This window comes from Anas acuta, chromosome 1 (assembly GCF_963932015.1).
Source record: "Anas acuta chromosome 1, bAnaAcu1.1, whole genome shotgun sequence".
NCBI classification, from domain to species: Eukaryota; Metazoa; Chordata; class Aves; order Anseriformes; family Anatidae; genus Anas; species Anas acuta.
The window spans coordinates 30319132-30390189 of NC_088979.1; the positions used below are offsets into that span (position 1 = coordinate 30319132).

The 71058-nt window shown below is 46.4% G+C and overlaps 4 long non-coding RNA genes across 7 annotated transcripts in view; 2 read left to right on the forward strand and 2 right to left on the reverse strand.

Moving 5' to 3' along the window:
- Nucleotides 1-1809: 1809 nt before the first annotated feature.
- LOC137853014 (uncharacterized) lies at nt 1810-9051 on the forward strand. Of its 3 annotated transcripts, XR_011094170.1 has the most exons (5): nt 1810-1942; nt 2425-2493; nt 2763-3121; nt 6269-6414; nt 6649-8351. It is a non-coding gene; the product is annotated as an uncharacterized lncRNA (long non-coding RNA). The 3 variants fall into 3 exon arrangements; XR_011094162.1 differs by having other exon boundaries at nt 1826-2493; XR_011094165.1 differs by lacking the exon at nt 2763-3121 and having other exon boundaries at nt 1826-2493; nt 6649-9051.
- Nucleotides 9052-12170: 3119 nt separating this feature from the next.
- Nucleotides 12171-38018, forward strand: LOC137853032 (uncharacterized). 2 transcript variants are annotated; one of them, XR_011094178.1, is made up of 3 exons: nt 12171-12350; nt 29793-30045; nt 36977-38018. It is a non-coding gene; the product is annotated as an uncharacterized lncRNA (long non-coding RNA). The 2 variants fall into 2 exon arrangements; XR_011094185.1 differs by having other exon boundaries at nt 29793-29903.
- A 7691-nt stretch (nt 38019-45709) lies between these two features.
- On the reverse strand, nt 45710-49212 carry LOC137853047 (uncharacterized). Its single transcript, XR_011094195.1, has 2 exons — nt 48900-49212; nt 45710-48719 (listed from the first exon to the last, which is right to left on the reverse strand). It is a non-coding gene; the product is annotated as an uncharacterized lncRNA (long non-coding RNA).
- An 8748-nt stretch (nt 49213-57960) lies between these two features.
- The window catches only part of LOC137853057 (uncharacterized), a 15745-nt gene continuing 2647 nt past the window's right edge, over nt 57961-71058 (reverse strand). The window contains exons 3-4 of the long non-coding RNA XR_011094203.1: nt 64959-70718; nt 57961-61689 (exon numbers count right to left, since the gene is read on the reverse strand). This is a non-coding gene — a long non-coding RNA (uncharacterized lncRNA). The remainder of the gene's footprint in view (nt 61690-64958; nt 70719-71058) is intronic.

The following is a 71058-nucleotide window of genomic DNA, read 5'->3' on the forward strand; positions in this document are numbered from 1 at the left end:
GGAGGCAGAACAATGAAACAAAAACATTTCCAACCTTGACACGCCGGGGCTTAAGACAGTAACTTAAAACATTTCCCCGTACCAGGGGGCACAAAGATTTCTCTTTAAATGTACTGTTTATTTTAATCCGCATGCCTCAGAGCGGGCAGAGACCTACGAGAGGGCAAAGGCCAAAGCTGATTAGGAGCCAGAGGAGCTTGCCCAACTCAGAGATCTTTGTTTTGATCACAGGATAGAGTTGCCACATCCCCGGCCGTAAAAGGCTGCTACTTGGCACAACCAAAATAGACCTGCACAGCTATCGAATTGTTGGGTTTGTTGATCACAGTGTCGATCAGAAATCTGAAAGCGAGCGATAAAGGGATCCCCTAGTCTTTTTGGAGCACTCCCATCTCGGTGCTGCATGTGGCCAAAAAGGGTGAAGAGGAATGTGAGTTTGGGAGCACAGACTGTTTGAAACAGCCATCAAATATTGTAGCACAAGCTGGCAGCTCTGCTCTGCCCTTAGGGCCATGGATAGTGCTGTGAGAGGCACACCTGAAGCAGCTTCGGGACGTTAAGGAACCCGCGACAGAGGATGAATTTGTGGCCTTACAGACCGCAGTGCGAGGGGCAGCTCTCATTCATGAGGGAAGCAACAACGCAGAGATATCTGAGGGGGAAGGTGCCCAGAGGCCTTATCTGTACAAGTCAAAGGCACGCACAGCTCCGCGATGATCTGTGAACTCGGTGACACTTGGCAGCGGGAAGCCTCACCAGCTCCTAACCCAGCGCTGGCACGGCGCACCCGCTGAGTGGTCTCTTGACCAAGACCTTCCGACCGCTGTGGCTGCGCATGGGAGCAGCACGTCCTGGAGGACATCACAGCGATCGCACAGCACATATTTTTCAAGGACATGCACTGTGATGACACGTGTCACCCAGTGTCATCTGCGCCTGCAAAAAAAAATAAAAAAATACGGCCTTCAAGTGTAAACACTTGGCAGGAACAACAGCACAGGCTCAAATTTAGACAGGAATAATTTATGCCGCGCAGACCCCAGCTTGCTGGAAGGGGGCACGCACTCTGGAAGGCAGGGAGGAAAATGTGTTGCTAATTTTGCTAGACAACCTCTTCCCTCCTCTCGTTTTCATTCTGCAGTTGCCAGCCTCCCTGGTTTCTCTGAAAATAGAAACATCTGAAGTTTGGCCTTGTGTAACTTGTGCTGGGGGCCTGCGGGGAGGAGGAAGGGATGAGTCCCCTCTGTGTGGTGGGTCGGTCAGCCTCTTGCAGAAGCTCTGCTGGTGATTGCACCTCATCTTGCCACCTGCCTCCAGCATCTCGCCTCCTTCCCATTCCCTTCTCCTGCCCCAGCTTGGGGCCAGTTTGAGGAGTTCCCTGCCATCGTCCCACCATCCCACGACGCTGCTGTTGGTGACCACCACATAGGGGGGACTTCATGCTACATGGGACTGGGCAATGCTGGGGCACCTGCAGCCCGAGGAGAAGCTGGAAGCGACGGGACAGAGGGGTATTTCAGGGCGGTGGAAGCGTCTCAGCTCCGGCCGGGCTCTCCCTGCATTTCAATGAGCCCGTTATTGTTGCTGTTTGTTTGCAGTTAATCTCTCCACGCGGTATTAGCTTGGAGAGGCACGGCTCGGTCATGTTGCCATGCTACTGAGCTCAATGAGCTAGCTGCGAGGCGGGGCCAGGCTGTGCCTCCAAATAGTTCAAGTGCTTTCCAATCCCCGAGCGATGACCCGTGTAATGGCTGGGGTTCTCCTGAGTCCTCCCTCCCACCGGGAATCTCATTACCCCTCCGTGTGGATGAGAAACTTGGTTTGATTTCTGCTTTTCTGAAGGGAATGCGTAGAGGGAACCTGCAGGAGGGCCCATGGGGCTTTTTCGCAGGGAGGGCTTATTACCATCTTTATTTGGGGAAAATGCAGGGAACCCTCAGAGGTGTGGAGCCCTCAGTGGTGAAGCTATTTTGTCAGCACAGCCTTCCCTGGGGTGACCCTATGCAGTTGTGCATCACAGAGGAGCTCCAGCCCATGAGACACACAGCAGCTCTGTCTGCCCCATCCCAGTGTCCAGGGACACCCACAGGACAGCTCTCTGGAAGGGGCGGCCTGTCCCGTAGGTGATCTGGAGGCTGCTGTTTTTCGGAAGGGGTTGCAGGGCAGCCATGAGGTCATCAGGCTAAATTCTGTCCAAGCCACGTCCTATGTAATTTTCTAGTCCTTGTTGCCCTGCCAGCTTGAGAGTTGTCTGGTCTTCTGAAATCCTCAATTACAAAGCAATGGGAAATGTAACAGAGCATAGAAAATGCCAGCGAGCAGGACATAGGGATGAAAAAAAGTGAAGAAATGTTTCCTGGCAGAACCAGTACTCCGGAGATATGGGAAATTTCTCAATTCCTCTCTCTTTTTCTTGTTTGACAGACTGTTCCAAACCTCATTTTCGGTCTCTAGCTGAGAAGCCTGCGAAGGCCTTGGGAATGTCATCTCTTTGTGAGTATTGCTTCTCTTGTTTGTTTTCTCATGGCTTTGTGACTAGTGCAGGGGAACAGGGGACGAATATTAAGGCCCAGCCCCAATTGCATTCCCACCGCTCAGCTGAGGCCGACCTCAGCTTTGCAAGAATTACCCAGGATCTCTACAGCCGCGGGAATGCTTGTGCGCCGGGATGGAGACCCGCAAAGCATTTAGATGTGCTAGGGCTGAAATGGCCAACAGGCTTCCACTTATAAACCAAAGTGACAGTCGAAATTTCTAATTAGACAGACGTGACAATGCCCGAAGCGTGTGACAAGCCCATCCCAGCTCTGCTCCGGGACTGCGCACCGCTGGAAAAACATAGTTTGGCCATCTGGCGCCTGGGAGATTAAGAAGTTGAAATTGGATTTTAATAATACATGGTACCGGCTGACACCGCGACTCGAAGGAAACCCTCTCTGCTTGCAGCCCCTGCTGAATCCCAAAGTGTGGAGGAAATCTGCTATTTCTTTTCAAGGAGGTGTCGAGCGCTTCGCTGTAAGAAAAAAGGAAAAGAAAGAAAAAAACCCACCACCAACAATAAAAGCAAATGACTTGGGCTTGTCATTTCTGTTTTACAAAGGAAGTGGCAATTAGGTGACAGGTGTGTAAATTTCCCGGGAATACTGCTGAACACAAAATGCACTCTGATTCGAGTCTGTTCTTGGAAATCTTTTACCAATCCTTCTCCTACAAGGAAACTGTCAGACTAAACCCATTATTTCCTCCTGAGATTTGAAAAGTTGTGCTTTTTTATTTTTTTCCCCTCATTTGTTTCCCCAGAGAAACTGAAAGGTTTTAAGATTGAAAACATAATGATGGCTCTTGAAAGAAACCGACTTTTAAAATTAGAGACTTACAAAGAGACAGGAGAGATGAATGATCGTAGCTAGCAAGGTTTGCCACTCCCTCCAGGCTTTGTGGTATTCCAGCCCCAAGCGGCTGTAAATCATTCCCATGGCTGACCCGTGCAGAGCTTTGTCTGCGGGCCCCAGCGCGGTGCGCATGGCTTGCATGGCTCTGGAGTCACCGTGGGTAAAGGCTTTAAGTCCTGAACAACCAGGGTAAATTATTAATCAGGTGTGCTGTTTAACTAACTACCATATGATCTTCACCTCCCAAACCGGAGCCGGTTTGGGGGTGTTTCTGAGGATGAAAAAACATCTGGATGCAGTCATGAGAGTTTCTCCACGGCTTTTATCGAGCATTAATTCAAGGGTAAACATATTGCTCTGCCCATCTCTGTGCTCTGTACCTGTTGCAGCTTGAATTGCAGAGACCACAGGTGTGCATGTGGGTTGAGGAGGTCTCACCACAGCTCCCAGCAGGGGCAGGAGCCGTGGCCAGCCACCACCACCTTCTGCGAGCTGAGATCCCCTAGCAGTGTTTGGGACAGGACAGACCTGGTCTGAAGTCTGAGCAATCAAATTTCTTTGCCTTATAGGACAGATGGAGGCCCGCGAGCTGTGGAATAAGGACAGGGTTGTTAGACCGCAGAGGGAGCTGCAGATGGCCATCTCCAGTGCAGATGTACGGCTCATCCCATCTTCACTGGTTGGACCTTGCCACCAAACATATGAGAGGCAATGTGACAGTCAATAGCTTCCTGGGAACATGGAGCAGAGAAGGATGGAGGACATCCACAACATGCCTTGCTCATGGCTTGCTTTTTTATTTTTATTTTTTTTTTCAGGGGAGGAGAAATATTTTCCTTCTTTCAGATTTTTTTTTTTTTTTTTTTTTTTCCCCTTGAGCTCTTAACCTCAGCAATGATTGATATATGCATATTTTAAGTGCATCAGTCAGCTTTTCAATCAGCTGTGCATGAAGCCTGAGATGACAGCTCTCTCTGCTATGGCTGGTATGTGTAATCGGAGTCAGCTTTGGCTTTCCTTTTTATCTGACAATGAAGAGGTGAAATAATTCACTACATATTCAACTTTACGAGGGCTCAAAGGCTACATCACCACAGCTGCAGGGTGCACTGGCTGCACAGTGTCCTCACAGACGTTTATGAAAAGGGGTAAAAGGGGGCATTAGATTTAGGAATGATCAAATTGGTAAGGACAGTATCATCATGCCTTTTCGAAAGAATCAATAGTGTATTATGTACACAGGAGTGTCTTGTGTAAAGCATGTAATGGCCTTAGACTACAGCAGGGGAAATAAAGGTTAGGTGTTAGGAAAAGCTGTCTGCAGGGAAGGATAATGAAGTATTGGAACAGGCTGCCTTGGAAATGTGCAGGATCTTCATTGCCACAGATTTTTAAGAGCGTTTGAGAAGGGCATTCACCAGAAGTGTCCTTCCACGGACAAAACGACATTTTCCATAATTCCTTAAATTATTGCAGAAAACATAGACACTTCAATTTGCCAAGGCAAGATGGCAAGGTGATAGTTGGGTATAGACAGCACCTTTTGTAAGGCAGACTGATTTACCTTTGAAAAAGTACAAAAAATTCAGGGTCAGAGTTCCTTCTTTGGGTGCGAAGTGGAGGCAGCTTACTTCTGAGCTGGGAGACCTCACAGTTACCTTCCAAAGATAGACTGATGAACGTGAGTTTGCAGCTTTCCCAGGCGGCAAGACAGACAGATTTATTGTTGATAGCATTTTACGGTACATTACAGCCCTCCTCAACTTTATATTCCAAGGGACATAAAGGAATTATCTGCTTCCCAGAACATCAGCTGTTGGCTTCCTCCTGCTGAAATCTGTTCTTCTCCACCAGTACCAGCTACGTTATCTATCAGGGGTGGTCTCTCTGTTGTGGTATCCAGCACAGGCAGATCTGAAGTTAGGGAAGAACCACCTCCACTGCATTTTTACATTAAATATCCTGGTCCCCTCAAGCCAGGAGTCCAGCTTTATGCCCTGATCTCTCCAAAACTGCCTGCATTGCAGGGCATCCACCTGCTCTACAGGGAGAGGGCTTCTGGTTGCGGTGGTTTCACCCTGACAGCCACATCCACCTGCTCCACCAGGGGCTCCTCCACCCACGGGGGGGCTGCAGCATGGAGATCTGCTCCATGTGGGACCCATGGGCCGCAGGGGGACAGCCTGCTCCACCAGGGGCCTCTCCACAGGCCACAGGGGAACTGCTGCTGCCTGCCTGGAGCACCTCCTGCCCTCCTGCTGCACTGCCCTTGGGGTCTGTCTGCAGGGCTGGGTCTCTCTCAGCTCTCACCCACAGCTTTCTCAGGCAACCTTCTCCAATTCTTCCTCATCTTCAGTTTTAGAAAGCCTAACATGCCCTAATGTCTACCTCCTCACTTCTACCATTAGGTAATACTGTTTTAGACCTGTCTGCCCTCCTCTGACCTTTCCCTGCTTGGCTTGCCTGTCATACAGATCCTATTTGTAGTACCATTACCCAAAACAGGTGGTTCAGTTCCACTGAGGGCTTTCAGAGATCGTGCAGCAGAGCGAAGCAGAATTATCTCATGTTTTCACAATGGGACACTTGTGTTTATATATCCAGTATGAGACTTACATTATTTATTTATTTTTTTATTTATTTTCACAGTGACAAAGTACCACTGAATAATGCTCAGCCCATAGCCCACTTCCCCAGCACTGCTCCTGACCTGGTAATTGCCCGGTTTGATTTTGTGAAGTTTGCTTCTGCTGTGCAATGCAGAACTTTGCATTTAACTAGTCACAAATGAGTCATGTTGGTTTTCAGGGGATTTCCTCAGCATGTATATTTTTAATTCTTAATCTATGCACTAATTTGCACACAGTCTCTTTCAGCTTCACGTCACCAGCATGCGTCCCTTTTTGTTCCATTGCAAATTTTTATTGAAAACGTGGATTGGGACGGACTACACAGACCACTGCCTGTATGCCCTTTCAGTATGACTGTGCGGTGAGACCATGGCCATGAGAACTCTCCAATGGTAATTTTTCTAGCCTCTCTTGTAACCACATTTTACAATTTAATCTAGACTGTGCTTTCCTCGGTTTGAAAAATCAAGATGTGTGACACTTACCAATTCTCCCATTATCCTGTAACAAATTTAGATCGGTCTGACATAACTCAATGCAATTAGATTGGTTTGGTGCATGCTGGCTGTTATTAATCACCTTATTTTCTTTCAAGCGCTTACAAAATTGTTTGTGATTTGTTCCAGGCGTGTTCATGGACGTGAAGCAGAGTTACATGAGCTACCTGACCTGAGTTAATTCTGGAATCCCCAGGTCGATGGAACCAGTGCAGGTTTTGCCAAAAGTACCATGGGAAAAGATATGCTTTAGCTGCTGCATATTTTGAATTTTCTATGTGCCATAAAATAATGTGATCCCTGACATTTAATTAAAGCAATTATCTTTCCCATCCATGCAGAAATATGCCATAAATGTTTTGCAGGTGAAATAGGGCTGGACGCTGTTTAATATGAAACACTCGAGCGGTTCTGGTGGCAAAGCTGCAGTCGTCTCCGTGTTTACTTAGACAAAACTAACCCTGACTTGCTCTCTGTGGGGCTCCTTGAGATCACATGGAGAGGAGATCTCCAGGCATCTTGCAAAACAGGGGAGTGTTGGGTGCTGTGGGGGCTAGGCAGAACATGAAGCTTTTGGTTAGGGTTGATCAGGGTTTGGGTGTCTGGTGCCATGGTTCAGGCTCAGATCTTTGCTTGCTTACCTTGCACGCAGTTGCTGTGTATTTCCAAGGCACTGCAGTCATCCATAAAGAAGGAGAAATAATTATATGTCTGGATAAATATTGTAAACAGGGGGGCCCACACATGTTTTTGGGTGTGTGGGCAAGGAAGAACCTGCTGGGTGTATCCTACATATCTGTGATGCATTGAGGGGGGCTGCAAAAAATAGTCCTGCCCTTTGTGCCACTTTCACCATTACCCTTTTTGCTGATATCAGCGTGGGTCCCGAGTCTGTGAGCATGGTAGGAAATATTCAGGGTAAGTAAATCCCTCCTCAGCTTCAATTCTCCTCCAATTTGCACATTGCTCCTCATACTGCACTTGCAAACAACCGGTGTGCTTTAGTTTTCCACTCCTGATGTATTCCCACTCAAAGTCTAGGAGCTCTGACTTTATTTATTTATTTTTTTAAAAAAATCCTACTACATGGTGTGTTTATTCCTGTGTATTTTTCTCTGAAGATCGCTGTAACGATGACATGAAAGGCTCTGTGCAGCTCCAGCCATGACAGGTGCAATCAGCTGCTGCCGAAGTTATGCGAGGCAGCTAAAAATAAGTAAAACTGCCAAGTTCTGGGGCGAATCCAGTTTCTTGTTATCTACTATGGCCACAAAGGAGGATGGGGCTGGGGGGACTGGTGGCAGGGCTCTTCCCCTTGACATTCATGGGCTGGGCTGGTGTTTCCCAAGGCAGCTCTGCTTCCTGCTGTACCAAATGCCAGGTTTTGACAACAACCTCTCAGTGTGCTTGCCTCTGCACAAGCCTTCTGGTTTTAACCTCGAGGACGTGCACGGATCACACCTTAACTATGAAAACAGCCCTGTTCCCACATAAGAGGCTCCAGAATACGAGCACGTAGGAGCTCTCCTTCCTTTCAAGCTGCTCTGGTTTTGATCAAAAAATAAATAAATAAATTTAAAAGAAAGGCTAGAGGGGAGTGTTGAATTTCCAAGCACCCTTTCTGCAGAGGCTTTCCTAGAAGCAGAGGTGCTGCGTGCAGTGGTCCCTTCTCCTCCAGCTCCAGAGAGGAGGCACATGGCCCATGAAAAGGGCACACGGCGTTGGCTTAACCTGGCCTTTCACTGGGTAATTTCCCTGACTCTTCTCACATCCTCAGGGAACGTCTGCTTTTCATAACCACATTACAGGGTTTTCTGACTCTACTTTTCTTTTTTTTTTTTTTTTTTTTTTTTTTTACCCATGTCAAATATTTCAGATCAGGCTTATGCAAAAGACTAAGTAATGTGGTCATATTTCGCCAAAAATGATTATTCTTAAGGGGTAATTCAACTAATGAAAGTTTAATTGTATTTCAGAGAACTGTAGGCCATTGTAGCATGTTATTTTTGTACCTCGCAGCTTGTGCTATTAAAAGATTGCAGCTGATAGTGAATGATATGGGAGGATGCCAACTGGATTCAGAGTATTTAATCAGGTTACATGGGCTCTGAAATCCCTTCATTGGTTAGTTATAAAGTTTCCTATTAATTTTAGAGCATTTCTGCTCACTTTTGAGGACTCTAATAGGATTAGCTTGAGAGCTCAGAAATTATTTGGGGAGGAAAAGGTATTTGATGCTACTGTCCTCAGCCTGTTTTGCTCTAGCCTTTTTTTTAATAAAGTTTCAACTTGCATAACGTTGGGATGGGTGATGAATATGTTTTGAAAACATGTGAGAGCACATCTTTTTAAATGCTACTGTCCTCCTGTCTGAAACCACCTGTCTTTACAGAAGTGAAAGGCTCGACTCCATTTTCATTTTCAGCCTGTTGTGTGGCTTTTACATTTCGAAGATGCTTTGCCTGCTTGTGTTTTTCAATAAAAAGCCTGCAGGGGCAAAAGGCTTAAAAATATGAGTTAAAAATTGTCTCCTTCCACCCATCGATACCCTTAAAAATCAAGCAGAAGATACCACCTGGGTGGAAGAAAACAGCTTCTGATAGTGGGTATCACAAGCAGAAAAAGGAATAAATGACCAGTGCTTAAGGGAAGCTCAACTGAGCCCACGTTATGGGAAAAAAATGCCTATCAGAAAGGACATCAGATAACGGAGTACTTTGCCTAGCGAGGTAATTATGATCCAAACAGCCAATGTATTCAAGGCAAGATTAGATAAACTCTCTGGAAGCCTAATGAAAACAAGAAAGTCAATGACATTTTGGAGATGGGACAGATGGATACACCAAATAAGGGTGTTTGGGACCCTATTCCCAGGCGTCTGGGCTTTATTTCATGGTGAGTCCTGCCTCTGAGCCTGGTTGCTTGCTTCTGATCGGCTTTGGGTGTATCTGGTGCCTGTGCTGGTGCCAGCCCCAGCTGGTGCCTGCAAACATGATTTTTTTTTCTTTCTCTTTACATAGAAAAGGGAACTTCTGCTGTGTTTAAAGAGCAGAGGTGGGAAGAAAACCCCACTGACGGCATACGCCTTATGACAGCACTAGCATATTCATTGTGGAAGTGCTGGGCAGCTAATAATGTCAGTGCAGGAAAAATCCCAGACCTTGTTTTGTGTGAGTGAGTGTGTGTGTGTGAAAAGCCCTCAGAAGGGGCTGCTGAAACAGTCTGGGCAGTATACACATGTACATATTTAATAAAAAGTTGAGGTGGGGAGAAAGGAAGAAGATAGATTAGCGCCAGCTGGAAGTGAATTAAATTTGGCATTTCAAAATAACACAAATATTCCTTTCCCATTCATTTGATCTGTCACGTAACATCAGCGCCGCTGCCACCTCATCACTCAGAGTCAGCACGCTGGAAAGGAAACCCCAGCAGCGACCGAATTGCTGCTCAGCCTCCCCCAGAAGAGGATGCTAGGGTGGGACGGCGCAGCAGACACAGCAGTGCCGGGAAGGATGCTCCAAGCAGCAAGTACCCAAGCACGAGTACTCTCTGGATCCAGGGCAGAAGATGGATGGGGGGGTTCCCAGAATAGCCCCACTGTGTTTTGCAATTTGCAGGAGCAGACATCACAACGGGAGGGATAGCTTCGGCTGGGATAAAAGGGAGGTGATGGCAATGGTGTGGGCTTTCCTATGTAAAATCTTGCATGATTTGAGTCAGCTGTCATTCAATCTAACCTCTGTTCAGGGGTAAGTGTTTTAAGTTTGAGCTTTCCATGCACACAAGGTGAGAGAAATCTTTGCAGTATGCATGGCACAGCTCTGTTGGATGGTCCCAGTGTGCAACAGGAGGAATGAACTTCTTCAGCCTTTTACAGCCTGACCCTCACAGCACACAGATCTCCACACCAAGGCCAGTGCTGTCCTCTCAGCTGCTCAGACATCCCCCTCTGCCATGTCTGTCACTGCTTTCCCAAAAACAAGCCACACCAAAGTCAGCGCATCACTTTAAGAAACTGCAGGGACTTAGCAAGGGAATGCTCCAGATCTACTTGGCCAAGCCACAGAGGGACACAGGAGGAAGAGGGACCAAAAAAGAATTGGGAAAAGTGAAGAGATGTCAAGAGATGTCAAGAGAAAGCTGCTGTAACTCAAGCTGAGTTGGAGTTTGCAAAGAAAAAAATCAGCAAGTCCATTCAGTGGTGTAACTAGAAAGGTGAGGAGGTGAGTAAGAAGTCAGTGAGGGAAGAGACAGATACTAGAAACATTCAGGTAGGACATCAAGCCAAAAAAAAACAAAAAAAAAAACAACACCATAATTCAGTTTTCTTTAAAATGTTAAATATTCTGGTAAAACTATGGAAACTGTTAGGAATTAGGGCATGAAAAATCCAGGGGCCATGCCACAGGTGAAAACAAAGCAGTGTGGTCAATGCACCTTACCATGCAGGCAAGATCATCTCCATCCCAGGACCTCTAAAGATTTACCCACCAGGCTACGTGAAACCATGAAACCAACAGTAGATCTAACAAAACTGCACTTCAACAGGCGATTTTCATACAGAGAAACCAGGGAAATTGTCAAAGAAGCTAATGAAGATGGACATTAGTTTGAGGATGATGGGATGGGCAAGGAGTTGGCTCACGGTGAGAAACCCAGCTTTGGTCCCTTAGGAGAGCATCACGCCAGAGGGAACCAGCTGGCGGAATTCCTTGACGACTGATTTTGGGTTTGCTTTTGTTAAATGCACACATGACTATTGGCACAAACAAATGGGAGTGTGCTGATGAAGTGTGCTTTAATGCATTGTCACCGCAGAGTATTTTTTTGGGAAGAACTGGATGAGTTTAAGGGGTGGGGTAGGACGTGTGAGATGAAATAGGATAGCACAGGACTGCAGAGTGGTGCAGAAAGGAAATTCTGCGCTGTGCTCTGGGAAATCAGTCCACTGAAAGTCACCCAGGCTGAAGAGGTCTAAGCACCGGACTTGACTGTGGATGGCTGTGGACCCTGAATGTGAGGAGCCTATGAAAAATGCAAAGTAGCCCCAGCAGGTACCAGGCTGGTATGGAAGAAGGATGTACTTGGAGCACCAGTGAAGGTGATGGCAAGCCTGGATCCAACTCCATTTTCTCACTTTCAGGAAAGATAATTTGTACTGAGATCAAGTGTAGTTAAGGATGTAAAACTGGGCTGGGGGAAAAAATGACCTAACTGATAAAAAGTGAATAGAAGGTTTTGGCTTGTTTTCCTTAACAAAACTAGGGGAGGTCTGGTTGCTGTCTAGCCCCAAAGGAAGGACATAAGCTGGGGAGATGGTGGACACAAAAGCCAATGGGTGTGAACTGGCTGTTATTGACTAGGGCTGGGAACTGGAGGATGTCTCCAATTTGAGAGCAGTGAGGCTGTGGGACAGCCTTCAGAGGAAGGCAAATGCCCAGATGGCCAGAGGACAGGGTTTGGGGAGGGTGAGAAAGAAAGAACTGTAAGCAAAGCCTGGAGGCTGTGTGAATTTAATTCCCACCTCATCTTCCCCCTGTTTGAGTAGCCAGTAATCCCTCCCTGAGCCTCACAGAGGACTCTGTTTGCTCTGTGCTGTATCAATGTTTATCTCACTCGCAGCAGAGAAAACAAACCCGGGAAATGGGAATTTCACTCGGAGGAGAAACGCGGCAGTGCCTTGGCTCCCAAGCTGTGAAGGGCAGAGCTGCCTCCAGGTTTCAGCAGGCTGTCCTCCAACCATCTTCCATTCAGGCTCCGGACATTGTTGGGAACGAGAGCTAAATAGCTCCTCGCCTGTTTCATAACGGAGAAACGAGCCTCTGTAAGAGGTAAGACACTTCCTTTTCTTTGCTCGAAACATCATGAACTTTCAAACTTGGCAAGGCTCTTTCGAGTTCGATCTAATAATAAACCCCAACCTTCCATCGCACAAAAGCAATGAGGCTGAACTTGCCTGAACTTGCCGCGGGGAGCTGAGATCCAAAGCTCTGTCATTCCTTCAAAAGCCGTTCTCCTCTTTGCAAGGACAGGATGTTGTTGTCATCCTCGCTGTTTGCTCAGCCTCCCTTCCTCGTGATGAAATCCCTCTATAGCGACTCTGGAGGTCTTCCTCCAGCTCCGTTTCGGGCATACAATGCACTGCCCAACCAAAACCCCGCTCTTTTCTATGAGTGATTTATGGAGCCTCCAAGGACATTGAGGCTCAGCACATTCTCTCTTTTCCAAACGTTGGTGCAGTGAGCACGGTACTTTTCCTGCCAGTGGGAACCTGAAAGACCTGATGGGCTTTTCTGGCAGGACTCGTCGCCGCTGGAAGGGGCGCCAAGCCGCCTGCGGAGCAAGAGGAAGCACAAATATCCATGTGCTTTGACTTCCACCGGGAGCTGCGGAAAAAAATATTTTGACTTGATTTTACAGCTCAGTTTCTTGTTAGCACAATGCGAGCGCTCGGCCAGCAATCAGAAATGCACTTGCTTCATTTGCATCATCTGCTCGGTTCCCATTCAGTTATTAGGCAGAATTGATGTTAGAAGAAGAAGAACAAGAAAACCCAAAAAACAACCACCACACTAAAGACGAGCAAAATACTTTTTCTTGCAGTACCAGTTCTTTTTTTTTTTCCTAAAAAAAAAGGAAAGACTTCTGTCGTCATGAGGTGTTTATACTGGGAGGGAGAAGGGGAGTTTGCAGTGTTTGTTCTAGGTATCTAAATTTAAATGACTAACTTAAGCACATAATCTCCCTGGGCTGCCTATAAAAACCAATGGAGAGGGAAGGGTTCCTCTAGAGAGCAGTTCAAAGGCTCCTGCTTAAGTGAGCAATATTTTATTACCACGCTGTGCAATATAACAGGTGTTTAGGGCTACATTTTTATTTTACCTTCTTGCATGCTCCTGTTCTCCAGGACAATGTGAAAAGTACAAGAAGTTCTCTGTATGTCTGCACTTGTTATCCCCTGCCTTTCGTCGTGCAAATCACCATGTTAGCAGAGCTCAAGGGAATGAATTAGGTGACTCCCTTTCCCCCTCCTGGGAACCCTTTCTGACAAATGAAAACAAAAAGCCCTCTCAGATCTTGGCTCTGAAGCCCAGCAGTTGTACCTGGGCAGGTGTGGAGATCACTGTTGGAAATCCATCCCTTGTATTTGGAGACAGAAGGTGAATTGGGACTCGCGTGGGCTTGACTAAAATCTCATGGAAGTTGGGAAGCCTGTGATCTAGGAGCTATTACACCAAATTATTCCCCATGCCACCTTGTCCATCATCCTATTTGCAGTGGGGAGCACCAGTAGATGCTTCTGGTGAAGGCTGGAATGGGTTTGCAATGGATGCACTGCGGCACTTGGCCACATCCTAATCCTCCAAACAGAAAATAGCTCAAGTCAGCTCTGACATATGGATGTTAGCTTCCCTTCTACATGTTAAATTAGCATTAACTATGCAAAATACACGTTTTCTTGCTGCCCATATAATAGGCAGAAGCTGTAACTACAACACCCATCTTTAGAGAGGCAGCGTTTTTATAAGAAGAATAGGGGGAAAGAGGTTATACAAAACTACTGAGTCCTCGGAGAGCTGTTATCAAGTGAGCCCTGTCAAACTGGGAGGATTTATCGAGCTGCTTCCCTAGAGATACGGCCTGAATTCAGAACTATTCTGTGTTTTCATTAATAAAGTGGATGAAGGAGTGGAGAGCCCCTTTGTTAGAGTTTCGGCTAAAAGCAAGGGACGCTAGGGAGGAGAGGATTAGTGCTCGGGAGAGCTCAGTAATTAGGGGAACGGCCTGTAAATAAGCAGGATGCAATTTAGCGAAGACAAGTGCAAATCTGCACGTTGAAATAATCAGCTGCAGAGGTACACAGTGGGACAGGGCAGCCAGGTAGCACCGGGGTAGCACAGCTGGAGGCTGTGATGGAGCAGTGCCACAGCAACAGGAGGAAGAAGGAACAGGCTGGGTGGTGCAGGCAGGGATGTCGTGAGGGTTAATCCCTTCGGCTGCATCACTGGGACCAGTTTCTGGCATCACACCACAGGAAAGATGAGGATGCAGTTCCTAGGGGAGCAACACGGCCGAGAGGGTGTCTACAGAGCTGCAGCTATGGGGGATGAAGGAAAGCATTTGTTTTTAGCCTGGGGAAGGCAAGGCTGAAGGGAGACATGATAACAATCTCTGAGAGCACTTAGCTTGCCAAAAAGAGGAAGGTGGTGAACTATTCTGTGTCCAGAAATTATCCTCTGTGGTTTAACCATGATTTCGTGTGGTTAGAAGAAAAAAAAAGAAAGAGGGAGAGAGAAATTGAGATGGCAGATAAGTTGACTTTACTGCTTTACTTATGAAGTGCCTTGGGGCATAAAGCACATGATCAAACATAGTCGAGTTACTGCAGCTTAATGAGTTATTGCCTGTTGGCTGAACCATGCTAATTAACCATGTGCGTGCTCTCAGCTTGCCTCGATTGCTGGATGAAATGGGCTTGCTTAAGTACTTGTGCTTTACCTCGCAGAGGAGGCAGGCAGGAGGCTTTGCATAAGGTCAGTGATTACAGCTCAGTGGATCAGCTGGTGGGGGGTGACTTCGAAGGGCTGGAAGCTTGTCCTTGGTGCTCGGCAGTTAGATCTGGGCATACAAAATGGGAGGTGACAAAGGAGGAGGAGCAGAAAACAGACCTAAACATATAAATCGTGCTAATTCACATGCTTATGGCAGTAGGAGAGTGGCTCCGTATGAATATATTGGAAATGTGGTGACAGTGAGTTCTGGAAAAGAACTCACTGGTTTTTGTTTGGAAAGGCTTGTGACATGGTAATTAAAAAATATAGCAGTAAGTATGCTACAGAACACTGCATGCTATTGAACAAATAGTTACTTTTCCTTTCTCTCTTGTTTTGCCAGTGTTTTCAAGTATATTAATCTTTTTGACTCATTTCTTCATGCTCCCCTCCGATTATCTCTCATAGCCATCAGTAAGGCTGTTGTTTCTCCTTGCTATGAGCCTTCTTCTTCCTTTCACCGTGATGAGCAGTAGCTGATGGAGTGGAGCCTTCCTGGTGGTGGTATGCGTGGGGTATACAGAGCTCAGCGTTTCTTCTGATGTGCTTTTTTCCTTCCCTCCATCCTTCCTCCCTGCTCTTTGCAGCTGTTTTTCCACTGCTATCACCAGCTTGAATTGTGTTGCTAAGAACGAACATGTGGGTTTCACAATATTTAGGGAAGTGTTTTGTTTGCAGCAGTATTTATGTCTGGATGCTGCGTGTTGCCTCTTTTAAAGCTCCTCACTCATTTCCCTATAACATGCCACTTAGGGAGGCAGCGGATTTGGCAGATATTCACAGCAGACCTACCTGACAAGTGCCATGTGAAATGGAAGCAGAGACTTGTGCTTTGCTGGTTCGTGCTCTTTAACAGGCTCACATAAATTAGCCTGGAAAGGACCTCACGAGCTTATCTTGTTCCTTTCTCTGCTCAGGGCGGGATCAAATACATCACTGCCTTTTCTGACCGATGTTTGCCTAACCTCTTTTTGAAGCCCTGCAGTGGTGCAAACTTCATGCTCTTGGAGCCTGAAGTTTGCTTTCCTATCTGTAACCACCCCATCTGACCCAAAATACGTAGCATGTGACGGCTTACATGCAGCTGAGCCCAAACCAGCCAGGCTACATTCATTTGCTGCTGCAATCCTTGCAGTTTTCTGGAGGAGAGAGAAATGCTAGAAATCTTCATAAAGATGTTTTGACAGCATATCTCTTTTGTAATCTAATTTAGTCTAAAGTTGATTGTTTTTCCTCCAGGACATAGATTTTTGCACTGGGAGAGAACATACAACATACCCGGAGCTGTAATGCTACAGTAGTAATGCATATGCTGCATTTCTTGAGTACCTATGACATGAAAACAATTTTTCGCTCACTGTTTTTGTAGCTGTGTCTGGTGTATGAGGAAGGAGGTGCTGTTTTGTACCTATCCAGTGCTGGGCTTCCTTGCTTTCCAGGCCGCATGCTCTAGACCAAGGACGTGTGATTTAGTTGGAGCTGAGATTTAGCCTGGGTCTAGGGAGTCTGCCTGCTGCAGCATGGAAATAATTGGCGTCTGCATGAAGTTCATATCCAGAGGTGGATCTGCAGTGAGGGAAAGTCTGTGGCTGACTGGAGCTGGCGTTTGTCTTATCTCTAGCTTTGCTGCAAAGAAATTTTATCTCAAAAGAGTAATCTCTGCAGAGTTCTTCCAGTGTTGCTAATCCTCCTCCGGTACTACCAAGGAAATATCAGACGATAACTGCTCCGTGGAGATCCTCAGTGAAAGAGTCACGCAAGAAGAACGTGAGAACTGCAGAGCAGGCTGCATTTCCAGTTATGTGAGAGCAACTGCACATCTACAAGTAGCTGCAGACTGTGATGCTGGCACAGTTCTGTCACGTCCTTCAGGAAATACCTCTTGTACAGACAGACCCTAGTACAGAGAGCGAGATTAAAAAACAAACAAATCATTTTCTCGCCCTGCATGCAAGGAAGAATGGTATGCACGCTGGAAAAATGGGGATTGAGCTAGGATATTAGATGAAAGAAAGCCCATTTCTCATGCAATCAGGAGTGAGCTTCTGGGATTTATTCCTGCAGAAGACTGTGGGTGCAGCATGTTCAAGAAGCACTTAGATAAATTCATGGGCAGCAGGTCTGTGAAGAGATACCAAAGGGAATAAGCAGTGTTGAGCTCGTAGTAATCCTTATGCAGCATGTCCTACCACCAGCAGCAGAGGCAGAATATGGGTTGAGGTGGGCCACCGGTCTGATCTCAGTAGAGCAGGTCTGATGTTCTTATGAGCTGCATCTCCTTCCCGTCCTGACTGCCCTGCACATGACTTCAAAGCCAAACCTACTCCCTGCTGGGTTAAAAAGTGTTATTTGCTGTTTTTTCACAAAACTGGAGCTGGCCTATGGGAAAATGGGTAACTGGGGCCATTGTGCTAAAGGATGCCAGATCTAGGTTAAGGGTACTTGGTTCTACTGACATCTTTGTGCAACAGCAGTGACAGAGGAAGGTTGGTGACAGCAAAGCACAGCCTGGGAGCACCTAGCTGTTCCCCAAAACGTGATGGGGAGTGTGTCTGGTTTCCTCATTCACTGCTCCACAAGGGGAGAGGGGGGACACACCGACAGACATGCAGCTTGTCTATTTTTGCTTTCACAGCGTTTGGCGAGGGCTGGAAACGTGATGTATTTTCCAGAGCTCAGAGCATCAAATATTTCTCAGTAGTGTCACAAATAACGTTGTTTCAGGTCTGTGAGGGATTTACAGACCTGAGCCAAAGACCCTTGAAATCGATATCAATAATTCTGCCTCTCGAGCTGAAGGCAAATCTCCCACGGCTATCAAGGGCAGTGTTTTTTTACACCCCCTCTATCAGGAGGCAAGACCATCGTAATTAGCTGCTAATTGAGAGGCCTGCCTCTGAAAAGCACAATTTCAGAGAACAAAGAGCCAGAGAAGCCCATTTCTAGGGCTAATTGGAATTAATTCATAGCTATAAGTAGAAGGGCTCCCACAGTCCTGGGACTCTCTTGCCCTCTCCTGAAACACCCATCTAAGCACATGCAAAACAAGCATGGGGGGCTCGGCGTGACTTGTATGGCTCTTGTGTGATACAGAAATGACACTGCTTGCTAAAAATGAGTATAATTGTATCATTTTCATATTTTTTTCCTCTTTCCTTCTGCCTCAGTCCCCAGCAGCCCTTCAGGTAGTGAGGACTCAGTCCGCAGCTTGCTGTCTGGATGTGGTCTCTTAAAAGCCTTCTGGAGCCAGTTTTATTCTTTAAGGACTGAAGTTAAACAAACCAAAAAAAATCTGTACAGTAAACATCTCAGTAATAGGCCAACCTACGGCACTCATATCTTGTTTGAGATCACCACGTCTCTTTTCTTTGTGTTTAAGCAAGCACTCACTGGTCCCAGCGCCTCCCATTGCTTGGGCACTGAGTCAATATAAGGGCACTCCGGAGAGAAAATGAACCAAACTCTTCCCTTCTGACAGCCAGAGCTTTCCAAATACCCCCATTCTGGGTGCTCCCATTTTTGGTTTCCTTGTATCAGGTGCTTTTCAGATGAGCTGATGTTTTTTCAGAAGGTATTGAACACCTGTCTTTGGAAGACCACATTTACTTCAAGTTGCTCTAAGCCAGGGACCCAAATAAAGAGTGAGACAATTAATGATGTGGTAAAATGCAGGATATCACATTCTTGTTAGTGGTGATCTTGTTGTGCAGGAGGTGCCCCATTGAATTCTGCGGGGCTGGCCTCCCCGTGGAAGGATGTCTAACAAACCTTAGAAAATTCACAGTTCAACTGTGGGTGTCGGAAGCTGATGCTGCTAAAGCAAACAATTCAGTTTAACAGGAAAGAGAAGTGTGTGCTGCTCAGTAGTTGTGATGTGCCTCACTTTTGGATCCAAATATAGTTGCACTTCTATATCTTTAGATCTGAACTGAAAATCTGGTGTGTGATGCCCCTGAGGATGCGTGCTGGGGTGCATGTGAGCATCACGTTGTTGAAATCAAGAGATCTCCTTGAGCACCTTTAGATTTCTTGCCGAAGGAAACTGATTTTCTGGAAGATTTTCCAAAGGATTTTCTGCCCACAGATACTCATCTCTGTTTTTAAGTTGCCAGAAGAATTTTTTCTCTATTTCCATCTGGTCACATTTCCATCTGACCCAGAGGACCAGAGGTGTCCCCTCAAACTTTCCTATCACTTACGTCCATGCTTTGCCAGGATCCCACTAAATGTTTAGGGAGAGCTTGAGCCTTCAGGTGCCACGTGCTAGGTGGAAGCAACTTGGATGGCAGAGGGCTGGTTTGTATGGGGTTACCAAACACAGCATCGCTCCTTCCCTCAGCCTTTGCTCCTGCCCTGCCACCACACGCTGGTACAGGTGATCAACCTACCACTTCTGACCTGGCCTGTGCTGTAGCAACCCCAGTGCTCCTCACCACGGGACCCTCTCATTGCTTCCTGGCGATCTTTCCCTTGCCAAACTTCTGGATTCCCTGTGCTGTCTTGGGTCACTTAAATAACGCTGCTGCAGTCCTGCAGGCGAGCCCAGAGGAGATGGCTTGACAAGGTCCCAGGCAGCTCTCTGTTGCTGAGCAGCAGAATTTCCTTCCCCTTTACACATCAAATTCCTTCTGCATTGCCTGCAATCCTACCTTCAGCTGCTGCTTGAAAAACTGAGGAATAGTCTCAGTGGGACTCGTGGTTTTCCATTAAGTCCCAGTGGCTCACATTTGCCTGATTTGTTTGTATCTGCAGTGGATCACGTTTCTTGTATTAGGTCAGCAAAGCTATTTAAGTTGAACAGAAGTGTAATTTTAAGGACTTTAAAGCTATTTGTTTTTAACGTCTCACTGATTTAGCCCGTAGCAGAGCAATCAGATGACTACAGAGCCAACTGATTGCTGGGCACTGTGCTCCTCCTGACCTTAAATCTCTCCCTCCTCAAGGCATGGAGCATGGTATCAAATGCAAACTCTTTCCACGGGCTGCAGAAGTTTCTTTAACACCTTTTTTTTGTTTTTCCACTTTGCACGCAAATGAACGGGATTAGTCGTGGAACCAGAGATATGAAATACCATTATGATGGTGCTGGGACTGTGCTGTACCTAAGTGATACCATATGTTGGCCTGCTTCTAGCAGTGTTTACTGTGTGACTACATCGGCTCAGTAGGGATCTGTCTGGAAAAACAGTCAGGGTGGAAAAGAATAGCTGAAGAGATCCTTCTGAGCAAACGCTGACAGAGCTGCTAAGGGGCAATGCCAGAACCATCGTCTTTGATGACTTTGTTTCCAAACCAGCCAACCTACAGAATTGGTTATGACCAGAAAAGGAAGAAGGCTGTTCCAAAATACACTCAGGAAATGTCTTTGCCCCTCATTACTCAGTCTGTAGGCAATGATGGTCATTGACCTTGGAGAAGGCGACCAGCCAAAATACCAAATACCACTTTGGTGTAACACTGCATGCCAGGAGACCGAAAACTGAGATGGGATGGAAACCTAAAGCTTGCAAGTGGCTCCAAGTTTTCTATCTAAATCCCATCTGCCATATTAAGGAGTGCCTGTAGATTTCAAGGTTTGCATGATCCTTCTTTCTGTAGGACCATCAGACAAACTTCCTACACTCTGTCTGAAAACCAAAGGTGGTAATGACAAAAGTCTCATTGCCAGCTTCGGACACGTGCTTAACAATTAGCTTGCCACAGCTTGGTCTTTTATGAAGGGAAATAAATCCAGTGATGTCTTTATGAATATGCACAAGTGGAACGTGGTTGATACCTCATTTATAAATCATAATTACCGCAGTTATAACACTTCTAGCTTAAACAGAACTCTTGTCACATCGTTCCCTAAACATTTCATTTTTGAAGTCTTTTGTTTGTTCCCCTCATGAGGCTCAAAATGTACCAGAATCTGAAATATATTTGATCCAGTCCTGCAGCTGCCACCCTAACAAACATGTAAATAAAACAAGGATTCTGTGAATGGGAATCCAGAGCGGTTGTGGGGAGGATTAGGGATTAGTGAAGGATGATTCTGCCATTGTTCTCCTAATTGATAAAAGACAGGCCACGGTTATTTTGAATAAAGCTGTTACCACACAAGCCTCAAGCAACTCAGCAGAAGATCCTGTGTAATGGAGAAGAACTGCTTCTGGGTGTTGACCATGTTCCTGTGAAGTTACTCAATGCCAGCTACTCAAAAATAAGGAGCAAAGTGAATGAGGCAGTACCTCTGTGTCCTCTTTTTAAGCTTAACTGAGAGAATTGCTTTCAGATGAATCCACCTCATTTTTTTTTCTCTAAAAATTTTCTTTCCTGAGCTGCACCTCCTCTGTGCCTGAGCTCCTTCCCAGCCCTGCCACAGCCCCACAATGTGCTCTGGTGCTGCATCACTCCTGTCTGCTCGGTCACTGTCCCCTTACACAGCCCAGAAGACCCTGAGCCAAGACAAAAGCAGCTCTGCACGATCCCCCTCCCAGACCAATTCTCCATCCAACGCTTCTCCATCACCTGAAGATGATACCAAGCAGATTGATGTTTAAAACAGCTGAGTAGATGGGGTTAGATTACAAAGAACACAAGGTACCTTTACAAGGTGTACTTAGAAATGTGTGTCTGTATTTGCTCTGAACATCAGCACTTCTGTTGAATATCTCTGCACGTTCAAATGGAATTCAAAAGAAAACATATGAAAGGGAGTAGCACACTTACACAGTGTATGAGCATCATCCTAAAGCAGAAGTCCTACCTTAGAGGACAAAAAGAAGGTGACTGGCAACTCAGAGCAGTCATCTGTTAATGCAAAGGGGATTTAAACATGGGATTCAGAAGCAGCTTATCTCTGCGGGGCATCTGAGCAAATCTTAGCACGGACCTTACTAACTTGGTCTTCTGAGAGATCCCAAGACAAACCAACTGCTGAGCCCCAAAGCCTCTCAAGGAACTGGGTGGGATCATGCGTGTGGCACAACCCATATGAGCTTTCACCCAGTTCCACCATGCCAGCTTTCGGAGATGATTTGCAGGGTGAAGACCAGTCCAGTCCTTTGAGGCTGAAGTGCTGGCTGTTGGTTTAGAGCTGTAGCAGCACCTGTCTGGTTGGTGGGCATTAGCCTCAGGTGGGCGAGAAGGAGAAAACACCTCCTTAGTGATACTGGAGTAACGAAGGATGAGAGCCACCAAAGGGCTTAAGAGGTTGTGCTCCTCCATAGACAGACCCGTAGAAAGTTAGACATCACACTGAGTGAGTTCCCATGAAGTATGTCTTGTCTCCTTCCCAGCTCCATCGTGGAAGTACCTCCATCCTCTCAAGGCTGCTCTAGATGCCAAATTTGCCTTTAATATCAATGTGTGGGCCCAAGACCACATCACACCCAGCTGAAGTTGCCTTTGTGAGAAAGGCCCCCAAGGAATTTTTAAGTTCATGCGTGTGAGATGAGAAATGGCCATCTTTGAACCTGAGCTGCTCTCCTTTTCCCCCTCCCCCAAAAGCAAGTGTGTAAACAAACCAGCCAAAGGCAGAGGTTTTGATTTTCCTTGCATTCTTCCAGCTTGGACCTCCTGTCCTTCCCCTCATGCCAGTCAGGAAAGAAAAAGAAGTGCTCTGTTTCTGCTCGTTTGGCAGCTGCTAGCGAGCCTGAATGAGAAGTGAAGAGTGATATGCTGGGGAAATCTGATTCCCAGTGCCACAAGGACCTGCAAGGAAACGAGAACTGCTGCATATATCCAGAGGAGCTAAATGGTCACAACGATCCCCTAAAAGTCCAAGGAAAGCATTTGATATGCTTTAAGTGGTCAGCATGAGTAGTGGGATGAAATTAAGAAAAGGAAGTTGTCAGTCCTGAACCAGGGAATATTTATTAAGAGTGGAATTTGTATTTTCTGAGAGCTCCCCAGGAGAACAGCAAAAGCCGTGTGAATTTTAAAATTTAAAGCTGAACAAGACAAAGCCCTGCTGGATGAAACAGAGTCAATAATCCTGCTCGGGGATGGGGTGAACTGCTGGCCTCACGTCACGTGCCTTGCCCATTCCTCACTTCTGTGATACTAAAAAAAAGCCTAGCCCAATCCAGGGATTACACGAAGAATGCACTTTAACAAAGGGAAACGCATGGCCTTTCTGCTCACCCTTTAGCGGTATTTAGGGCCAGAAGAGAGGTTGGTCTGAACAGTCAGAATTGCATTCCTGTCTGCGTTTAACAAATGCTATCGGAGTGGAGAGGAAAAATATATGCAGCCTCTTACTAGAATATTTTCTCCATGCTCTTCTTTAAGCCAGATGTCAAGCAGAGGCAATGATGGCCACTGAAGCCATCCTTACTTAGCAGCCTGTCTAAGATATTTCTTCCTGCCTCTGTGTGAGAATGGGCTAGTCCCCAGTGCTGCTCAGCAATTAGGATATTAATAGTCCTATTACTCTGTGCCATCCAGTTCAATTTCAAATTCATGGTGCAGCTAGATGAGATCTGTTCATAACAGGAAAAGTACAGAGGTGCAGGAGGACTGAGGCAGAAGAGAGCTTTGAAATGCATCAAGCAACCGTTTAATTAAAGAAGGGCGCTCTAATATTGTGTTCCAAATGATTACTTATTTATACGCTCCTCAAATAGTGCTATTTTTAGGCCACATTTTGAAGAGAAGACAATTTGTATTTTTACGTGCTGGCAGCCCTAAAGATAAATGAGCTGCCAGCACAGCACTGCCCAGGAGGAGCATCTCCATGTCCATCCTGGTTCTTCTGCTGCCTCACAGCACCTACAAGTGCTAGAGATCAAAACAGCCACCTGGGATCGTGCTGCTCTGCATCCACAGCCACGCCAGCTTCTCCCCATCACCCTCCTGCCAAAGCAGGGGGATGTTTTCCAAATGTTGAGCACTCGGTGGACCAGGGAGCAAAAAAGCAGAGTTGCGTGTCTTGATGTAGCAGCTCACCTCCAGGAATTGCCAGGACATGATTTGGAGGTGCCTGGGGCTGGTGACCAAAATTCTGGAGAGATGGATGGGAAAAAGTGCAGGTTTTTGGCGGGGTTATGCCTTTTGGGTGAGAAAAAAGGATTTTGAGCTTCTAAATTGTGGACTTCCATGGACTGAGGTACAGGCAAAAAAAATGCTGGAATAAAATTAAAGGCAAACGCTGCATCCAAATGTAGAGCTTCATCCTTTACTCCTCTGATATTTGCCGAGTGTGGAATCTGAACCCAGGGGTTTAGCAGGGCACCATTTCAAGTCCATTTTGCACTGGTCTGCATAACTATGCAAGTTGCAAGGAAATAAAATATTGGCTCCCAGAAATGTTCGAAAGCATGAGTTTTTCTTAGGAACGGAGCTGGGGAAGGCCTGTGTGTGAAGGAATGAATGTTTGCTGAGTTCCCGAATAAATCTTAGCCCAGTTTGAGAGGCTCAAAAGACCAGTGGCTTCTTCCAGTTCCTTCCCTAACAAAGAGCTGGACCCAAGTGCACTGAAGTCAAAGAGAAAGAGCCTCATTGACATCAAAGGAGGTTGAATCAGACACGACGAGGGATGGTCTCAGCCAGGGACCAGCAGAAATAATAGCCTGTGATGTACGTGACCAAGTGCCACCAACCAACAGCCCAGATTCCAGGCATTAAACAGAGCAAACAGCGAACTCCCGAACAATTCGTGAAGACGTGCCAAAAAAATTCAAAGAAAAATATGTAAGGAAACGGCAATGTGTTTGTGGCTATTCTGAGAGCAGAAAAATATGTTATATTTGTGGAATAAATTAGTCTATGGGAAGTGTTCTCTCATCTCAGAGTGGTGTGCAGTTTAGTCAGCTCATCGAACTCGAGCTTCTTTTCTGCTGCCAAAGGAACCAGATAAGCACAGAGCCACAGATGAAACAAGTTTTGATCTGCTTTTAAGGATGGAGTTGCCAGCTACATCTCGTTGCAATAGCTCTCATCGTTCGGATGGTCATTTTTTTTGCTGCTATCTGAAGGCTTCGGTTTATTCTCACACAAACGCTGACAAGCTTTGGTCTGGTGTTTATCCATATCAGACACTGCAAAGCTCGTCCAGTCCCTTATCTCCGTCTGATTAGATTACTGTAATGCCCTGCTGTGAGGTTTGCCAGGCTGCTTCCTCTCACGGGGAATGCCACCGCTGCGAGAGCGTCACCCAAGGCACTTGATTCTGATACCATTGTGCCTTTCACTGGCTATGAAGGAAAAGGATGAAACGAAAATGGGATGAGTTTGGAGCTGGGGTCCAGATTGACTAGAAAATGGGGTAACAGCAAGAGCAGGCATCTCTCTGACGTGGGGAGGAAGAGCACGGTAAAGGAATGAGTGTCAGCCCAAAATGTGCTGCTTGCATTTGGTCTTCTCCTGACTGATGTGTCAGGGCTGCGTGGGGACTGACCCGTGCTTCATTCATGGGTGCTCTCAGGGAATCAGAAGGATCTGTTTGACTCTTCCCCAAGGGAATATGTGCTTGGTACAAGGAGTGGAGTGAAGGTGGGATTGGGTATGTCCACACCACAGTATGGTGGTTTCTGGTGGTGGTTACGAAGCCTCTGCCAGGAGCTATGTGGATATTAGCCATGCGCAATCAGACGCAAATGAATGAAAGTTTTTTTGGGTGCAAACCTGGAGAGCTGTAGTGGGTTTATGTGGCAAGGTTTGGTAGCAGGGGGCCATAGGGGTGGTTTCTGTGAGAAAGATCTAGAAGCCGCCCCATGTTTGGGAAGGGCCCCGTTGTTTTCCAGATCTGAGCCAATAAGCGATGTTGTTTTGCGCCTCTGTGAGAGCATATTTAAGACAGGGAAAAAAAACGCTGCGCCACACAGCAGCCGGGAGAGTCAAGGGAGTGAGAAACAGCCTTGCAGGTGCCAAGGTCAGTGAAGAAGGAGGGGGAGAGGTGCTCCAGGCGCCGGAGCAGAAGTCCCCTGCGGCCTGTGGTGAGGACCATGGTGAAGCAGGATGTCCCCCTGCAGCCCATGGAGTACCACGGTGGAGCAGGGTTTCACGCTGCAGCCCGTGGAGGAGACCACGGTGGAGCAGGTGGCCCTGCACCGACGGAGGCTGCCGCCTGTGGAAGACCCCTGCCGGAGCAGATTCCGGGCCGGACCTGTAGCCCGTGGAGAGGAGCCCACGCAGGAGCAGGTGACCTGGCAGGAGCTGCTGCCCATAGGGGAGCCAGGTTGGAGCAGTTTTCTCCTGAGGGATGGACCCCGTGGTACGGACCCATATCTGGAGCAGTTCTGGAAGAGCTGCTGCCTGTGGGAAGCCCACGCCGGATCAGTTCGTCAAGGACTGCATCCCGTGGGTGGGACCCCACAGCACAGGGGACGAGAGTGACCGAGAAGGAGCGGCAGAGAAGAAGTGCTGTAGACTGACCATAACCCTCATTCCCCCGTTCCCCTGCGCCGCTCGGGGGGAGGAGGTGGAAGAGGGTGGATGGGGGGGAAGGTGCTTTTGGTTTCTTTCCTTTGTTTCTCACTTCTCTAGTTTGTTAGTAATGAGCAATAAATCTTACTATCTGTCTTCTTATGCTGAGTCTGGTTTGCCCGTTACACTAATTATTGCGTGATTTTCTCGTCCTTATCTCAATCCTTGAGCCCCTTTCACATATTTTCTCCCCATTCCTCTTTGAGGAGGGGGAGTGAGAGAGCGGCTGTGGTGGAGCTCGGCTGCCCACTCGAGCGGAACCACGACAAGAGCCAAGGAGTTTTTTTAGATGAGTGACCAGCCCATTGAAAAGAGGGAGTATTGAGAAAGGTAGGACTCCAGGATAAGCTTGTTTGCCTGTGCATGTTGGCAACTACCATAGCTGCTCAGCTGCAGGTTTGGACGTAAGGGTTTCATCCATATTCACTGAAATAAAAGCTGGATTTCTGTTCAGCTTCTAGGGTTGGGTAGCAACCAGGGCACTCTTGGGGCTGAACTGGCCACCCGAGCTGCTGAAAGTGCCAGCTCTCCTTGCAGGTGACAGCTATGACTGCAGGTGGGTACAAATGCTCCCAAATGCCAACCAATTCTCAGTCCCCAAGAGTCCTCTTTCTACCTGAGCATCACAAAGTGCTCCACAGACCTTAAGAGAAACAGCCTCAAGGACTTTTTCCCATCAGGAAGCATGTTAGATGTCTTTGTCAAGCTCTCACACATAAAACCAGCGTGGCATAGGCTGCAGGTTGCTTAAATCCCCAATGATAACGCATCTCCCTGCTTCCCTGGCAAGTCCCTGTCACTGAACATCAGGACCTCTTCGCCTTTCAGACATCCAACCGGCTGCTGCTGCTCCCTGCATGATCGAAATCCTGTTTGACATGGTCCCCTTGCTGGTGTTATTTATAACTGCTCTTTGCTTTGACCAAACTGTTCTTTTTTTTTACATTTTTTTTTCTTCAAGTACTGTGAGGGTCTTCTGTGTGACAGGTGCTGCTCAACATTAATTGCTTGCCCTGAAATGATGCTCTCATCTAGCGATTCTCAGGTACATCAGTTGTTCCATCAGGGCTGTCCCTTCCCATAGGCTTTCAGAGAGCACCACACTTTAATCGCTCACAGCCAACACTTCTCTCTTTGCTCTCCCTACCACAAGCTGGTTTCTGCTTGCCAAGGCCCACACACCAATACCTCCCCCTTTTGTCTGCCACAGACAAAGGGTTACTGAGTGCTACTCTGAGGCTCATTAAAGTTCACGGCATTGCTTAATTTTTTATTATTTTTTTCCAAGTTACCATGTCAAATGTGCTTAGCAGGGTTGCTGGCTCGCTGCAGTGGTGCACAGTTTGGGTGTCTGTGTGCTTGGCCATGCTCCTGCTGATTGGGGAAGTGTCTGGAGGGGCCTTTGGATGGAAATCCCTTGGCCTGCCTGAGCAACGCTGGGGGTTTTCGTGTTTCCATGAAGCCTTGGGATGGCCTCTGTACTACCAGGCAAACACCTCTTTCCCACCAAAGGGTAGAAATGCTGCAGCAAACACTCGGTGTGAGACTTGGCTGTCTTACAGGAGCAGATTTACTGCTGGGGATTAAATGGGCCTTTGCCATTCCTCTCCATTAACGCCATCCAGCACATGGCTGGTGTCACAAGACGACGTGGACAGCCCTGCCCTCTTTGCAGCTTTGACATCCTGCTCATCCACTTCTTCAGAAGCCAAGCCGGTTACTCAGTCATGAATTCAAGCTCTTTGGTCTGATCTGACTGCGTGTGGTGTAAACACATTGTAAAAAGTGCATACTGACTCAAAACAGCCCTACACACAACAAAGATTTGGGTTAGTCTGCCCTGCAAGGACCGTCCTGCAAATCATGGTCTGCCACTTTTCAGCTGATGCAGTGTGATGTTGTCTCAGCTCCTCTGCCCTTGGGATCCTGAACTTCCAGCACAGCAGGAAATGTTTTTGGTCCCACACCGGTGACAAGATCTGCCTCATACACTCGTGTCTGCCTTGTGGGAGCTGGCCAAGCTATTCTGCAACAGGCAACCCGTATCAGATTTGGGTTGACCTGACTCTTGGCTTTGCTTTGCTCTGGGGTTTGTACTAGGAGCTAGCCAAAGGCAGAGGGGAAAGGTGGGATATTTTTGCATAGTTATACAACTTAAAAGAAGACCTAATAAAGTAAGAAATCATGTACATAAATGGTATAAACTAGTGCCTTTTCCCCCTTTTTTCCTTGCTCTGTTCAGGAGCTATTTGGCTTTGTGTGTCCTGAGCTCGTGCATGTGTCCAACACCGCCTGGCTGAAGTGTCCCTGGGCTCTGTATTTGTCTTGTAGCACGACAGGGTGGTGGCTCCCTCCAAGTCCCTCTGGCTCTGCTTACAGAGCCACGTGAGACAACGATAATTTTTCCCTCATGCCTTCATGATGCGAAGGAAATGCTGCTGGCCACTTCTCCTTGCAACCCATTTAAGTGACTTTTAATGACGAACAGACCTTCCACTGGCAGTAATTAATGCTCACTTAGCCTTTAGCACTCGGGGACTCAACAGCCTAGGAAGAGTTCATGTCCGAGAGCACCAACCCAGTGCACCTGGGCAGGATGGTGGGAGTAACCACAGAGGTGAGCAGATCTTGGAGTTATTTTCATTTTTGGGGGTGTTGGTTAGTTCTAGTCTGTTTGCTAGTCCTTCTGCTCCACTCTTTGCTTCCAAAAACTTTGCTACACTTCTCATCAGTGTTACTCTGAGCATTCATGACTGTGTTGTCTGCTTCTGTCTGTGGCTGAGGTGGCTTCCAGGGGCTTCCCTGGGACTTTCCTTTGCCCTTAGGAAGGGTGAAGCTGGGCAGAGTGCTGTGTGTTCAGTGGCTCCAAGGAGCTGATGTGCAATTCTCTCATTGCAAACAAAAATTTCTCGCTTTTCCTTTGCCGAGAAAGAGCACCCTCCATTCTCAGCTACTGTCCACTGCCAAAGGTGCATTTTCTAATTCAGCAGAGCTTCTGTCATGCCCTTTCCTGCCTTTGCTTTGCTTTATGTAAGGGAAAAGGGCTCGTTATTTTTATGAGTTCAAATTATATAGGTGCAATTTTACACTGTGGTAATTGTGCTGACCTAGGTATGATTGCTGATTTCTAGCTCTGTGAATGGAGAATTGGGTCTACAGGAGGTGTAGGATTTTTTTTTTTTTTTTTTTTTTTTTTTAAGAAACCTCCCTCAGAAGAAATTGGTTTTAGTTTTGGGAAGGATTTTATTTTATTTATTTTATTTTATTTTTTAATTAAATCCAGAGGCTTTTGGAAATTCTTTGTCATTGCAGGCCACAAAGCTGCATTTTCTTCATGTTGCTGAAGCAAGAAATCCAAATGAAGCAACTACTATCCAAGTACTGCAGCTAATGGCTCATGTTAACAAGCGGTCCTGGCAGAAGGTGAACACAGGGAAATGGGTGGAAAATCAAAACAGAAATGAAAGAGATTGTTATCTGCAGGATAACAAAAACCAAAACCTGAGAAGGACATCTCCCTTTTTCTTATGTGCTGGTGCTAAGGATCTCATCACCATGTGCTGAGGTAACCACTCCATATAAAGTATATTCATGGCTACCACTGAATTTTGTATGGATTTATCCTAAAAGCATTCCTGTTTCATGGTTTTATAGCATTTTAGTGGTGGGAAGTTGCAGCTTATGAGACTAAAGCTCAAGCTTACTCAGGTCACGTAAGAAGTCGGGGAGGAGCGATTTCCCATGCCCTAGGCTGGTTGAATTATTTCTCCTTTCTGTTGCAGAGCTCCTAATTCCAGAACTACAGAAAGAGAGTTTTTACATGGGGATTTACATAGGAAATCACTTTGGGAGTGGTCTGGGAAGTCCTGAATCCTGTGCAAGTTACAGTGTCTCCAGGAGAGAGGGGCACACAGCCAGATAGCATGTAGGGCACTGGGAAGCCTCAGGTTTACTCTCAGGCTCTCCCACAAGCTTGCCCTGGGACTTCAGACAAACATCTCAACTTCCTTTAGTTTTGTCTTTTTCATCTGCAAAAACACATAAAACGGCTTACCTGTTTTACTTGAAGAGTGATGGGTTCCTACTTTAAACATTTGGAACTGTTGATGCTAAGTTTTGTTAAAAAGCTATTGAAGAAAAAAAATTAAAAAAAAAAAAAGAGAGAGAGAGAGAGAAATCACCTAACCTGTAGCTACCCATTTGTATGATGATTGACCTAATTTTGCATTTCTAGGAAAATTTGTTCTAGAAGGTCTTGGAATGGAAACAATGGAAAGCCTTATGTGGTTCTGCCACAGGAGGCGATAGACCAGACCGTGTACCTGGCTACACAATGCACTTATATATTTAGATTGAAAATATCACCTCTGCCTGTACCCTTGCCCACCTCATGTGATTTGACCATCAGTGTTACAACTGAATCCCTGCTGGTATTGCCTTTGCACAGAGCCAATTGCCTGCCATCATCCTGTCAGGCACTTACACCTACTTCTCCTAATGTAATTTGTATTAAGCCAATTTATATTCTACAACGAGTGCCTGATGGAGAAGGTGCCCACAGGAGACTCATGTGCTGTTTTCTCTCAATGGTATTTAGCTGATCTGCTGACAGGAATTACCTCTCCCGATAGGATTTGATTCATTTGCATCCTCAGACAATCAAAGCTGATGCAACACAGTCACTCCAAGAACAACCCCTGTTTTTCAGGGATTGCTTTGCTGTCCTCCCTATGGGATACAGGATAACCTGTATCTATAACCTGGTCCTCCAGAAGCCCCCCAAATACTCTCCTGTGGCCTCAGATCAGTTCCTGTGGAGATGCGTTTCTATTTATTTTAGTTCTCATTGCATTTGCTTCTCTTTCTCTATTGAAGCTTTCTCTATCTCTGTCCATCTGGTTTACAGAAACATAAAAACAATCATGTAAACAACAATATGAACAAACAGGACATGTGAAAGTTGCCCAGCGGCTGTAGTGCTTTCCTTTCACAGTCTGTCAGCAACAGACCCAAGCCCAGTTAGGATTTTTGCCTACACGAGTTACTTGCCACTGGACCTACACTGTTAGAAAACCAACCTTATACAAGCCCCACCAAATCCTGTTAAGTTTTTGTCTCTGTAGTTCAGCTTCTTCACTTATTTTTCGTATTTCTTTACATCTCTGGGATCTATACAGTGCTTTGCTTGCTGGGTGCTGTGGGAGTACTAGCAATGGGCCAGCAGGCAATCCGAAAATAGCTATAAGCAGCTTCAGGTCACCTGGAGGGGTCAGGAGGGAGTGTGTAACATGGCCAATACGTTTACTGGAGAGGAATGTGGAGAGGTGTTGAAATCTGGTGGCCAATATGGGGGCAGAGGAGGCATTAATCCCCTCATTCTCCTCTCAGCCCCTATTATGTCCCTGCCAAGCTACGATATAAGCTTGCATTCACAGACAGTCCCATCAGGTAGGCCTGCAACATCTCTTACAGAGCAAGCATGAGGAATCCCCATCCCTTCCTTGCTCGTGTGCAGGAGCTGAACACCTGCCTCTTCTGCCTGGTACCCTCTGCAAATAGGTGATTCCTGAGGCAAATCATAGAGCCACAGAAAGGTTTGGGTTGGAAGGGACCTCAAAGATCACCTAACTCCAACCCCCTGCCATGGGCAGGGACGCCACTCACTAGATCATGTTGGCCAAGGCCCCATCCAGCCCGGCCTTGAACACCTCCAGGGATGGGGCATCCACAACAAACGTCCCCCACGGCCTGGTTCCTGCCCAGGGAGACCCATTACATCCCCTTGCCACCACTCCAAACCCCTGCTGGAAGGCACTGCCCCTCAAACCAGCTGTAACACGTCTGCTGGTTGAAGATGGCTGGATGCGACTTCCCCATGTCCCTCAGGCTGCCGCGAGGGCCCGCCAGCCCAGGGAGAAGCTTCAACAGCTTCTTTCTCTGTTGACCTATTTTTTGGGTGACATTTTCTGCTTCCCCTTATTGTTCTCCACCGAGACTGCAGCATGACAACCTCGGGGCACTGAGGGCCCTCAGATCCTGCCGGCCAGCACAAGCCCACCAGCCCTGGGCTCCTGGCCTGCTCCTACAACACTGCTGATTTCTCCCTTCCACAGGTCAACCTGTGCTGCATGGCAGGGATAGAGAACACCGTACGAAGCCCAGGCCAGCACTTAAGCCAGAGATGTACCCTTTATTTTATTTTATTTTTCCTTAGTGGCTTTTATTTAATGCGCTGTAGAGTTTTCCAGGCTTTGGCTCCCGGCCTTCCTAAAATAATTATGCGACTTTGAAAAAACAATTCATTTTTTCACCACTTCTCTGGCGCTGCCAGCTTTTTGTGGCTTTATAGAAAATCTTGCGCTATTTGGTGTTTTGCCTGAAGTTCCATGCGATTAATCAAAGAAGCTCAAGCCTTCACTGAGAAATACATCCTTAGCTCAGAAGCGGGAGGATCTGGTCTCTGAGCCCAAAACTTTGAGACAGCCACCACGTGTACACGATATCCTCTCCATATTTCCTGCAGGCTCCCTTCCTGCAAGGTGTAGCCCACCAGCATGCCCCAAGTACCAAGGCAGGGGCGCAGGCAGCCCCACCAGTGGTGTGAAACAACAATTTTCATTGTCGTGGTCCGCAGGGCTCCTGTGAATTAGCACAATGAGACATTTAGCAGCACAATGAGACATTTACTGGAGGGCTGATGGGGCGCTGGCCGTCCCCCCCATGCACGTTAGCTGCAGCTGGCGTGGCACGTGCTGCCCCATCACAAAACACACGCCTGCAGCTGCACATCCCCCCCTCCCCGATCACATCAGGGCCAGCTCTGCCCTCCCTCACCACGCTTAGGAGTAGAAATAAATAAATAATGCACCAGAGGAAAGATTAAGCCTTTCAAAAGGAAGTAAATTATTTGAATGAAAGTATTTCTAGGAAGTGATTTTATCGCTCTGAAATTTTATCCATCCTTTGAAAAATAAACAACCTCGGTAACTACTTTTTCAGGCTACGTTTTGCTGGCAAGTTTTATCTGCAGAAAGGATTAGCTTATCCGTGGATGGGACGTGCTGCACACACCCTGTTCCCATGCAGATTTGTGCGGAGCGGAGCTGCCTTTCCAGCTCCGCGCTAGGACATTTTTATGTAGCTAAATCAGATGACTGCAAAGACCATTAGAGCAGTTTATCGTTGGAATCTGCAGGAACATACTGTACCCGAAAGGAAAACGCTCACTGATAGGGGAAGTGCAAGATCTGCGATCCTTGTAATTATGCAGATGATCTTCTCCAGAGGTCTGTGGTATGTGAGCAAGTCCACAGCAAAGGCTTCTGGCAGCAGCACTTTAATAGCCCACTGAAATCCCACTGCTCCGGCTCTCAATCCACTTGGCCGCAGCCCTGCCTGGCACATTATTGTGGATGGTTTTGTTTCTCGCTGGGGACGTTACAATTTTGACATCCAAAAGGCTCTCTGGACTTAAAATGCTGCTCATCCTGGGCAATTTCACAGCTGTTTGCACCTTGCAGCTCCCCAGTGGTGGAGATGCTGGACAAACAGGGCCGAATGACTCTCAGAGCAAGATGCCACCATCACCAGCACCGACTGGCGGTGTGAAGGTCTGTTACTTCCTCCAAAGATATTCACCCAACACCTGGTCCAAGGAATAAATACCAATAAATGCAATTTATATGCAACAAATACCTCAGCAAAAAGAAACTCCTCTCCTCCCACAGCAGAGTTTCAGCTCCATATGAAACCAGGTGTGAGACCAGCATGTTCCCCAGCACGGAACAAGACTCACATGCTAAGAACATGGAAGGCTCCAGGCAGGAAAACTGCCTGGTGATATTTGCACTGTAATTTCTTATAGGGGCATTGCAGACATCTGAAATAATTGGGAACCTGAAGAGGTTCTCCTTAAGGGACTGAGAACACATCAGTAGTGCGATGGGCACAACAGAGGTGCAAAATGCTGCAGTCTTTGCTGCTGGTGTCCTGCCTTGCCAGGTGAAAGCCGTCCTCCTCCCAGAAACATTCATCCAATAAAAAAAATGTCCTTGCCAGAGATCCCAAAGCATCCTGATGTTGCAGGGCTGTACAGCTCTTGTGACCCCAGGACAGCTTCTCAGTGCAGAATGCGATCCCTGCACCTTCCAATTGATCAGAAAAAGTAGGACTTTAATCACAAATATGCAGTGGAGAGTATGATACAAAGGACACAGTGTCTGCTTCTAACCTCTGAGAGTTTATTGTGGAGGTTTTAGGAAGGACTAGCTGGGATTTGGGCTCAGCATTTAGAACATGGTCCTGCCAGCCCTGCTGCCCCTGTTGGGACCTGGTAGTGCTGGATTGTGCTGTACCCATCCCCAGCAAGACCCAGCTCCTTCCCCATTAACCCTGGTGCTCAGAGTAAGGAAGATGGGAGAAGGGAGTAAGGAAGCTGTTGTTCCAGTTTTCCTGATAAGGACCTAGAGGGAGCGGAGAAAAAGTGTTCTGCACAAGGACAAGTGCTTAAAATCTGGGAAACAAGCCTGAACCTCTTGACTCTTAGTGCCCTTTCCTCTTTGGCTGTAGCCTGACACACTTTTCCAGTCTCCGGGAGCTGAGGCTTCCTATCTCCGGGGCAGAGGACAGCCAGGCTGACGCAGAACGGAGCTTTGGTGCTGGCTCTTGAAAGAGCTCATGGGACGTTTTTTGATATGACCCACACACACGGCTGGGCATGCCACGTGAGCTGCAACGGGCTGGCAGATTTGGTAGGGAAATGGACAGGAATGGCTTCTGGAAAAATTATATAAACCCACTGCGAGCAGAGCTGTGCACCCCAAGCTCTGCATTTCCAGTCCATTTGGGACCAATATGAGTTCACCCACACATCTGGTAGCTACAGGGGGTGCAAATGAAAATTTCAGAGGGAGAATTTAAGTATCTGGGCATGTTCAAGGGGTAGCACATCAAGTGCTAATTGCCTGTTGCCCAGTAGCGTTACAGGGAGCCAGAACAGAGAGGGCAGGGACCTTCTGCAGTGCCAAGTCCCAGACAGAGAACCAGATACATCCCATTCCCACAGCATATTATAAAGTTGCAACAGACAGCTGCAAGGCAAGAATGAAGGCTGTCATGCAAAAGCATGGTTGGAAGGCAAGTTGCTGAAGGGATAGGTGGATGTTCAGAGCAGAAACAAGCAGTTATTGGCAGGATGCGGCCCTTGCATGTGGTTTATCTGCCAACAGGCAGATTTATGTAAGAAAAAGCTTAGCTGAGCTAATCCCACTGCTGGAAGCCTACAAGAAGAAGAGCCGCCCATACAGGAGCGAGATGTGAACCTATGGAAACGCACTTAATGAAGATGAAATATTTTCTTATATCTTGGGGGGCGTTTCTGTTAAGGTGTTCAGTTTGGCAGCATCACTGAACCTCGAGCTGCTTAACCTCAGGACCACGGGATGGGGACTCAGGCACCCCATGGACTCACTTGGATGGGTAATCCTGTGATGGATCAGCAGCCCCTCACCAACGTGGGGGCTCTGCTCTTCTCGTGCTGCAGATTCCTGTGCCCGAAGCACAGAAACATATATATTTGCCTATGTATGTATATATGCCCGAGCATATAAGAAGTCAAACAAAGCATTACAAATGTAGAGTGAAGAAATAACAATCTGCCTTCTTTGATTAAACAGCCTGATTTACTGGGCTAAACAATAGGTTTATTGCTCTGTGCTACGTAATTGTTATTAGAGGATGCATCTGGTCTCTGAGTAGAAATGAACTTTTGTGAAGCTAACACATTCCAAAATAGGAGGAAGAAAGTGACTGTCAAACCAGGTCTATCTAAAAATAAAAAAATAGCTGGTAAAGCCAAATAAATCATGAATGATATATACTTAAAAAGGTTGTAGGAGAGAGTGGTTCTTTGATATTCTAGTGGCCAAACTATGACATTTATAGCTCTCCTCCTGACTGTCCACTGAAAGTTTTCCTTTTCTGCTGAGCACCAGTGTCCATTACAATACTTAAAGAATTTACTACTTTTATTTTTATTTTTTTTCCCCCAGATACGGTGTCACAACCACTTTTGAGCTTGCTGGAGGTGTCCAAAGCTTGCAAAAATAATGAATTCTGCTAAGTACCTGGGCAAATGTCCAGGGCAGAAAGTTGATCTCCACCCTGCATGAGCTAAAAGGTGGCCCTGGGTGGGAAGAGGAGCATCCGGAGGGGGGCACAGCTCCTGCTCCTCAGGCTGTGCTGCTTAATGTGGAACTAGGGACTCAGCAACGTTGTCTCATGGCTGTCAGCACTTATCGCTGTCACAAACAGGGGGAAAAACAACAAGCAAGCCCACAACAGTGTTAAGGAGATTAAAAGGACTGAGTGGTGAGACCTCACTTGGGTCTTTCTCAGTTTTGTAATGAGGCATAAAAAGGGCCTTTGAAGGTGGGTTATTTATTTTACTTTTTTTTTTTTTTTCTTTTTCTTTTTTCTTGCCTGTTTTGCTACATTAGAAATTTAGATTGCCCTTGCTTTCCCAGGAAGACTCGAGTGGTGAATGACTTCCAGCAGCACAGGAGCTTTGCAGCCATCAGCAACATCCTTCTGCCTGCCAATGGCCATGGCCCCCAAGTGGCTGCCCTCCTCATCGTCCTCATGTATAGAAAACACCTAAGGGCAGCATTTTTGTTGGTGAAGAGCAACTTTCACCTCTCATCTTGCGACATCCTCAAAGGAGGTCAGGTTTTTGGAACTGATGAACACGCATGCCATGGAAGAAGTCAAGTCGCACTGAGGTTCTTCAATATGGCAGTGAGAAATTAAACCTTTCCACACAAATAAGCTAAATAAAGTGTGGACCAGTTACAAAATTCACCTTTCTCTTTGGAATATTTTACTTTTAACGCACTCTTAGCCTGGGAGAAACACAGGACCTCCTAGAGCTGTAGGATTATTTGTATGCGAGCTGTAGTTAGGGGAAGAGATTGAACAGTGAGGTCTAGAATAAAAAGTTTGTGCCATTTAAAAAAATATCCACCCTCACATGTCCAGATGCCTCAACTGCAGAAGGCCACATCACTGAGGAAGAGGGGAGCTGCTAAGGCTGGTTTGCTTCTTACACGGGATGGGGCTTTCAAGCTGCCACACTCATGTCTGCATCCTACCAAACTGTACCGTCACATCCAGGCATGCAAGAAAATGTGAGTCACATCCCTTCAAAATTAGGAAATGGGTTTTAAAAAGTACCCATTTTCTGAAAAAAAAAGAAAAAAAAAAAAGAAAAAAAAAGAAAAAAAAAGAAAAAAAAAAAGAACTGGTTTATTTATTTTTCTCTCTGTATCTGTCAGAGTCACAGCTTTGGAGGAAAAAAGTTAAAATTTTAAGAAATATCAAATGTAAGACTTTTATGTAATCTCGTGATCCAAGACGATGATGTCTTATGAGATCCGTCACGCTGTGATACTTGCACTTAATTTGTGAGGTTTAGAGGCTGGAAACTGGATACACGATTGTCTTATAAAAATGCAAACAAATCAAAAAGGTCTTCAGCTTTTCTTCAAGCAACAAAAAGCTTAATAAAGAAAAGATGTTAATACAAAACTGCTGCATTTCTGTCTTGCTCTGCTTCTTATACCAGCCTCCATAAGTTTCTAGTTTCCCCTATTGAAATAAAATTAAAAAAAATGTAGAGGGATTTTTTTTTAACTTCTTCCCTAAGTCTCCCCTCTTCTTCCCTTTTCTATTTGAATGTGTGGAGGGGACAGCAGGACAGGGCAGCCCCAGCTCCTACTGATGGGTGTTGCACCTACAGAAAGCAAAAAGCACAAGGCTGGAGCTCTATCCCCAGCTAACGCAGTGGGTTGCCCTAGGCACTGCGCTAAATACATTAAGCACTGATGAACATACACATCGGAAGATTAAATCTACTTCCTAATGGAACTTCTCACTGGTAACCTTTTCTTCTCGTGCCTTTGAACTCCGCGGCTGAACTACTGCTTTGGGGTGGAACGGCTTCCTGAGACAAAATACTTAGGGTAAGTTCCTCATCAAAAGGTTAAAGAAAATGCGCAGCATCCAAAAAATAGATTTGGTGAATGAAACCAGTGAAACCAGTTTCCATAAAGCACCCTCAAATTTAGGTCTTGATCTAGGAATTTGTTTTAAGACATCAATTTTTCTCCCTGGAAACCCTGTTGCAGGCAGGGGGACTTCATACAGGGGAAAATACAGTACAAGACTGCCCCTTTTCTTGATGGTACAGAAGTAGTTTGAAACCTATTTCCAGCCTGGCTGAAGACTCCAGAAGAGCTGGGCTCCAGCTGCAGGTCCTCATCCACCTGCCAAATGTTGCAGTGCTACGTCCCCAGCTCACTTTATCTCTAAAGCAAAAAAAAAAAAGAAGATGCTGTGATGCTGTTGCAGTCTTTTGGCAAGAAGCAGCAGCTTTGTGATCTGGCGTTACAGGGCTATTTCTCCATCCAAAGATCTGGCAGCAGAGGCCTCCATCTGAAGACATCCTTCCAGTGCAGCAGTTTGGGTGGAAACACCAAAGCCTGTTCATATTGTTTAGCTTCAGGTAGGGCCAGAAGCTGGTGGTGCCCGTTGAGCATCCTGTAATGCTGGGCACATCCAAACCGGCTCAGGAGGATGCGTTGCCACAACCACTTCTTGGGATTTTAGGATGAAATGTGAGAAAACTGTCAAAGCAAACTGCTCCTTTGGCAGCCTCCTAATCCCTCTGGCCCTTGGCCTTGCCTCTGGAGCAGGGCCAGCTGAAGGGGCCCATCCCACAGCTTCTCCCAGGGCATTTCGGGGAGTACCAGCTGCATCCTGCTGGGTCTGCTGATGGATGAGAGCCGGACTGCCCAGATGCCTCTGTCCTTAAAAAGGGTGCACCATCACAGGGATGAATCCTAGGGGTTTCTGCAGCGCCTCCTCGGACACTAATGCCAATGGAGGTGACAGCAATTTGGCTGCGGAAAGCTGGAAGCCAGGACAATAAAACAGGATTATTATTTTTTTTTGAGGTAGTAAAACTCTTTTTTTTTTTTTTTTTTTTTTTTTAATTGCCAATAAATAGGAGAACTGTGGGGTTTTAAAAGTAGGAAGATGAGAGGATGAGTCAGACAGTTGCTGACCGCAGCTTTGCCTGCAAACTGGGGAAATGCAAAGAGAATAATTTCTGCGCTATAGAAATGTCTAATTATCATCTGCCATCTCAAATGCCTCCAACAAGAAACTCCTGCAGAGACCTTTGAAGCTATTTTAATGCGGAAAGTAGGAAAATACTCTGTCAAACTGAACCAAGATGCAGAATGTGATCACATAAATCCAGCGTCTTGGAGCACAGCCCAGATGTTTCTGACTTTGTTGGTTTTTGCTGCAGTTTAGCAATTCAGCAGAATCACGTTTGCAGCCCCGGATCTACTGGTTTTGGTAGCGATGTGACTTGAACTAATCGGTTATGTAAATAAACGTTTAAAAACCTACAGGAAGGCCGAGGCAAGTGCGAAGAAAAATAATTACAATTAACTTCCAGTAATATATTAGGGGGTTGCAAATTATTATTATTTTTCCAATTCACCGAGGCTTTATTTTTAGAGGGGATAAAAAGCTGCTAAGCCTTCAATTCCTGACATTTCTCTTTGGAGTGAGAACAGAGCGATAGCAATTAACGGGGAGGTCTCAGGCATTGCCAATGGGCTGAGGCTTGTCCGGGCATTTTCATCTTTCATCCCCCTAAGAGAAAGAGGAATTTGTGCAAAGCCGTGCAAAGATAATTATTGGGAATGAAAAGAAGAACGGCATCGTTATGGCTTCAGAAAAAATAAAAGGGCTCACACCCAAGTATCGTGACCGCTTTGGGAGACTAATATCTGGTGATACATTAACTTAATTAATTTACTGCATGCTGTTTTTGGGGACGGCTGTGTGCCCTGTACCTGAAGGCATCCTGCACACCCTGATGGGACAAGAGGATGCGTGCGTGTCCATGGGCATCCCAGGTGCCAGGAGGTGTCTGCTGTCCACAGCCTTCCCCATCTCACCCTCGGAGGATGAGCACGAGCTCATCCAGCGCCCCGAGCCCACCGCTGCCCGGCTCCCACCCCGAATTAGGCAGAAAACCTTCCAGCTGGTGGGTGGATGGGGGCTCGCTTCAGACCTTTTAAGAAGCTGTTTGTCATGTTCTTAGGAAGCGGGCTGATAACGCCTCCCATGGGACAGCCGTCATCGCCTTCCCCGCTGGCAGCGGCGCTGGAAAGAGTTGCGAAAGAGCCGTAGGTGCAGGAGCCCCGAAAATGAGTCTCACCAAAAGTTATCCTTGGTGGGACGGAGCTTCTTGCCTTGAAATATCATTTAAATTCGGCATCTCCGGTCAAAAGGAGAGAGCAAAGAGGAGCTTAGAAATGTTTATTAAATAAAGCCGGGTTTTAAATCCGTATTATTGTTGCAGGACACAATGGTCGTTACTGTTTTCGCTGGTAAGTGCCAGCGTGATTTAAAGCTGCTGACAGCACCAGACGCTCACAATGAAATCATCTCTCCCTCTCCTCCGCACGGCTCGGGCAGACACTCATTTGTATGTATGGGTTCAGCCTGTCTGCTGCGTCTGGCCAGAGCGACAGATACTAATGGCATATGTTAATTACAACCCAACAACTTCCTTTCATTGGGGTGTTTATTGACAGCCTCACTTCAGCCCATCGAGGCAGCTGGCGCGGGATGCTGGGGCTGCTCGGGGTCACGGGATCTCCTCCATTTGGGCCCGGGATGTTGCACCACATCGCTCCGTTGGGCAGAGAATCCAGCATCCCATAGGAGGTTTTGGGGTTTTTCCTCCCCTCTATTTTCCTAAGGTCACAGAAGGGTTGGAGAGGAAATGGGAGCTTGGGAGGAAATTCTCTTCGTGGCCGCCAGTCTCCTGACTGCTCCGGGTGCAAACGGGGTTCATATAGCTGGAAAATAACTCGATAAGTTGGAATTTAGGGGGAAACTGATGAATGCAGCCAAACAGGGTTTGACAGGAACAAGAGGTACTGTTGTGTCATGCAGAGCCAGGACACGGAGACCCTAGTGTCCAATTTTTGAGCATAATCAGAGGCAAATATTTCAAAGGCAAAAGCAAGAAATATTCAAAGCGACAATTAGGGATTAATATTTCAGGTGAAGTTTCCTTATCTCTCCCTTAACAAATGGTTTCCTGACATTGGAAAAATGAGAGAAAAAATTACTTTTTAAGAAAGAAAGGACATCATATTCTCATTTCTAAACCTCTCATCCTTATTGAAGAGCATCTATCCCAATGATTTCTTATGGCATGGTGGTCCAAGGTGGTCTGTTGATTACACATCATACTTAAAAAGATACTCAAATCATGTTTCAGTTTGCTGCACTTGAATTTCATACAGTTTAAATAAAACTGCATAATTATAAATATTACCTCTGCATTGGCCAGGGGTCACAGCCAATGGAGCAGAGCTCCTACAGCCAGGTTCTGTAGACACATGGAGCAAACCCACCACAATCAAGAAGTGAAACAAACCCAGATGCAGGACCACATGGAGACAGAACTGAGCAGTGCCAGCAGCCTGTTGCCTGCTGCCTTTTACAAAAATTGCGTTACTGAAAGGACATTTTCAGTTTTTGGTTTATAGGACATAGCTGCATGGATGATGGGAAGCTTTGAGGCAGCATGAAAGAAAAATATGAGTCTCAGCTTTTGTTTTTCGACTGGTTTTGATTAGCGTCAAGCCCTGTGTGAGGTATGCATGAGTGTGCCTCTCAGTGTGCATCAGGCTGCATTTGGCATTTGGGGACTTCACTTAACGCTGTGCTGCTCTGGTGACTACGAGTTGTTAAGTCCCTGCATAATTCCCTACAGCCTTCACTCATCTGGAAGCAAAGCGTAATTAGCAGTTTTTGCCAACTCACCATTTAACTCTTTTATGGCCCTCTGTGTGTGTGTGTGTGTGTGCGCTTGTGTATGCTGTTCATTCACAAATATCCAAGCCAAAATGCTACATCTGCTTGAATTTGCTGAGATGTGCAGAGAGTTATAGCAGATTAGTGAAATCCAGCTGTCATGGAATCACAGAACCACAGAACCATTAAGGCTGGAAAAGCCCTCCAGGATCACCTGGTCCAACCATCCCCCTACCACCAGTGTCACCACTAAACCATGTCCCCAAGCACTACGTCCAACCTCTCCTTGAACACCCCCAGGGACGGTGACTCCACCACCTCCCTGGGCAACCCGTCCCAGTGCCTGACTGCTCTTTCTGAGCAGAAATGTCTCCTCATTGCCAACCTGAACCTCCCCTGGCACAACTTGAGGCCATTCCCTCTGGTCCTGTCACTGGTTACCTGTGAGAAGCGGCCGATCCCCAGCTCCCCACCCCTTCCTTTCAGGCAGCTGCAGAGAGCAATGAGGTCTCCCCTGAGCCTCCTCTTCTCCAGACTAACACCCCCAGATCCTTTCTGTCTGTACAGCTTTCCAGCCACTCTGCCCCAAGCCTGTAGTGTTGCATGGGGTTGTTGTAGCTAAAGTGCAGGACCCGCGTTAAGGACCAGTTATTTTCTCTTCTTCTTTCTCTATCTCTAGTTTACCTTCTTGGTTTTAAATATTTTAGCTCCTGCTCTGACCAATTTTGTTGCACTACATTTATAAAATAAAATAAAATAATAATAAAAAAATAATAAAAAAACTTACTTGAAGCATGGAGGTCATAACAATGGCCAGCTGAAGAAGAGTTTCTATCTTATGTCAGTAGTTCATTGTCAAATTGCAGTGACTCACTTGACGCATCCCATTTGGCCCCAGAGGCTGTTACTGTTCAGCTCAGCATCGCTCAGTGGGGGCACCTATAGGGTAGAGCCAGGCCAGGAGATGCTTCTGTGTGGCCTGCAACACGTAGAGGAGATGGAGAATGGCTCATCACCTTCTCACACAAGGGCATGCTCTGCCCATGCAGGGCCACTTGTGTCTTGTTTCTGCTTTGTGTGGACCTAGGGCAGAGCTGGAAGGGGTTACCCATGGTCTGTAACACCCATGGTCCTCAAAAGGACTGTAAAAGTCTTTTCTGGGATGACTAATCCTGAACAGCAGAATAAACAATTTTTTTCATCATTTGCATCCAGCAAAATCCCCACACACAATCACTTGTCACAGACACCAAACACAGGCCAGGAAGCATGTCAGATGAGCAAGGGTGCCTGGTTTAACAGCCTCTGGTGAGAATGACTTTGTTTCTCATTCAAAGACAAGACATTTAATTATCTGGTCATACATTGTTCTCACTCCCCATGCTACTGGGCTGATGGAACATTTTAGTTATTTATTGAGATGCGGGAAAGCCAAACCTCTTGAATACTACAGCAATGGGGAGTTTGCATGCATTCTACTACTCCTCTGTATCTTATAAAACAAAAGGGACTGCCCACAAGACGGAGGAAAAACAATTACTTTCAAGATGAGACAAGCACAGTAGATGCTGAACTATAACAACCATATAACCAGGATGTGCATGTGGGTTTAGGTTTTAATGAGAGTTTACAAAAAGGGCTAAATCCTGTCATTACCCCGGCACAAAGGCAATCGTGTCAGCTGCACATCCCCACGGGCAATCGTGTGTTGAAGTGATTGTTTCAGTGCTCAGTGGTCTTGGCTCTATTTTTATGTTAAAGGAAATGATAAAGGAAGAGCAGGAAGATCCTCAGATGCCTTGTGCTGTGTTCTGCAGGACCGTGCCCTGTCCTAGAGTGCTTCACAGCACCCAACCATCCTGTGTGTGAGTCTCCTGCCGGGCAATCCCAGCTGTTATACACACAGCTGTCCGTGTTTGTGCCTATGTACAGAGTCCTGATGTACATAACCACCAGCCACTCTGAGGAGTCTCCTCCCTCCCTGAAGTTATACCCTTTGTGTGCACCCATCGAGAAATCACCATGTGTATTTTTTCAAGGGGACCTGGTAGGCTGGAAGAAGCAATGCCAGAGGAACTGGTAAGAGTTTGGCATGGGCCACGGAAGAGGGAACGCAATGGATGAAGCAGCCGTGGCCCATCTTCCCAGCAAAGCGTGGTGGCTTTTCAGTTGTCTTGTCACCTCGGTGTTGGCCAGGGTCCTCGCAGGCCCCAGGTGGAGCCAAACACTCTCATCACCAGAAGATGCTGCTTCTGCAGAAGCTCTCTGGGCAGCCGCCTCTGCCTTCAGAAATGCTCTCCATCATGACCCCGTGCTCCCAGGGGATGGCCTTTGAGGTAGAACTTCAGATGTTGTTTTCCAGCCTGAAAGCCTGAGCATTTTGAGGCTCGTTACCCACAGACCTCTTTTCTTTCCTCCTTCCTGCTCCGTGTATGAAACAAGCAAGGATTGGAACAGCCATGAGGCTGAGTTGCCAGTAAAAACATCCCCCCTAAATCCTAAAGGATTTGGGATATTTTCCTCCGGACTTCTAAGACCCTCCAAAGCACAGTGATTGTAGCAGCCTCTGAAATAAACGCTGTGGGCCGGGAAGTCTTGAATCAGGAACAGGAAGCACTGGCTGAACTGATAACCAAAATGCTACTTTAAAACAACTCGGTGAATGCAGCAGGACAGCAGCAGGGCTTCTGCGAGGATGGGCTCTGCCTCTCCCACCAGATTAGGTCCTATTAGGTCACCTGCATTAAGCAGCAGAGGCAATTGAAAATATGTATTTACATACTCATTGGCATTTAAAAAATGCTCCTCAGACAAATAAATAGCAATGTGGGTAAAGTTCTGTCCTGGATAAAAATTGCCTATGATTGTGTAAAACAAGCGTGCAATTTCAATAAGGCAAAGACAGCAAATGGCTATAGATGTACCGGTGGGCAGAGCAGGAGGATGATCCTGATCAGCACAACAGGCAGCCCCAGAGGAGTTCATTATTATTTTTGCAGCCATCAGGCTGAAGAAGACTTTTCAAGGACAATTCAAAGCAATAGGTGGCTCTTTGGCTGTTCCCATGAATGAAGGAAGGCTTGGAGAAAATGCTGCCTGGTGTGGTAGAGAAGAGGACAAACCAGGCAATGGTGAGGACATCAACTTGCCCAGGATAACTGAACCTAGAAAAACCTGTGAGGTACTTCAGAGATGCAGCCAAAAAGGGCTGAAGGGTTATAGAAAGAGCAATAAAAAGATCTGAGGCATGGAAGAGACTGAAAGATTAAAAGACTCAAGTGGGAGTGATGGCAAATATGAAGGAACCTGACAGGATGACTTGAGATAGTACAAAACATGTCAGCTGAAGTAACACAGAGAAATTCAGCTGAACACATTATTTGCTTTTATTTAACACCAGAGCAAAGTGACATCAGATGGAAATGACAGACAGCAGGTATAAACATTCAAAAGTGAAGTGCTACTTTTGGAGAAAAATGCAGGCTTTGCCTGCCATGACTGAACAGGTATTTTCTCATTCTGCCTGCACACGGGACCATGGATATGTGGCTTCTTGGTTCTCCTGAGACAGCAGCAGCAAATGCTTCATTCATGGCAGTGATTTCCATAAGGCAGTGCTGGAACTGATATTTCAGCCTGACTCCACAGACAGCGGGCAATAACGTGACCAACAGGCCCAGCAGGAACATCGAGAGAAAGAAATGGTCTGCGAGCCACTTCAAGGGGTGATCCAATCAGTAACTGCTGAAGATTAGGGAAAAAAAATAATCCATGAACATTGTGCTCCAGATGTACTTGATTCTGGGATCCTGACATTTTCTTGTCAGTTCTGGATGCAAATAACTCAACTGATTCAGCTGGAGAGCTGAGGTCCTGCGTGCTTAGCCAGTCTCAGGTGGAGATGCAGTGCACATAAAGCACATACTACAGAAAGCCAGATACATTTTAAAAGCTTCTCCTTGTCCTTTGGGCAAAAGTGCCCAAATCCAGGGGTTTGCTACCAGGTAAAATGAAACAAAGATACAGTGGCCATGGCTGGAGAGGATTTGGTTTGCACGTGCTGCGTTATTATGCCTGAGAGGTGCACCTGATTAAATAACATTATATGCAGGAAAATTGGTGATTGCATTGATGTGCATAAGCGTGGCCAACAAAATCTTGCAGAAGGAGCCTGGGATGAGTGGCTCCCTCAACCTAAACCCGCAGTTTTCAGCATCTGAGCTGCAAAGGGAAGGTACAGCTCTGGATAGAGCAATTGCAGGAGACCACTGGTGACCATTTCTTGCAAGGAGTGTGGGATGTGTAGATGTGGCTTCAGAGCTTCTGCAATCAGCTCCCTGTGCTCTGTGCAGGAGCTGCAGTGACAGAAAGCCCCAGCAGAGCAGCATGCAGCAGAGACATGTTTGCAGAGCACAGGCTCGTGTCTTTGCAAGACCAACTCTCAAACCACCAGTGAAGGTGACGCAGCAGCAGGAAAGCTGCCAAGCAGCTTTATCCCAAAGGAAGAGAAATTGAAACCGATACAGTTTAGGAATTCGTTATTGTGACGCTGTTTACTTACCTTGTTCAACTACTCTTTTCTCCATAAGTAAGCATATTTTGTGCTGCCCATCTGACGCCTGTGTGAGAAAGCAGAGAGATGACTGACCATCAGATAGCTTAGCCTGCTTTTCCCAGGTGTGAGCTCAAGCTAGAGGTTTTGCAGTGATGCCTTAGTGCTTGAACCCAGCCCTCACTGCTGCCCAAAGCCCTGGCAGCAGGGTTACGTACACATGACTCTTATTCACGTCTCTGGAAAAGCTGGACGGGCATCCAAAGGCAAGCTTTGTCTCCAGAAGCAAACACAATATCTCATTATGGTCTGGAAGGATCATTCTCTGGGATTCAGCGCTGGGATGACAAATCCATAAACTCCTTGGGGATCTGTTTCTTTGTAAATACGCAGACATGACTCAGATTATACTAATGTAGTTATGTGTGAAAATGCAGGGGGAAAATGCAACCCCAAACCACCTTCCTCAGAAAATAAGCTGCAAAGCCAAATGTTACTGCATGCTTTTTTTTTTTTTTTTTTTTTTTTCTTTTTTTTTTTTTTTTTCTTTCTTTTTGCTTGGCTATCAGCAATTTGCAAGTTCTCTCTTGTTGGCCCCTGGGAAACAACACATCCCGAGACCGCGAGCACCGAGCAGTTCAAAGCGATGCCAGCGCTCTCCAGCAGGACAGAAGGAGAAAGCCTGCAAAAAATGCTTGGTATTCTCCATGGGCCTGATAGTCCCTGAGGAGCTTCCCGTGTGCCACGCTGTCAGGCCTTCGCATGCGCAGGTCTTCATCCCCGGGGATGCTTGCAGCTCTTGCACTTGTTAGAGGCTGCCAAATCCCGTCCTGCTCACCAGCCAGCCTTCGGAGGGTTTGATGTTGCAAGCCTCCTGCTAATGGGCTGTGCGCTGGTGCTAATGAGGTTCAGAGCACTGACCACAGGGAGGATGGGCCGCTCGTTATGCTCCTAATTAATTCAAGAACTAATCATACGGTAGCGTGCTCCGGGAGACAGCCCATCCAATGACAGAGGTAAGGAGTCTGCACGAATCTGCCCCCTCGGCATTCACCTTGCAGTATTTTTCCCTGCCTTCTGTAACTCATTTTTTAAAAAAAGACGGCAGAAATCTTGCTCTGCGAGCTGCTTGTGTTCTCCCCCATGGTATCTTGTCTGTACGTTAGCTCCTTCTGCTATTTAAAGTCATCTGGCATTCCTTCTGGGCCCACCCATCCTGCACACTCAGGGCTTAAATTCTTGACCCCTACCGGGAGATGACATTAGCTCTCCACTTCACTGCCTCTCCCACCTTACTCAAAGCTTATCTGAACCCATGCTTGCTCACATCTCTATTTTTTTTTTCTTTTTCTCTTGGTCGTAACACCCTAATTAGGGCCCTGAAGCATACGGAGATGGGTTTTGCATGAAAGGCAATGTTCAGGGTGTAACTGGATCCCCGCTTGTGCAGCTTAGCCACAGTATTTGAAGGTGATAAAAGATATTTAGAGGTCTCAATTCTTGCCTTTATTTTTTGTAAACGACTCAAAGCCCCTTTTTCTTTTCTGAAGGATCAGAGCTAGTTCCTCTAGTTTTTCTGGAAGAGTCATAACCTTGTATCTCCGTAGCACGTTAAATAAACCCTAGAAGGGTTTCCACATTCCTCTTCAGTGTGTATATATTTACTTGAGCGTGCATCACCTGTTACCCAGCCCACACAGTGGATGTCTATCTCCCAGGTTAAAACACACAAAGTAAGGCCATTAGAAGTGCTCATCACTTTGTTGCTTCTTTGAAGCTGCCTATTAAAAAAAAAAAAAAGAAGAAGACATGAAAAGTTAGTTATATCAGAGGCACTAATAGAAAAAGCAAAGACATCTTCATAACAATTATAGCTAAGGACCATTCTTAGATATTAGCTGCAATATTAAATATGGAAAGCTGGTAAATTACACGTTTACATACCAGGGCGATTGTCCTACCTTGGAAAGCTCGGCCGGGAGCAGCAGCAGCAGGTCCTGGCGCTGCTTGGCGCGGGGGGGACATCAGTTACAGAAGAGCTGACACGAGGAATTCGTGCTGCGACTATTCACGGTGCTGGCGCTTGCTGGGTGACTCCGTTCGGGGCCTGTTTGGGGAACGGGACGTGTCCCGGGCCCTGGAAGAAAAGCCAGAGAAATGGGGCATTTCTCAGTAGCATATTCAAAAGAGCATTTGCAAAGCAAACCCTGTGCAAATGAAATGGGTTGGCTCAGCCTGCCCCGAGCGATGCTGGCAGCCCCCGGTTTGGGGTGTCTGCTGTCAGCAGCCAGCCCAGCGACAGCAAAGTGGCTGCACAGGGCCAAGGGCTTCCCTGTCCCCCTGCTTGGCCTGTCAAGGATGAGGAATAAACTGCTGATGGATGAAATTTGGGGTGCTGGGTGCACCCCGGGCTGAGCTGGTGTGGCTCTGCTGGCCTGAGGGAGAAATGCTGCGGAGGAGCAAGGTAGGGATCAAAGTGCTCAGGTGATAGAGCCGAGTCTGGCCCTGTAATTTTAATTTGAGGTTAAAGTATGCAGTGATGTATCACCCCAAGGATCAGGGACAAAGGCCAGGCCAAGGCTGAGCTCAGAGGCTCCTGCCATGGCAAGGGGAGAATTATTAAGGCTGATGGAGAGCTGCATTTGCTGCAGCTGCCTGTAGGACACCAGGGCTGGTCAGAACAACCGCTGCTGGGGGAGGCTGTGCCTCCACGAAGAGTGATACCCCAGCCTCTCCTTACACAGCCTCCAGAGTGGTCTCTGGCTTCCAGGGCTCTGGAAATAGCAGGATCACAGACCTTGACCTTCCCCATGGGGAGCTGCCTGCTTTGCCTGTGCATAGAGCTTGTCCCACTCTTGGGGGCTAGGCTTATTGTTTTATAAGATATTTCCAAAAGATATATCCAAGAAGAGCAAGTCAGTGATTACTCGACAGGCTGACGATTGCCAGTGATTACTCCCAGAGCAGTGCCTTCTGGACCCCGTTGCATTTCTATCTGGTGCTGTAAGCTCTGCTCTCTGGGCTGACCGCACTCATTAGCTAGCAGATCTCATGAAATTTTGCTCTAGAAATGAGTTTCCTCTGTAACTGCTGCAAATTCCTCAGAGTTTGAAGGCACATGGGACATACCCAAACTACAACCCCAAACTTGGGCAGCAGGAATGGGCCCTGAGGAGAGATTCCTTGGAGGGAATGGGAGGAGACTTCTCAGAAGATGCTGGAGGTTGCTCTAGCCAGATGGCAAAAACTGCTTTCACGGCTTTTCTATAGAAAAATGGAGAGGGGAAGGAGAGGGGACTGGGGCTGAAGTGGAAATGGGTTTGGCTGCAAGGAAATAGATGGGTCCACCAGGTGTGCCAGCAGTTTGGGCTGCCCTTGAAATACGGAAGAAACTAATGTGGGAAAGCCGGCCCAGGTGCTGTGTCTGGAGTGAACCAACAGCCAAGGGCCTGGTGGGCTGGAGACCTGGGTTCAAGTGCCCATTCCTATGCCTTCTTGGGCAAGCCCCTCTGCCAGGTGGTTCTTCAGTCCTGCAAAACTCCACATGGAGATAAAAGCTTTTCCAGACCTCACAGCAACGTACACACTTGGATGGGATAAACCCTGAATACTAAGACGGTGGGTGCAAGGCAAAATATTTAGGTAGAGAGGCAAAACCATGAGCTGGCGCTTTCAGGTCACTCTTACAGAGCACACCTCTAGCAGGTGCTACCAAGGGCTGCCCAGAGAGGCTGTGGGGTCTCCTCCTGGGAGTCCTGGGCACCCTGCGCTGGGGGGCCCTGCTGGAGCAGGGCTTGGGGCCAGGGGCCTCCAGAGCCCCCTGCCAGCCTCAGCCATTATTTATTATTTTTTTTCTGTGATTTTGATAATGAAGGAGATGATTTGAAGACCTCCCTGAAGGGTTTCACCCAATAAATCCTGATTATTTGGGCTTTGTGCAGACAAAACGATTGTTACCCTAACTTCTTAAGGCACATAAGCATTTAAGCTTTCTTAAATCTTTAAGGTAGCACAATGTAAGCATTAAAGCCAACTTAAATCCTTATTAAGTCTTCTAGGTGCTTAAAGCATTTAAGCCATTTTTAAGTCTTTTTTAGAATGACTTCTGATTTCCATGGGGAGGGTGTAAGGCTGACGGACACTTTGTACACAGTGTCCTTTTAAAGTTCACGCCGTCAGACAAGCCAATGTCTCATATTCAGCCTTATCAGGGAAAGAAAAATGAAAAATGTCTAGAACTTTAATTTCCCTGTCATTTCAGCTTCGGTCCTGGGTTCACAGGCTATATATGATTATAAATGTGACAGGGTTTTGAGAGGATGGTGCTTGATCCACCAGCTCATCCCAGGGGTTCATGTTACCCCATCCCGTAGCTTTGCCACGCTGGCCTGTGGCACATCCCTCAGAGGATGGTGGAGGAGGTTGCGAAGGAGCGAATTTCATGCACGTACAGGGACAGTCGCAGTTCATCACCAGCTGAAAGCATTTTGCCCTGACTTTTCAGCAGCGACCTTTGGATCGCAATCAACCTTGGGACGTCCCATCCGAAAAGGCAATATTTCTGGCGTGCCACGAAGGCAAGGCTTCAGGGTAGAAACCGCTTTTGCAACTTTGACTGTACGATTGCACTCAAGAGGATGCCGTAACAAACTGCTGAGTCCAGTAAATCTTTCTATGAACAGGGATCCAATCCAGCAAAGGCTGTCCTTTGCACACAGTCAAAGAAACTGCTTAGCCCCACGAATAAAGGCTACATGTGTGGCAAAGGCTTTAGGGGACTGGGTCCTCAGCTGACGGAGCGCTTTTCCAATAACTCCTGCTACAGTTCTGACCTTTTCTGGTTCCTAGCTTCCCTTGCTCAGTTAAATCCCTCGCACAAGGGAACAGCTGATGGAGATCTCCTGTCTGTTTCGTTCAGCAGGCTGCCTCCTTCTGGCCCTTAGGTTGTGTCAGCAGCGCAGGCACCCATTGAAGCAGTCCTCCAAAGGTAACAGGGGGAGGAACTTGCTCTGAAAGCTCCCACTGAGAGCAAGAGGGACATCTCATCTAAGTGTAGACCACTGTGCCGGAATCCTTCAAGGGCTGACACCGTAGGACCCGGGTCTGATTCATCTTTCTTAGCTGTGTCTTAATAAAATCTATTACCAGGCCATCTGTGCCTGACCTAGCCACCCTTTGTAGTTAATGGCTGAGACTGGGCACATTCAGAAAGCCATTCACCTCAGCATCTCAAGGTCAGTTGTGAAACTCCCCCTCTACTCTGTACAACACCATCGCTGTTGAATCATGGGGTCAGTCTATTTTTTCCTCCTTGCACTTAATTGCAGACTGTTAGTGTATGCCATAAAAGGTTTATGCAAGCATACCCAAGTGGCTTTGAATGCTTTCTACATCCCTGCATTCGCATGTGAGGAGTGACCAGCTCACAGTGGCAGGTTCTCAGCAGACCCGGGGTTTAGGGCTGAATGCCTCCAAGTTGGGGTATTCAGATGGACGGCAGTGTTTGGAGTCAGTGACCGCACTCATGCCCACATAATCATGAGCATGTACAGGCCATGGGGAATTGTTAAAACGGAGACTGATTTGTCTGCAACAAAAGTCTTGTCTGAGTTTTGCTATGAAGTGCCTCATTAGTCTGATGTTTTTTTGTGACATCCCATTGGTAGTAGATATGAATAGAAGTGTTTTGTGTTGTTTTTGTTTTTGTTTTTTCCCCCGTTTCACACATGAGCAGTAGGCACAAATTCCCACGTCTGCTGAACACTGGCCTGCCCTCCACGTGCGCGATGTGTACCCGAAGAGCCTGCAAGATGCTGAACATCCCCTGCTGATGAGAGCAGCCAGGTAGTTATGTGCCTCAGCCTCTCGCATAATCTAGCCCAAAAAGGGAATGGAAAAGTTCAAGAGCTTATTTAAGAGCTCCGTGCCCAAACTTAGCTCGTGCAGAAGGAATCTGCGGGCCGAGCGAGCGCCGTTTGCTGCAGCTCCCTTTCCTCCTTCTGTCTCAGGACGAGTCACGTACCCAAGCCCGCCTGGAGACCCCATGGAGACAAGCTGGAAGGGGATTGCCATGCTCAGAGCAGCACATGGTGAACGGGGCAAATATTTATCCCGCTTGGAAGTGGCAACTCAGCCGATGGGCAATGTGGCCGGTCACCCAATGCAGGGCACAGGGAGGGAAGAGGGCTGGCTGCATGCCAGCCCACGGGGATGGTGAGCTCTGCTGCTGCCACCAGGTGCTACTGGCCACCAGGATCCCAGGTCTGCTTTCCTCTGTGCTGGACTTCATCAGAGTTGGACCATTTCTCCAGCCTGTGGAGGCCCTTGCTATCACCCCACCTATTACTTGGCTGGAGAAAAGAATGTCTTCCTGGCACCCCAAGACATCTCTGCTTATCTGAACGATCTGAAGGAGAGATTTGTAGTCACCCCAATGAGATTCATGAAAAATATGCCACATGCCAGCCTTCGTGGAGATGGAAAGCAAGCATAATGCACTACTGTTAAATTGCTGGTCACCTGCAGAGACAATGACCTCCACTCTGCAGTACCCCCTTAATACCTAATGCGAGTGATACTTCGTGATGACAGTCAAGAGCTCATTCTCCTTGCTAGACCATTAACATCATTATTCTAATTACCTATCGAGTCCTATTCTTGTGTGTGGTGCTGCACAAAAACAAAGGGAATATTGTATTTCTCTCCCAAAGTTTGCGCTCTTAATCAAAGAAGGAAAGCATTCAGGCACCTAACAAATTGCAGAGGCTAGAGAGGGGTAGAAATTACGCGATGAATTAGCTAGGCAACGTTTGTGAGAAAAATGGCTGGGTGGAAAACATACTTCCCTGTCAATCCCAGGCCCCTACATCCTCACCAAGTGGAACGCGGGAGGGCTGAGTATCTAGCAGCCTGATCCATGGGCAGCAACTCCTTTGGAGTATTTTGACTGATTTACTTGACGTTTCCTCGTGGCATTTATGGTATAAAAATGATCCAGCAATTTCTGCTCCATCATGTCAAGAAGCTAATTTCCTCCTTCCTGGTATTTGTTCACAAAGAACAAAAAGAGAGGTGAAGTGCTTGAATTTCCCCAAAATCCAATATGGCTTGGATGCAAATCTTTTTCTATAGTATAAAGTAAGAATTTGTGCAATTCCCTTTTCTATTCCATTAACAAAGTTTCCTGCTGGCAGTATCCAAAATAAATCTGAGGTCTGGCATAACATATAGCGATGACTCTATAGAAAAATACTTTTAATTTGATCAATAATATGGCTTTATAAGGAAATCTTGTCAGAATGCAATTATGTATCCAAGCAAATGGATTGTTGTGCGCTTCTTACTAAGACCATAGCTGAGCAAAGCTGGGAACTGAAAAGGAACAGAGAGGCTTCAGATACCCAAAATATGCTTCAGTCCCTGTGCAGATGAAAATCTCAGTGAGTATGGCAGGGCTAGAAAGTTGTTGTAACTCTCCTGTTTAGCATAAGCAGCTATTAGGGACATGGTTCAGTGGGTGACATTGGTTGTAGGGTGATGGTTGGACCAGGTGATCTTGGAGGGCTTTTCCAAGCTTAATGATTCTATGATTATATTTAGGAAAAACAATCTTTTTAGGGTTGTGGCTGAGTGTATGCCTGTCCTCACTGATATATCAGGTTCACTACGCTGCAGTCTCCTGGCTTGAGTTCAGACAAGTTTGTACTGAATTAGGTGGCTTGGCCCAATACACCGACCCATTTATTTTTGTCTATATGTTTAACCTTTCTGTTCCTGTTCCTGCTTCTTCTCACCCATATAACGCTCCAGAATCAGTCCTTCTCCCATATTTATCATGCTTATTTAGAAATGCTCAGCTTGGCTTTACTGAGAGCTTCTGCCCTAGGGATAGTGCTCTCAAAGGAGCTCTCTTGAGAGCCCATGGTTTCTGTCCATGGCAGAGAAGTCCTTATCTGATGGAGTCAACACAAAAGGTGAGATGGGTACTCGTTGTGCCTATCAAATGGACAGCTGACGTCAAGCATTCTTCAAGGTTAATGAAAAAAGGACCCAGGCCTGGAGCTGTAGAATCAGAGAATCACAGAAGGGCTTGGTTGGGTTGGAAGGGACCTTAAAGATCACCCAGTTCCAACCCCCTGCCATGGGCAGGGACACCTCCCACCAGACTAGGTTGCTCAAAGCCCCTGAGGTATCACCAAAACACACTTAGTGGGTAAGGAGCACAAGGATAGCTCTGCTGTTTGTTGCAGACTGAAGATCAGTGCTCGCAGGTTATGAAACCAGATCCTCTTGGAAGCCCAGGGAAGAATTCAGATTTTTCAGGTTCTAAAAGCTACATGTTATTTCCTAGTACAAGCACTTCACAGCACACCACTACTTTTTTTTTTTTTTTTTTTTCTCTTTAATATTTTAAAGAAATGAAATAAAATATCTTTGTTAGATTAAATTAGTGAGAAAAGGCTGAGCCACAGGTGCAACCTGATCTCAGACTTTGCTTACATTTATTGTGGTGCAAGTTACTGCAGTCAGAGGAGTGTGCTGGCACCTGCTCAGAGTGGCACAGCTTGGAGAACATTTAAAGGCATGCACTGAATGCTAAGAAAAATTGGCAGTTTACTGATGATGGCTGTGCTAATGTTTTTATGCAAAACTTGTCCTTTGATTCTCCTGAGGCATGGGCAAATGCATGCAAGCAACGTTAATGACTAGCTGCAGAAAGTATCGATGACTGCGAGCTCTTATTTTACTAACAGCATTGCATGTGGAGGCAGGCATGAAGCCCAACCAGCTCATTTGGGAAGGTCAAAGGGCTCGGATCCACACAGGTGCTCAGGCACTTAAAGCCCACGTAGGCACTGGTGGCCAGGCCCTCCCCAGCTAGCAGTGAGCATATCATGGAGATGCATGGGAGAAAGAGGCTCTTTCAGGCATGATTCAGACCCAAAACACCCCTCAGAGGCACACATCTCCACGTGCTCTCCGCGGAGGGAGCCTGCTTCAAATATAAAGCTCCCAGCTCGGCAGCTGTGGGTGCCTGCAGGCTTTCAGAGCAGGTTCAGCGCTGTGCGAGACGGCAGATGAAGATAATCGGAGTCCTGGAGAGTGAGGGCCATAAACAAGCCTGGAGAGGAATTTCGTGGGAGAGGCTGGAAAACGCTTCTGTTAGCAGCAAAAAATGTGAAAAAGTACAGTGCTTCGCTCCCTGGGGGTGGCGGATAGAGGCATCGGTGTAACCCACATCTGAGAGGTGAATGGTTCTTGAATCTCCATTTCTGCCATACAGACTATTTTCACTTCACTGTTTAAATGCCTTCCTTAGGACTTTTTTTTTTTTTTTTAATATATATATATAATTCTGTAAAGAAGTTGTCAGCCATGCCTGTTTCTTAAAAGAGCCCTGACTCACCTGCAGCGTTCATTCAGTTTTCCATTCTGCAAACCACCTAGCATGGAGAGGGGGGAAAAAGCACCTGCAGGTAACACAAAAGAACACCTGGAAGGTTTAAGCCTTGAAAGCATGTGCTTGTCCAGCACCTACAGTTTAATTAACTTATTTCTAGAGCTGTGCTAGCCAGTTTTAGAACATACCAATGCCAACATTTATTTGCATCTGCCTGCAATGAGGCTACAAATCAACTAAAGATATAATATTTTATCTTGGAATTTATTCTATGAAGATGATTCATGCCGGACAGCTAAATGCCATCAGTGTTGTCTCAGCTTTTACTGACTAAAGTATTTTTCCATATGTGATAGTGGACTGTTCTCATTAATGGCTGAGCTGTAAAATCTTGCTTTCCTTCTTATTTATGATACTGGAAGACATCCAATGTAGCACAGTACATGTGTAAGTCATTACTCTCCCTCTAAGCTCCCCCCCAAGTATGGAATGTTGCTGTATTTTAATATATTACAGAAATAAACAAATGCTATACATGTGGGGGATGAGTATAAATCAGACTTTACTCGGAGGGCAAAATGGCCAGAGTTTGCTGGGCCTGGAAGCCTCCAGAGCATGAGGGCTGCGTGGAGTGGGGTGAGCTCCCACCTCGCCCTTTTGGCCATGCCCAACGCTGAATATTGCCAGGTTTCAAGTCCATGCAAGCCTTCTGGGCTGGTGGTTAAAGACCTCGGGATATCTGATATGTTTTGGGTCGTGTTGTCTGTGCAACAGGTCATGATGCTCCTTGCTGCTACATCCCAGAGAGTGGCACGAGGAGCCCGTCCTTCCTTCTCCTCACCAGGCCCTGCAGCGCCCATCACCACAGCCTCCTGAGGGCCACTTCCAGACCCTGAGTGCTTCCAACCCAGCAGTTTCAGCCATCCACCATCGTGGTGTCCATTTTTTTTCTCATTGGAATGAGTGAAGGCTGGTGGAGGCCTCAAGTTGGATCAGGCCTCAAGTTTCCTGTGACAAACTCTGCAGCCCAAGAGCTGGCACTTTGATCAATTCTCTGTCACAGAGGGAGAAAGAAAAAAAAAATATATACTCCTCCTGCAAGAGCCTTTTCTTCCCCCTGGATCAATGCGTTCATCCTCATTCGACATCAGTGGGAGTTCTGTCACAGATCAAGAGCAGTAAATGGCTTAATGGAAAGAATAATAATGTTAGCATGCATCCGTATCGCTTCTCATCCATCTTGTGGTTTTAAAGACCTTCCTCCAGGGAGCTTGCTGGTCATAACGCTCACCCTCAGCTAATTCCGATCTTTTAATTATCTTCTCTAGCTATCAAAAATCAGGATGAAAGTGGAAAAGCAGAGAATACGCAGATTGCAAGCTGAAATGAGATGCTCTAAAACTTGAGTCTTTCTGCCTTTGAAACATAATAGGCAATATAACTTTTAAAAAAAGAAGCATATTTTATTAAGTGCAGCACCATTTAAAAACTGTGAGCCTGAGACTTAATTCCATCCATAAGCTGCAATATAATACCTTATTGACCTCAAGTTGTTTTATGCTGCATGTTTCTTCTACTTCTTAATGCTAAGAAGCACATATTTTATAAGCCACCAGATTATTTGCTAATGCAACATTTTCATTGTATTTCAAGTGGGAAGCAAATTAATTTGTTACGAGATTTTATTTTTCATGTTTTTTTTTTTTTTTAAATAATTTATTTATTTTTATTTATTTATTTTTTTCCCAGTGATGTTGTGGTACCTTTCACCTAGTACTGTATTAACATGTATGATGGGACTGGCTGCTTCCTTGACATTCAGTGAAGCTGGATAACAAAATGGGAAAGAGTAAGAGAAAAACAATCAAAATAGAAAAGTCTTGCATATACGTGATGGCTACTTGTCTTTCAGCAGCACCATTATGTCTCCCCTCCAAACTATACCTCTGTTTGAGATTTCGCTCTCGTTTTGGCAATTTTGTGTCCCAGTGACACTTAATGTAATTACTGTTATTTTTTCTTTTGCTTGTACAGCAAAAATTTGCTGACACTCTCAGAAATTCAGGGGTCTCATTCACTTATAGTTCCAGAGATGGAATTATCGGAAAACATTTTTAGGATACTGTGCAGTGAGTCAAACAGCACACACAGAGAAGGGATGCGAGCAAAGCTGAATTATTTTCTATATTTTTTTTGTCATACCAAAAAATGTAAATCGCTATCTTGTTACTGTAGATGGTATTTAGGAAATAAATGACAACTTGATCACATAATTGATGACTTCTTAAAAATTAGGACATTTAAAGAGTGTGATAGTGTTAACAAATTGTTATTGATTGCTTCTCAGGAAATATTCTGTTAATGTCATGTATCACTGTATATTCACATTATGGAAGGCTTCCTACATGGTGAATAAACAGTAGTAGTCTGAACATGAGGAATCATGATAAAAGCAATTGCATTTAGTTTCAAAATGTACCAAAGAGCTAAAATTAAACCCGTGCTTCCTCTCCCTGAGCCGATTCATCTCATTCTTCAAGAGCAAAGCAGAAGCACATCTGTACGTGACACAATAAAATGCAGAAATTGAGACTATTGGTGGAAAATGATTTTAGGGTAATTGCTCTTTGCATTTACCCTGCTCCTTGGAGAGGAATGAGTTGTTACTACCGAAATGCTCAAAAGCATTACACGTAAGACTGCATTCCTTCTGCGGTTTGTGAGACGAGTTTTGGAGAACACAAAGGGTTACTGGGATGAGAGAGGCATTTTAACAGGAAACTTGCTGTAATGTGCCACAGTCCTTAAACAAAGGAGAGAACTTCCTTCATGTGGAGGAAGGAATTCATTCAGCAATTCTGAAATTTTCAGGGCGGACAATTGGGGCTGAATTCACACGATGCAATAGCGCACCAGAAGGTGGGCTTATTCAGCACCAGGAGGGCTGGGAAGAAACTTGGCTTGTCCAGAGAGGCCTGGGGACGAACAAAAAAAAAAAAAAGCAATGAAAATGTTCGGTATGTTCCCTGCGAACATCTGGGTGTGAGAGCACAGGGCAAGGAGCCGAAATGCCTCGTGCACGCTTGGGGCCCTGCCAGCCAGCACGGCGGGGAGATGCGCAGCTGCCATGGGCTCAGGAAACAGGCAGGTCAGGTAACGGGACGCCACAGCCTGGCCCAGCTCAGACTTCAGAAAGCATTATCAGGGTCATCTGCTGTTCCTTGCTCCCCTTTTAACTCCTTCCAGCTCCCGCTAACGAGCAAAAGCAGCTCATTCCCAGCTTTCAGAGTGCTCCTCGCGTGAGGCTCTGGAGCAATTTCTTTCACAGAGGTCACAACTGAACCTCGGGGAGGTTAAGTGCCTTTCCCAGGACTCGAGGGCGACAGCAATCAGGGCTATGGGGAGCGATGACGGAGATAGGTCACACAGCAGAACAATTGCAAGTCAGGGAAGGAATCTGGGCCATGCGATGCTCAGACCCCCGCACGGCCGCACAGCCGGACGCGAGATCACCATGGTGGGAATCTGAAAGAAGACATTGTTCCTTCAAACGTCTTGGGCCTGGACAATTATAACATGGAGCCGTCTTCAGATTTTTTATTTTTATTTTTATTTTTTTATTTTATTTTTTTTTCCAGAACATAGTCAAGCCCAGTGCTTTCCTGGACACCAGGGAATGGCTTTGAAAAAGTTCATAGAAAGCAGTGAAGGCTAGCGAGCCCTTAGTAGGCTTCAATTCTTTATTTCAGTGCTGTTACCTCCCTTGGATAGATGTCTGCAAATGAAAATAACTTGGGAAAATCATGGATCTCTCTCACCTTTATCCAGAAAACAGAACCACGTAACGAAAAAATTGACAGTCTCAGCAAACACCCACCAGAAAACATTATCCTGGTTCCTCTGGAAAAGTATGAAAAAAAAAATGAGATCAAAGGTAGTTACACCAACTTCCTTAAACCGTATTTATACATAACACTTCTCATTCTGCTTTTAGAAGTAGATGAGGATGGGAAACGATTCAAAAACTTCTCTGAAATGAGCAAGAGCCCTCTGAATGGGCACACAGCTATAGGGACACCAGCAGTGGATGGGAAAATGCTCCAAAAGATGTAGACGAAGGGCTGTAAGCAGAGCTGTTGTAAAGCCCTTGCAAGTTAAAGATGTTGGGGAAGACATCCAGGCATGTGGGCACGGGGAGTGCCTTGTGTCACACGAGATCCTCAGCTGTGAGCAAGGACAGTCCAAGGAAAAGGAGGCTGAGCTTCCAGCAAAGAGAAATTAAAAGATCTGTGTAAAATCTCTTCTTCCTTTTATATTATATTCTGGGTGCAAGAGAGAGATGGAGTATGCGTTTCACTTACCTTTTAGTACTGCTTTTCATTTTTTTCCTATCGTGTTTTGAGCATACTCCTGTGCAATGAGCTGAAGTAGGCCTGGGAAATGAGGCTCCTTGCCCTCTGTGTGCGCCTCAGCTGCACAGAAGGAGGCAAAGCAGTTCCTTCAGGCTAGGATTCATTGATATTTTCTAACTCCTGCAGCTGTCATAAAGGTTCAGCAGCAGCCGTATTTCACCAGAAGATTTGGGTGTGATAAATTATCCCCAGGGAGTGTGTAAGAGCTCTGCAGACCCTACACACAGGGTCTGGGTTTTGTGGGTAGGAAAGAGAAGCAGGTAACAGAGGAAGACATCTTTCCTGACCATTTTTGACTATTTTTGACCAGTTCAGCTCTCTTTGCACCATTCAAGAAGGAAAAGAGATGTGCTTGGATTGCCAGAGTGACGGTGTGTAACCCAGAAGAGCCCCAGGGGAAGCAGACTGCAGCTTGGCTCCAGCATGGAGAAGCCTCACCCAACTTTATGGCCTTGGCATCGTGCACGAGCAAGAAGCTCCAGCGTGTACCACCATCACCACCCTGTCACCACGGGGGAACACGTAACACCAGGTCAAAACCATCTGCAGCGTTTCCTTTCGGTGCATCCTTCGCTTCCTGCCACCCCCAGCTCTCCTCCAGAGCCCTGACTTTCTAGGTTTCTCATCCCCTTGAACATCTGCGTTTCAGCTGCTTTTCCCCCAGTTGTATTATGTTTCATTTTCTGAGTGAATGTCACTTTGTTATTTTTCAGCTGGTATGTGCAGGCTCTTTCTATCCCCACTGGTGTTTGCAGCAGTATTGTCTGTGCATCTTAATAAAGCAGAGAGCAGGCGATCAAAGACAGGCACTGGGGTTTTTGGGAACCCAAGGCTCCGCTGAGCTACAGAAACGGGAAGGCGAACGCCCTGTCCGCAGCCTCAGAGGCAGATTCGGACTCTGATGGCGCCGAGAGTGTTTCAGCTGATGTTTTGCCTGATCTGCAAGGATAAGGTTTTAATCTGAAAAGAAAACAATAGCAATGATGACCCCCTCCCCCCCATCCCTCCCGGCCCCGACTGTTTGTATAAATGCATGGCAGAAAAGACAAAAAGCAACACAGATGGAAGAGGAGCAGCCATCCCTCTTAAAACTGCAATCGGCATTTCATGTGCTGCTTTTGTTTTTAAATTTGTGGGGTTTGTAAATGAACGTGTGTTCCTTGATGCCATAAAAGATTGCTTTGTGGGTCAGTTTGGTGGTGTCCTTCAGACAGGCACAGCCTGAAGGAGTTGCACCCCCAGCCTGGCATTGCTCTGGGCATGGAGAGCTGGACCCCAGAGCAGACAGCAGCCCTGGGCTCTCCCTGGGGCCACCAGCATCTCTCCAGCATTTGCTGGGGTCTGGGAGGATGGCTGGAGGTTGGCTGAAGCACATTTTAGGGGTAGGGGTATCTCTTTAAAAGCCATTCCTTCTTCCCTTCCCTCCTCACCTTTCACATCTTTCTTTGCTGGCTTCAGGGTGAATGGTCAAGGGCAAACACGATTTCACAGGCTGGGTATTATGTATGGTAGGATGGAGAGCAACAGCTTCCCAAAGCAAGTATAAATATGGAAGATCTCGTGGGAAAAGAAAGGAGAGTGCACGTATAGCCAAACGGAAAGCTAGAATGAATGGAGAATGAAGCACTGGGGGTGTTTCCTTACGGCTGGGGAGTACTTGTTTAGTTTAAGACAAAAGGCATTATTCTAAAATGCATTAGTTAGCATGTTCTAACCAGTACCTTTTAACATTCATATTAAAGAATATTTTTAATTGTAATTCATTATCATGTATTTAAAGGTACAGCTCAGACTGAAGTGAAGGCTAACGAGGAGGCAACTTTGCTCTAGCTGGCTAATCGCTGCTGAAATAGTTTCCCTTGCCTGGATGAAGGGCACGAGTCCATGGATGGAAGCAGTCTGTAGGAGCTGATCAAGTTGCCCTTCATCAGCTGACCTGAAACACTGGTTGAGTGCCTACACTGAGCTCATCGAGACGTGGGACTCACGTGGTTTTCCCAGGGGGACCCTCACGGAAAGTCTTAGCCACAGATTGTGTTGAGATGTATGAGACAAGGAGTCTCTGTGGCCCTGTGAGGCACTTTCAGAAGAGGACCTGCCTGATTTATGTGCCCCAAGAACGTCTCTTGATGCCATGAGGTCTGCGATCTGGATCACTCATCAGTCCTTTTATCTGTTAGGATCACAGTTTCTACGCGAGGCACTTCTGATCAGGAGTCTGAATAAAGCCCCTTTCTCCATCTAATCTGACCAGGCTGATGTAATGCACGATACGAGCCAGCATCCTCAAGAGATAGGAATCTAGGAGCTGCTTATGTGGCTAAGCCTTATACCAGACACTGCCTGGTAATGTCAATTGGATGGGGGAATTAACCAGAGGAACAGTCAAGGCTCTTTGATTAAGGGATTGCATCAATTGTCATAAGATATGTTTGCAATAAAGATCTGTGGTTCCTGCTACTAGGTCGGTATCAGCTGTGGCTAAGAACACTATCTTGCCATCTGTTCTTGGCAGGAATTGTACAATCCTTGCTTTCAAGTCGCAGATATTATTACACTTACTCAGCCTTTGTCAGCTCAGGACTTGACCATTACAATGCTCTCTGCAGGATGCTGCTTGCTGCGACCATCTGGAAAATGAAGCCAGATCAGTATACAGCTGCTTGCTTATTCAGTAGCATTTCATACCACAAATGTCTTACACATCTGCCTTATCGTCTGTCCAAGCTATTCATTCGAGGGTGTGGTAGGAGATGTTGCTTTGAATCTGTACAATGCACACACAAAACCATGCCGAAGGAACGTGGAGCTGCAAGGTGGGGTACACCCAGGAAGGGCCTGTAGGAAAGTGGACTCTGAAATCTCTTCATTGACTGTGTGTTCGCTTACGAAGGAGTATTCACACCTCACGTCTCAGGTTACATGGGCACGACCTCTCCCTGCTGACTTGATTTCTACTTCCTCTCCATGGCCCCGAAGTCAGATTGCTGTGACATCCTCCAGCCACTGCCAATACCCTGACCCCTCACTGGTCACCCAGCCTTGGCTCTGCTGGCACAGAAAGGATGGTGCCCACCAAGGATGCTGCCCAGAGCGTGGTTTTCCGTCCTGCTCAATGGATAGCCCAACACCCCAAGCGTCTGAGTCACTTCAAGTCTTGGAGGATCAATCCACCACAGACTTCAGCTATCCTGCTGGCTTTTCAAAGCAGAACTTCCTGGTAGAGAGACAAGGTGGGAGCCAAAATTCAACTCACAGTGGAAAATCTGTGAATCTGTGGCCATACCAAACACCACATTTTCCCAATTAGCCCTCATGCACGTTGTAGCAGCGATGAACAAGTAGCTTTTCTGTATGCAGTTACAACTGCATAAGGAAACCACGCTGTCTATTTGCACAGCCAGTTAGCTGCATAACTGGTCTTTTGTGCACAAAATCTCTGATTCAGCAAGTTCTTTAATCATGTGTCCTACTTTAAGCGTGTCTCTGAAAATCGGGCCTTACAGCACGTATCTCTGTAAAATCAATTTTTACAACAATTTACAACTTCTTCTGTCGTTTTAGCCCTCGCGTTGGATTTGTCTAAACTTTTGTGCCTGAAGCAGAGCACCGAGCAAACAGAACAGTTTATATAAATGAGTAGGTTCATCAAACAATTATCTTTTTTATGGCTTAAATTGACGCTATCATCATTTTCCATTTTTTCTGCATTATTACCCCACAAGGAAAGACTACCACTGTAAAAAAAAAAAAATCTGCTGCTAAGACTGCGTGGGGTTTTTAACCTCCTTTTGGTTAATGGGATTCAGAAAAAGACACGTTTTATGGGATCTGCCTGTGCCTTTTCTCAGGCTCTGTTAGCTGGATGAATATACCCTGTGCACTTTTGAAGCACGCTAAACCTGCGTGATCCCACGCAGGCCATCATGCACCTCCAACCACCCAGCAAGAAATTTGCCCAACTAACAGCAATTTATATCCAGTTAACATGCATAGTACGAAGCTAGTTATTTGATTCCGTCTGCTGAGAAACAGGAAAAAATACCTGCTATTATTCTAGCAGTTTTCCTACACATTTTGAACCATTACTGATAATATATATATTTTTTCTTTGACTGGAGTTATCTAAAATACATCCTGCCCTCCTACTCCTCTTTATGCGCATTAACGTCTTCCTTGCTGCCTTCCCCAGAGAGGACTGATTGTACCTGGGTATCAAGGAGCATGTTCTCGTGTCTCGGGAAGTTTTTGGAGGCAGCCAGTGAGTGAGTCCCATGGTGGCTCACAGAGGATGTGTATGCCAGGTGGGACGGAAAGAAAAGGTGACCTCTCTTTTTGTCTTCAGAAATTTTACAGATCTGTCCACGGAAAAGCCAATTTGGGGAAAGAGAGTAACCTCTTGATTCTCCAGGCTGCAGCCTGAATAGGCAGACGAGAAGGAAACCACTGTCAATAAATGCAAAGCTAAAAATAGGCAGACCAAAAGCCTCAGCAGAGCTCTGGAAAAAATCTGAAGGTGGAAGTAAGAGTTATTTATAAGGTTGGGAACTGAGAGGGGAGAAAGAGGTCAGACGAAGACTTTATTTACATAGTTTGGGTTCCAGAAATTACTTTGCAGTGCACACAGCATCATTAGGAAGTGTTTCTGCTCAAGTCCCAGGTTCTGGCTACTTTTTGTGCCTACACAATGTGCTGTGCCATGCCAGAAGCAGGTTTCTGAGCACAATTGGGATGCAAGAGGGCCTGGACTTGGGAGCTACAACTCCACTTTTCAGAATAGAGAGTTTTACTTGCAGATAAATAATGTGCAAAAGTGATTTTTTTGGAGTCTGAGAGCAGGTTAAGCTGCCTCCATAGGCATGGTCCTAGATGGTAGTTTCGTTGGTAAACAGAAAGATAGATAGATGGGGTGGAATCACTCCACGGGGTGGAGTGATTGCTTCTGACCTGAGCTGCAAAGAAGTGATTTTTCTAAGTGAGTTGTCCAGGGGGTATTCAGGCATCTCCACGGAGAGTAGGCGAGCTTGGACGATGGGCACTGATTTAGGCCATGGGCACTTCAGCAAGCAGACATATCCTGAGATGAGTATTTTTTGTACAACTAGAATAGCTACCATGATATTTGCCCCTTAGTTGGAGCAGTCCAGTGCAAATGTGAGGTCTGAGACAAAAACAAGAAAATCAATCTCAAATACACTCTCATTTTACACTCTGGAACTTGAAAAAATGCTTAGGTTTTCCCCTCACATGTTCAAAGGGAATATAGGGAACATTTATGTCACAAGAAATCATCTGCATTTTTTCTATTTTTACTCTTACAGGTAGCTAAAATAGTTGGATGTCTTGCTTGGGGCAGATAATTGGCATGAAAAAAAAATCTGCATTGTAACTCCTGTTACAATTGTATTTAATGAGAAGTCTCGGGCAAGCTTAGATGGATCTTCCAGCCTAATGTAATGCAATAGAATATAAATGACCAGTAAGAGCGCATTTAAATAAACATCTCCTCTTGGGTATATATTAAATTGACTATTTACATTAATTATGAGTTTAATTGTGAGAGATCGCTAGTTAATTTCATGAAGAATTTAATCTAGTTTGCCGTGCGTGAGGAAGAAGGACAGCATTTATGTCTGAGTGGAGCTGCTCGGCAGGGGAAGGATGCCCTGGAGAAGCTGGCCGTGCAGGTGAGCATCAGAAGGAAATTTTGAGAGGACCAGCACCTTCCCTCCTTGCCCAGTTCATGGGTGAAATTGTGGGCAGCATCCCATGGGGAAAGACTAACATTTCACTGTCCTGATCAGCAGCTTGTTTAGCAGTCTTCCCTCATATCTAAAGGACTCGCTGACTTTTGGAGTGCACAGGATAAATAATTGATACCTCAAGAATGGGACTGTAAGGTCTGATGGGAATTATCCTCTTTGGAGGGGATGGTCCTTTGTAATGTCAGGCTCCATGCAGTACTGCTACTAAGTGCTTTGGCTAGGGCGTAATGCAGGAGTTAACGATATGTCGATATTTTAATATACCATTTTAGTCCCTGCTCTTCATTAAACCCTTTTAGGGTCCAAAAAATCATTTCTACCCCATTGCCACTGCACATGGCAGAGCTTTCTGTCCCAGGCACTTGCTTGTGAGGCTCGTTCTTGGAGAGGGTCTCCTGATTTTGCTGCTGGAACAAAACAGCTCTTGGGAAGTGTCCGTGGGGGCAAGAGGGACCCTACAAAGGCCACTTCCAGCTCCGCTGTGGGGCTCCTTGGACTTCACAGTGTTTGGGAATGGAGAGCCCAGTTGCCTGGCAGTTGCAGATGAAAGCCTGGATCACAGAGGCTTTATCAGCGTTCGCCTGGAGAGGCAAATATTTATGTGACAATAATCTGTGAATACCGCACACACTGCAGGGAGCAGCTGTGAACTGGCGGGGAATAACGCAGGGCAGAAGCACCCCAAACCACCATCTCGGGGGGCAAAAGAGCCATCTCACCTACAGCTCTTCCCCAAGAAAACCACCTCGGTCACCAGCTCCACCTGGGCCTGGCCGTGAGTGTACCCCAGGGCTTGGCCCCACATGCCACGCGTGCCTCAGACCCGCTTCGGTACGTGGCAGAGGTGTCTGCAGGGGAAACGAGGGTCAAGCCCGTCCTGTGAACTGCTAATGAGCAAACCGGCGAGGGGAGGGGGTGATTTTGGCCTCCTCCCGCGCCACGTAACCAGATACGATGACAAAGTTGACAAGGTCGTTCCTACTTTTGGCGGTGACCCGGTCAGCCCCGAGTCACGGCTCTTTCCACTGGCAGCCGGTGCGGGAGGGAGAGCCGGGTTAAATCCCTGCATTTGCCCCGTGTCAGTCACGGATGGGGCCGGGAGAAGCCAAGAGCTCCTTCACACCACGTCCCCTGCGAGGCATCATCGTTAGCAATGCCTGGGTGAACTCCAGAAGGAGTCTGAATGCAAGGTTTGGGATATGGGCAGATGTACTTAAAAAACAGTCCCCTGGCAGGGAACCGAGCCTCTCCTCAGACACTGCCCAACACCCTTATGATGATATTAATCGCCGTTCCCATCTCAGCTATTTTGTCTGGGATCAGGATTTAGCCTGCCATGGAGCATGTTTGCATTTCATAATCTGCCTCTGAATTCTAACAATAATCCACTATAACCGCTGTAATAGACTCTTCAAATTAATATGCTGTTTAACAGGAAAATGAAGTTCTAGAAATGTATTGCAAAATTAGAATTACCCACAAAATGAAATAATTTTGACATGACATATCTGGCTGTAAATTTGCCTTGCAACAGAAATATTCATAATTACAGTAATTTGCAGCTCAGCCTCTTACTGTAGTTATATGATCCCGTAATTGCTGAGTTGTCTGCAAAGCGCTGGTTGTGCTAGCTCAACCAGTTTGCAGCTTTAAAGGAGCAGAGTGCGAGCCAGCTCCAGCCTGTCCTCAGGTCGTGGAAAACTTCCCAGTGGCTGCAGCGAGCGGCGGGCTGGACCCGGAGCTGGCAGGGAGGATAGACAGGCTCCTGCAGAACGGTGCTTCTATCACATCTGCTGGGAAGAGAGAAATGCTGGGATGGAGGCAGATATTGCTTAAAAACTGTGAGCGCAGAGCCCTACCGTAAGTTGCTGCATCTTAGCAGAGTGATTCCAGGAGTATACCAATGCAAATGGAAAATGCTCTGGTCGACATCATGGATTAACCTCTGGCTGGCATTTAGGATACAACAAAGCTGTTTGCTTCCCCAAATCAAGAATTGAATGTGCATTTCCTGGGAGCTGGAATTAGGAGAGGTATAATTCAAGAAGTCCGCCTTCTAGCTTAAAGGAAGTTGCCCCCCAAAAAACATCAACTGTTTGGGATCTGTTGTAATTAATGACCTCAAGAAAGTCTTTTTGTTGCTGATGATATGTGAAATGGTGTAACTCACGGAGGTACACTCTTAACAACACTGGTGACCATGGAAAGCATAGAAAATGAGAGCATGAGGTTCAAGTCCTCGATCCCAGGGCAGCACCTGCATTTAATGTTACATAAAACACAAAACCTGAGATCCTTTGCTCCTAAACCCTGCATCTTCAGAGCCATCCTTCAGGTGTGTTATTATCTTGTTTCCCTGACCCTATGTGGCAGCATGGCTCATATCCAACAAGGCCAGAGACTGTAGTGCACTGGGACGTGGACACTATGGGTTTTAACCCCTCTAGACTGAGGTGCAAAGAGATTTTCTGCCTCCAAAAGTATTCCTCTTAAAATTTAGCTTTTAGAGCCAAGCTGTGCTTCATGGTCAGATAATACATAATGCTGGTGGGACCATAAATAACAGATAGTTGTTTTTTGTTTGTTTGTTGTTTAAAAAAGCATGAAAAACAGGGGCTTTGTTGCTTGTTTCATTGCTTATTTAAAATAATGAATGCTACTATTTAAGCCATTTTACTTCTGGTATGGAAAATAAATGTTGATTACATCTCATGTTTTATAACCTTAAACAGAAAGAGAGAAACCTGCCGCAGATATGTTTTCCCATTTCCACCAATGCCATAGCCATGCCTGTTCAGCTATCTTTATTGAGCCCAGCGTTTGAATGATAACCCCTCTGTTATCAAATGTATTTCAGTAATGATCACCCACTTATGAAGCACGTTTCCTTACGGGCAAGAGCATGAGATGTCTTCACTAAAGGTCTGTGACCAGGGCTGGCAAAGTACCAACCTCATTCAGCTCATAGACATACCCAATAAGCCCTGTCTGTGGTGCCTGGGGAAAAAGCAATAACGAGCTAATTTATCTCAGGGTTTAGGTGAGCATAAAGGCCCTGTTGGCAGCCTGAATCCTCCTGCTGAAGGGGATGCCCGCTTCGAAATGCCCTGTCGGTGCAGGCTCGTACATTATAACATTTCATGATGTTCACTGAAACTCAATACATCCTACAGTCAGCAGGCTCCTAGCATGTAAAAACGTAACCGGCCTGCATGGCCTCCCTGCTGCGGTGAGCCCTCAGCAAAGTGCCTCAGCACTTCCCACTCCGCGGCCTATATTGGTTAGGTACAAATACCAGCATTATTAGATAAATAAAATAAGTCTGTCTGGCTTGTGCAAATCCTCTTGAAAGACTATTTCAGTATGTGGCCTCTGGAAGGGGAGTCCAGCTCCGTGTGCTGCACATTTTCCCTTGCAGCCGGCCAAGGTGCCAGTGAGGCCTTGCCCCATACATTTTAGAAGGTTGTTCTTCCTTCTGACCCACCCCACCAAGCTTTCCTCATCGTTTGTGTTTAACCAGGTCTTCTGCTTTAGCTTGTAAAGCCTGCAAGCACTCACCTCCCTGTCCAGGAAGGAGTCCAACCCTAGAAGCCACTGCCTGTGGATATGCCCAGAGGTTCTTCTGGAAATAATTTCTTCTGTGAATATTTCTTCTGCAAGTTCTTTGGGAAGAAATGGTCTTTACTGGGATTGCAGGACAGGAATATGGGGGCGCAGGGCCCTCCTGCAAGCTGCAGCAAGGAAAATCTCCCCTTCTTTCTCTCCTCCTTGCATGGACACCATCTCAAGCTAAGTGCTGATGGCACCAGCAATAGGAGCAACACGAAAGCTAATGGACTGGTGGCAAAAGCTACAGCCCCACCACCCCAACCGAGAGACCTTTTGGTCTAGGAATGGATTCAGCACTCTCTATTCCCTCTCTCTCTTTCTGTTTTTGTTTTGTTTCTGGTAAGTCTTTGAGGTAGCAGGAGTCCAGGTTCCTCTTTTAGGATGATTCCTCTATCCTCTCCCCCATTCTGTGGGGGAGCTAGGCTCTGCAATGGGTCCCCGATAACCTGCAGCACGTGATAACAAGGATCTGTCTTCTCAGCAGTTTTCTTGGCTTTATCCCAAACCCTGGGTCACGTTTGTGCTTCTCCGCGGACAACCAGCAATCGTTGCATTACGTTATCATCTCGTATCATCTACTTCTCTTTCCCCTGTCTTTAAATGAGTAGAAAGAAAAGCTGCATGACTAGAGGGTTATATCAATAAAAAAAAGCAATAAAAACATTGACTTTATGGAGTCTCCTGCCCTGGGCTGTATGTTTTGTAAAGCACTTTTTCAGCCAGTGCCAGGCTGGGATTACTAAATATGATAACCAGATTCTGATAATCTGCATGTACAGGCGGAATAGCTGGACGGTGCAAATTGCATTGGTTTTTGTCACACTTCATGAAAGTTATTATTCCAACCTTAATGCTTCCTTAACTTTCAAAGCAGTGCGTAGGGTTTTTGCCCAGTGGCTTCACGGCCCCGTGCTGCTCCTGTTCAAGAGAAGAG